Genomic DNA, 72089 nt, shown 5'->3' on the forward strand with positions numbered 1-72089 from the left:
TAGTGGCCGTCTGCAGGAGCCGGGAAGACAGTCCTGGTGGAACCATAGGTAGCCGGGACAGGGTGGTGGCCCGTCCGATACCGAACCGGGGAGCCAGCTGCAAACCGGAGCACAGGAGGAGCGTACAAGAAGGTGCAGGAAAGGACTCACAATACCAACCTGGGGTCAGGGGAAAAACACTGCAGCCAGCTGCAGGACCGGTCCGTCCAGCCGTTTGGTTTATCAGAGACTCTGTCATTGATTGTCTGAGTGAGTACACCAGTGCCTTCCAGCACCGCGCCGCACAGTCCCTGCACCCCAGCCATCCAGCCTCCCCGTTACACCACCGGGCCCCAGGATCACCAACCCCCTACCCACGGAGGGGACAACATCCCAGCTGCACCCTACCATCTCTCCCGGGAATCCCGTTCCCAGCAGCGGTGGTGCCATCATCACCACGTCCCGTGGGTGGCGTCACGGACAATCTCCCTAAACATACCACCCCCTTTTCACTCACGGGCGAGGAGCACTGCTCGAGTCCCCGGGTCCGGCCCACCGCTCGAGCCACCGAGCAGCAGCAGCAGAAGCCCCGAACCCGAGTGTGGCGAGCGCGTCCCCTCCGCCCGCGACATTTGCATTCGTATTTGCATGTAAAAGAGCCAGCTAGAGATGGGTTGGGGGTTCCTTAATATGTCATCCGAGGTCCTGTTTGCCCTCTAACCCTTGTTAATACTTACTTGTTCTTTCATTGCTCGGGTTACTCCTTTTTCTCTCATGAGGACGGTTCTCCCCTCATTCGTTTTCAGTTTTTATCCTTCCTTCACAAGTGTTTCATTTTCTTGGGTCTTCCCCCTAAGGAATTTGGTACCTATTCCTTCAGGATTGGAGTGGCGACTGAAGCTCCTCGTGACGGTCTGAGATTTGGCATATCGATAGATGGTGTTCCTCCTTTTTCTTTAGATATATCAGGCGTGATTTTTTGCTTTTCTAACATGTAATGTCTATTGGGTGCTAAACTGGAGGTTTAGATTTTGGGCCACTCCTATGCTTTCTGGGCTTCTCAGCGACCTGAATGTCAACCAGGAGGAAGAGGACTAAGCTTTCATGAAGTTAACATTTTTGAGAGGTGTCAGAGGATTGACTTGGCCAGAGGTCTTGCCCAAAGTCATTGGAATATCATGAGCAGTTTCATTCCAGGCTATTCATACGGGTGGAAATTACCTTTGATCTTTCTGCTTTGCTTAATTGCTGACAATGATGCACTCTGATATCAATAAATTTGATGGCTTTTTTTCCGAGCTCGTCATGATTCAGTCAGGGATTATTCCACAAGTCGTATGGCAGGACACTCGGGAAGCATCCGCAGGAAAGCGTTCACAACACACTTTAAACACCCGGGTTCCCCACTTCATCTGGTTCAAAGCAGGGGGGGTCCGCTTGAGGGTACTAATGCTGGCCTTATGTTATTGGACAGGGTGCATTTGACTGATATTGCTCTTGACATTTTTCTTTCAGGATTGCAGGACGGTATCAAACAAGCTTTGCTTCTGATGGGTGGGAGTTGGAGAACAGTTTAGGTACTCTGCTCCTCTTTGGAAGTCAAAGTCACAATTCAACAATTAACAATCATGGCTGTGACCAACCTCCAACCATTAAAGTGTTTTTGTTTTATATCGTATTTTCCTGAATAAAAGACACACTTTTTTTCCTCAAAAAAACTTTGGGGGAAATAGGGGTGTGTCTTATAATTCGGATATGGCTTACCGGGGTGGCGGTGGTGGAGCGGAGGTCACAGTAGACAGGGTTAGTGATACTGAGGGCTCAGAGGAGGAGGTATTACTGCAGTAGAATACTCAGAAGAGTCACAGGAAAGAGGGTCTGCGATACTGCCAGCTAGGGGGTATTGAGGTGGCAGGCATCACTATTATGTTGATGCACTGCGGGCTCCATTGAACTGCCGGCGTATGACACAATGGACTTCAATAAAATGGCCACGGAGGCCAATCTGTGCACACGCCACCTCCGCCACCATTTTATTGAAGTCAATCGTGTCAACAGCCGGCAGTTCAATGGAGCCCGCAGCGCGCCAGCAGTTAAATGGTGCCCGCTGTCGCCATACCCCTGAGCCCGCAGTATCACCAACCCTCCGTCCACTGACTCTCCTGGGCTGGCACACCCCCTCTTTGGAGCCTGCAGCATCGCCGACCCTTCGTACACTGACCCTCCTGGGCCGTGACACCCCCTCCTCCGAGCCTGCAGCATCGCCGACCCTCTGTACACTGACCCTCCTGAGCCGTGACACCCTCTCCTCCGAGCCTCAAACATAGAAAAATCCAGTTTTTCATTATTACGTGATAATGTTTTTATGCTAACTCCATTGGATATAATAAATAGAAAAAATAAGAGTATTTACACATGAATACAGTACAAAATAGCTTTATTGGTGCAAAAAAATCAAGAACAAATTTCACACAATTAAAAACACTTTAAAAAGGCAGTTACAGCGTACAATGCTCACAAAGTGTAGAAGGGACAACAGGAATACCCTCTATTACCGCCTGAATTAAGATGGTAACACCATTTACTGAACCATCACAGTTAGGTGATATCTTATATCTATAGATCCGAGTCAAATGAATATATATTTTTGCTTGCGTGTAAACTAACAATTCATATATTAAATACTAAGGCTATGCCTAGTCAAACATATATCTTATATCTATAGATCCAAGTCAAATAAATATATATTTTTGCATACGTGTGAATAATCAATTCATATATTAGATACTGAGGCTATGCCTAGTCAAACATATATATTCAAGTGGCTTAGGGGTCACCTACCAAGTGTAATGGAAATGTCAAAAAAGGCAACCAGATAGTATAGCTTCAATATAAGGCTGACAATCTCCAGTCTCAATCATACCATTAAACATAGATAGAAACATCAGAGGCTGGGTAAAATGAATAACCACAGCTTATTAGTATGCAGTAAGTCAGAGACATGGTAATATAAGTCAATTACACATATGGCAATATAAATGAAGAATCAAAGGTCACCGACTAAACCACTATGCAAAAAAGAGCCCTTATGCAAATCATTGAAGAGTAATCTGCTCCTAATCCGTTAGGTGCAGCAAAGGCATGTGTGCCAAGTCTTCAAGGTCTATAGATCTATTTAGCTAAAGTAACAAAGTCAGGCTAAGTAAAACATACCCATGTTAGTATGTGGTGGTTGTCTCCTCCTATGCCCCGATGCGCATTTCACATCGAGCTTCCTCAGGGGATCTATAGATCCTGACTTGGATCTATAGATATAAGATATATGTTTGACTAGGCATAGCCTTAGTATTTAATATATGAATTGTTAGTTTACACGCAAGCAAAACTATATATTCATTTGACTCGGATCTATAGATATAAGATATCACCTAACTGTGATGGTTCAGTAAATGGTGTTACCATCTTAATTCAGGCGGTAAATGAGGGTATTCCTGTTGTCCCTTCTACACTTTGTGAGCATTGTACGCTGTAACTCCCTTTTTAAAGTGTTTTTAATTGTGTGAAATTTGTTCTCCTCCGAGCCTGCAGCATCGCCGACCATGCCTCCTGTGACCCTCCTGAGCTGCTCCACCCCCGCCGTCCCCCCTGGTGAGCTATCATAAGACACACTAGGATTATAAGGTGGACACTCATTTTAACCTTAAAAATTATTATTTTCCTACTCTAAATTTAGGGTGCGTCTTATAATCCAGTGCGTCTTATAAAACGAAAAATATGGTATGTGTTTTATTGTTTTTATTGCATGGGACTACGTGAAGGGTTGATACAGATCTCCGGGTCTCAGCAGTCTAAGAAGTCGTAAATAGGGTGCTGATGGCATGGTCATGGCAGCCAAGGGCCTAATAATGGCTCCTATTTCTGCCATATTTGTTTATCTGTAAAGCTACTTCTGTGGTTTCACAGGAAATCAGTTATTTTATATTCAACTGCAATTGTATTGTAAAAGCAACTGACAGGTTGAAATCTATTAGCGAGATTAATAAAAAAAATACATACAAGTGCGTCTCAATGTATTAGAATGTCATCAAAAAGTTAATTTATTTCAGTAATTCAATACAAAAGGGAAAATACATATATTATATAGAGTCATTACACACAGGGGGATCTATTCCTATATAATATATAGAGTCATTACACACAGAGTGATCTATTTTATATATTTTATATAGAGTCATTACACACAGAGTGATCTATTTTATATATTATATATAGTCCTTACACACAGAGTGATCTATTCTATATATTTTATATATATATATATATATATATATATATATATATATATATATATATATATATATATATATATATATATATATATGTATATATATATATATATATATATAGTCATTACACACAGAGGGATCTATTCCTATATATTATATAGAGTCATTACACACAGAGGGATCTATTCCTCTATTCTATTATATTATATAGGAATAGATCACTGTGTGTAATGACTCTATATAATATATAGGAATAGATCACTCTGTGTGTAATGACTCTATATAATATATAGAAATATATCCCTCTGTGTGTAATGACTCTATATAATATATAGGAATAGGGCCTGCTGTGTTTAATAACTATATATAATATATAGGAATAGATCACTCTGTATGTAATGACTCTATATAATATATAGAAATAGATCCCTCTGTGTGTAATGACTCTATATAATATATAGGAATAGATCCTTCTGTGTGTAGTGACTCTATATAATATATAGGAATAGATCCTTCTGTGTGTAATGACTCTATATAATATACTAGCTGTACTACCTGGCTTCGCCCGGGTTAATAACTGCTGTTAACAAAATAGAATGTATTAACAAAAATGTATTCTGCACACAAAAACCACAAAACAAATAAAAATGTAATTATTAAAAGGCAAAAACTAAGCTAATAGAAGCATTTCACAACATATATTTCAACACCACAGATATTCCACACTGATTTAACTAAATTGGCCAAGTAATGTGCTCCATCTGTCTCTTTCCAGGTCTGTCTCTTTCCCCGTCTGTCTCTTTCCCCGTCTGTCTCTTTCCCCGCCTGCCTGTCTCTGTCTGTCTCTTTCTTTGCCTGTCTCTATCTCTCTGTTTCTTTCCCCATCTGTCTCTTTCTAGGTCTGTCTCTTTCCCAGGTCTGTCTCTTTCCCCATCTGTCTCCCAGTTTCATTGTCTGTCTCTTTCCCTGTCTGCCTGTCTCTGTCTGTCTCTTTCCTTGTCTGTCTCTATTTCTCTGTCTCTTTCCCCGTCTGTCTCTATCAAGGTCTGTGTCTTTCCCCATCTATCTTTGTCTGTCTCTCTGGCTGTCTCCTCCTTCCCTGTCTGCCTGTCTCTGTCCCTATCTGCGTCTCTGACTGTCTCTGTCTCTTTCTCCGTCTGTCTCAATTTCTTTCCCTGTCTGTCTATCTATCTCTGTCACTTTCCCTGTCTGTCTCTTTCCCTCTTTCCCTCTGTCTCTTTCCCTGTGTCTGTATCTTTGTCTGTCTTTTTACCTGTCTTTGTCTGTCTCTTACCCTGTCTGTCTCTTTCCCTGTCTGTCTGTTTCCCTGTGTCTGTCTCTGTCTCTTTGTCTGTGTCTGTCTCTTTACCTGTCTGTATCTGTCTCTTAACCTGTCTCTCTCTTTCCCTATTCTGTATAATATATGTGTTTCCCTTTTTGTATTGAATTACTAAAATAAATAAACATTTTGAGGATATTCTAATTTATTGAGATGCACTTGGATGTCATTTATTGTATGGATTTAATCGTGTTGGTCTATGATAGGAAAGTATACTCATTTAAAGTGAACCTGTCATCTCTCCTAACATGTCAATTTTAGTAAATAAATGTATTCCCCATACAATAACAATTCAAGAAAAACTGTTCTTACAATTCTGTGTTGTTCCTCTATTATTCCTCCTTAAAATGTTCAAATAACTTTAAAACCAGGAGTTCCTAGTTGTGGGTGTGTCCTTACACAATCAGGCACTGTCCAATCAGTGCTGCTGGAGTGAGACACACGCCTTGACGGTATGCAGTGTGCCCCCCCTAGTGGTGAAAAAAGGGATTATTTAATTTAACTTTTATTTCTCCTGAATGGCTCTCAGAATGGGTCTCTGGCAACTAAGTTTGCCAATTCTATTGCATCACGACAGTACTATATTCTAAACTTGGCAAAAAGTATGTTAAGCTCAATAATAGTCCCACAAGCAGGGGAACTCATTCACACCAAAGTCCAAAATAATAAATCTTTGCTGGATTGCTATGGAAAGTCTGTTAATCTTACATCGCTAACATGATGGGATCAATATATATAAAGGTTATTCCCTGCATGGGGCATTCCAATCATCAAGCAAGGAAAAGGTTACAAATTTACGCATAACTACATAATTGATGGGATCGAAGGCATAAGTCCACAGGGACCAACCCTACCGTGCTGACCCAATTGAAGGGAACTTTCTTTTACTTATTATTGGCTTATTTAAGACCACATCAAATATGAGAGGAACTTTAATGTGGACATGAATCAGATTATCAGGATTCATAAGAGGAAGAAAAAGCCTTAGAAATACCCAGAGCTAGCTCATTGATGGATTCACGATTACACTCTGCAATCACCTCTTGTGGTCGGCATTCCACTGTCTGACTCCTCTAACTGTAAAGAACCCTTTCCTATTTAGCTGCCGGAATAGCTTTTCTTCCACCCGCAGTGAGTGACGCCTAGTCCTTAGTAGTGATGAGTGGACTCGCAGATAATCGGGACCGGCGGGTCCCGATTATCTATTTTTTAAGTCTATGAGTACCAGAATCCGGCAATTAAACATGGTGGTAGTGGGGATGGGGAATGGGAGCAAGTGTGCTGTATTTACTGAGGCTCCGGCGTAGCTGTAAACTGCTCCCGTGCCCCACCCATTCACTTCTGGGGTCACACATTAGGCTCATGCATATGCACTGCTTTCCCCGCTTACCAGCATCTGTGATTGGTTGCAGTCAGACAGCGCCCCCACCCTGAGTGACAGCGTGTCTGACTGCTTCCAATCACAGACGCTATATGTGTTTATTGTGGTATAAAAATAAATAAATAAATCAAATATTTGGCATAGGGTCCCCCTATATTATGATACCCAGTACAGATAAAGCATACGGCTACAGACTGCCACCCCCAGCCGTGCGCTTATCTTGGCTATGTATCAAAATAGGAGGAACCGCATGCGACTTTTTTTAATTATTTAAATAAATAATTTTTAAAAACGGTGTGCGGTCCCCCAAATTTTGATACCCAGCCATGATAAAGCCTGACAGCTGGAGGCTGGTATTCTCAGGCTGGGGAGACTCGTGCTTATTGGGTCGTCCCCTAGTTTAAAAATAGCAGCTTGCAGCTGCCGGAATTGTCGTATACATTAAACGCGACAATCCCAGTACTTTACCCGGCTCTTCCTGATTGCCATGGTGCGGTGGCAATTGGAGTAATAAGGGGTAATAACAGCTAACAGCTGCCACTAAGCCCTAGATTAGTAATGTATAGAGAGAGAGTAATATCGCGGTCCAAGTGAGCGCTAAAAAGGCCAGGATCGTTGATTGCTTTAAAATTTAGCAATCCTGGCCTTTTTAGCGTCCCCGCGAACCATGATATTACACTCTCTATATACCTATATTCTCCTTGTGGGACTCACGGCAGGAGCTGCTTTGTTGTGAAGGCTGGAAGTTTCCTGATCGGGTCTGGCGGTACGCAGGAATTCAGTGATCGGTAACATGACCGTTCTATAAAATCACGGCCCCCTCCAGACAATATATCCAGAGCAGCGTCTGGGCGGTGCACCCAGCTTTAACATCCACGCTTCAACTGAGGTTGTGCAGAGTTGCACAACGCCTCCAGGTGAGCGGCTATAATCGACCTGTAAACGGTCGGCTCCCGAGTTTCTTCACATGCGCTCCCTCTTTTATTTCTATTCTAGATTAGTAATGGGGAGGGTCTATGAGCCCCCCCCCCATTATTAATCTGAAAGTGAAAAAAAACAAACATAATCCCTGAAAAAACACCCTCCTTCACCCTATTATTAACCGCAAAACACCCTTGCTGCAACCAATCACAGACGCCGGTGGGCGGAGACAGCAGTGCATATGTATAAGCCTAATGCGTGGCCCTGGAAGGGAAGGAGAGGCCGTGGGAGCAGTTCACAGCCGTGCCAGAGCCTTGGTAAATATGAAGCGCTTGCGTCAGTCTTATTTTCTTTATTTTTCTTTTATTTTTTTTTTGCTTCCCGAGTTGTTGGATCCGGATCAACACCCGGGCCCGGGTCCAGCACTCGGGTAAGTTTGAAACCATGCGGATCCGGACTTTTACAGTGCAAGTTCACCCATCACTAGTGAACACTAAAAATGCTTGGTTTTGCGGTTCTCAAATAAAGCAAATCCATATCTTTTCAATGGCTCAACTCAAAAACTTAAAGTGTCAATTTTTCCTGCAAAGTCTTTATTTCTGTGGAAGCAAATGTTTCCAATCCTCTAATGTTGTAGATCAGAGATGGAAAGTTTCTATTCCCTTTCGGACGTCGGCGTCGTCCAGTCTCTGTTGTTGTTCCCTGTTTTGCTTCTCTATTGCAGCGCAGTATCATGCTGTGGCTTTCTCGCTTCTTCTTTGGGACAAAAGATATCTCCTTCTATGACATCACGATACTTATCCACAAAGGTATGAATAAAGCCATATCAAGGAAAAGAGGACATACGAGTTTTTAAACTGCAAAAAGGTACATAGTTTATTAAAGAATATGGTGACAAAAGACTTGTAAAAGTTGGTATAGGAGGTTAAAAAATCCAGACCAATCCTGGTGCTACATGCACATAAAACATTGGACCCAAATTGTAAGGAGAACAATCATTTTGATATATAAATTCAGGAAATCTCTATTATAAATTCTCTATCATACATGGCATCCCATCCCCTGAAGAAGATCTAATACTTCCATCGAAACGTACGTCGGGCAGCCTTGGGGCCACCTTTCCGGACCAACCCCGCACTTCACCATTTTGCCAATTGAACATCTTGTCGGCACTAAAGGGTATGATCCCTGCTCTTGCAGGTTCTTTATACTACGACTGGAAAAACCTTGGACTTACCATGAATTGTAATATTATAGTATCTTAACTTGCTTGCATACCCTGTGTTAAACCGACTGGCCTACATATTTACTTTGTACCCAAACCAATCAGTGTTCTCTCTGTCTCATTGGGCTTATATATGCCTTACTCTGTGTACACTCTAGCATTATTGATGTATATATGATAGAGAATTTATAATAGAGATTTCCTGATTTTATATATCAAAATGATTGTTCTCCTTACAATTTGGGTCCAATGTTTTATGTGCATGTAGCACCAGGATTGGTCTGGATTTTTTAACCTCCTATACCAACTTTTACATGTCTTTTGTCACCATATTCTTTAATAAACTATGTACCTTTATGCACTTTAAAAACTCGTATGTCCTCTTTTCCTTGATATGATCAAGAGTTTGTGCTACCCGTGTGGTCCCTGGATATATAGGAACCCCGGGCTTTTTTTGAGTATGGTTTTCTGGAAATTTGCTCTAATAATGAATAAAGCCATGCAGATAAACAATATGACAAATGAAGATCATTTATTTAAAAAAATAATAATAATAATAAACAACACTGAAGTCTTGGGTAACTTTTTGAAAATTTTTTCTGAAAACTTATCTGGGAAAAATCACCATTATTGACAGCACATCGTCCAGGTAAACCGGTGACGTGCTGCCGATATTATATGCTCACCGAATGATTGTATTACAGGTGTTTTAACCTTAAAAATCTAGAATTAAAGGGTAGGTTTACTTTTACTATCTTTTTTTAATGTCCAAATTCATTTAAAATTCAAAAAAGCAAAATTAGGCAACTTTGCAAATAGCCTTTTCTATGAGTAAGTGATAAATACTGCCATACAGTTCCCACATAATGATTTTTTAACACATTTCATTTAACAAGAGATTGAGGTTGAGTAATCTAAAATTAGGAAATCTCTTTAAGCCTGGGGTTCTGTAGCATCTTCAGACTTATCTCCCATGGCCTGCAGCATCTCCAGACTTATCTCCCATGGCCTGCAGCATCTTCAGACTTGTCTCCCATGGCTTGCAGCATCTTCAGACTTATCTCCCATGGCCTGCAGCATCTTCAGACTTATCTCCCATGGCCTGCAGCATCTCCAGACTTATCTCTCATGGACTGCAGCATCTCCAGACTTATCTCTCATGGACTGCAGCATCTCCAGACTTGTCTCCCATTGCTTGCAGCATCTACGGATTTGTCTCCTATGGCCTGCCACATCTCTGGAATTGTCCCCCATGGCCTGCAGTATCTCCAGACTGTCTCCCATTTCTTGCAGCATCTCCGGATTTGTCTCCCATGGCTTGCAGTGTTTCTGAACTTGTCCCCCAAGGATTGCAGTGTCTCCGGACTTGTATTTCATGGCCCGTAGCTTTTCTAGAATTGTCTTTCATGGCTTGCAGCATCTCCAGACTTGTCTCCTATTGCCTGTAGTGTCTCCAGACTTGTTTCCAATGGCCTGCAGTGTCTCTGGGCTTGTCTCCCATGGCCTGCAGCATCTTTAGACTAGTTTCCCATGGCCTGCAGCATCTCCGGACTTGTCTTCCATGGCATACAGAGTCTCCAGGATTTGTCTTCCATGGCCTGCAGCATCTCCAGACTTGTATCCGATGGCCTGCAGCATCTCTGCACTTGTCTCCCATTGCCTAGAACATCTCCAAACCTGTCTCCCATGGACATGGACTGCAGAGTCTTTGGACTTGTTTCCCATGTCTTGCAGAGTTTACATATATGTCTCCCATAGTCTGCAGCATAGACAGACGTTTCTCCTATGGCCTGCAGTGTCTCCAGACTTGTCCTCTATGGCCTGTAGCATCTCCAGACTTGCATCACATGGTCAGCAGCATCTCCAGACTTATCGCCCATGGACTGCAGTGTCTATTGACTTGTCTCCCATGGCCTGCTGCTTCTCCAGACTTATCTTCCATGGCCTGCAGAGTCTCTGGACTTGTATTCCATGGCCTGCAGTGTCTCCAGACTTGTTTTCCATCAAGCCCATCTAGGATGTCATTGGTCGGTAATTGTGAAGGAGCTGTCAGCAGCGAATCTTCATAATTTGACCAATTGCTTTCAGCACAGCAGAACATTCCTCACATGACTATTAATAGGACCCGAGGTTGTAAGTGCACGGATTTCTACACATGGGGTTTGTGCGCCATACTAAATAAATCGAAATGTTTTGAGAATTCACATCTTTTGCATATCAGTAATTTGTCTATCCATCCCGTGATCTCCATAATTCCACTACTTTTCCATTTTGGTTTTGCAATTTCAATGTTGAGGAATGTAAGTGTTGGATGTTGAGGGTTGTTATTCATCTGTAGCGGCATAAGAATGAAGATAATGAAGAAAGTGCTGCACCCCTGGAATCCACAGTCTGCACATACATAGTAGTGACAAATTAATTATCTTGGTGCCTTCAAATCATTCTCTTTCCACAAATATGTACTGTATGTGTGACGCCCTGGGCAAGCCAGGGGTCACAGGTCATCACACCACCACACCCTACACCCCAGTTAGGAACACCAAGGCTAACCTAAAATCCTTGTTGCCTTCCTCCAGGGGCTGATGTTCACACCAGGGGGTGGGCCAGGCGGTTGGCTCCACCCACCGAGGAGTTCACAGCCCTGGAGGCGGGAGGAACCACTCAGTTCAGTTAGGGAAGTGAAGGAGTAAACAGTAGAGTCAAGAGAAGCTGAAGTGACAGAAAAGTGATAGTAGTAAAGCCTGAAGTTGGTCCGGGTGTGTGCCCCGGACTGTGACAGCAAGGTCAGCAGACGGCGGTGATAGTCCGCAGGGGTGACTGCTCGGAGGTTGCTGGAAGGACCGCTGACGGGTAGTGGCCCGGCGGTCTGGAGCAGTATACGAAGAACAGTCAGCACCAGGGCAGGGGCCTTTCGGATCCCGGCAAGGCTAGGAGTCGCCATAATTTGCCAAATCCGTCAGTGAAGGGGACGTCTGTCTCCAAACAACCAAGTCCCGATTGAAGGCAACAGTCCAACCGTAACGGAGAGACACCGCCACCGCCAGGGCACCAGTTTCTCAGGACCAGCGCCTGCGGGCAAAGTAGGGCTCCTCCGGCCCATATCCAAGCCGGGCAGCGGGTTACCGGTGGGAACCCATCGCAACCATCATCAACTTAGGTGCAGGACAGAGGGACCGTCACCGTCACCTACTGGGGAAAGCAAGTGCAGCCGTCCGTGGGAACCGTCTTTCCAGCCGTGTGTTTTACCGAAAACTGTGTCAACGTCTCAGGCTGAGTGAGTACCACAGTGCCGCAAGGCACAGCGCTGCCCCCGCGTCCCTGCGCCCACCAAGCCCTGCATCCCCCACCTCATCACTGGGCCCCGGGATCACCAACCCCTACCCACGGAGGGGCAACACAACAACTAGCTGCTCCATACCACCACTCCCGGGATCCCCATACAGAGCAGCGGTGGTGTCAACAAATCACCACAACCGTGGGTGGCGTCACGGACAATAACCAATCCCCACACCCAAAAACCCCCTTTCACTCACGGGCGAGGAGCGTCGCTAGAGTCCCCGGGATCCGGCCCATCGCTCGAGCCACCGAGCAGCAGCAGGCCGCAGCAGCCGCGGCAGCCGGACCCGAGCAGTGGGAGAGCGCGGCGTCCCCTCCTCCGCCCGCGACAACTTGGCGTCACGAACAGGATCTTACCGCTCTGCCATTGGGTAGAGGTGCGCCTTGTAACCGCCGGAGGTATCCGGCTGAAAAATTTCAGAAGTCGCCATCTTTGGCGCGAAAAGTTCCCGCTCGAGCGTCTTCTCGAGTAGCAGAGGCGCGAAGGCCAAAATCCCGCCCCGAGAGAGGAGGGGCCGGAAAGAAGCTAAGGGGGACGCGATGGCGGCTGGCTGCATGTGAGCGCAGCTATAAAAGCAGGGACGCCAGGACTCTGCAGACATCTTGTTCCTGGGAAAAGCCGCCAGCAGCATGTGGATGCCGTCCCGCGACACCGTAGCCCCCGCGCCTGGAACCGCGGCGTGGGTGGAGATTTGGACCGCGCAGCTCTACCAACGGCTGCAAGTCAGGATGCAGCTCCTCATGGAGTAGTGGGAGACCGACATGGCGGACGTTATAGCAGCCGTGCGGAGACGCGAGGAGGAAGCGGAGGAAGGGAGGGTGAGTGACCCACGCCCCGATGCCCTTGAAGGGCCGGTCATCGCGGCTGCGGGACCCGGTCCAAGCCCTCTCCCCCCGCTGCCTCCCTCGCCACCCGTCTCGGAAGCCGTGACCCCGCCACTAGGCCCGCTACCACCGCAACCGGTAGCACTACCCAGCATGCCCGCCCAGGCGGGCCGACCTGCAGCCGGAGCCCGTAGTCGACCGGAGGTGCTGCCTTGGAAGGCTCCGAAAACCGCACCGGAGGTGTCTCCAGAGAAAGTCCCCGAGCCGGAGCTGATGAACCGTTCCAAGCCGGAGGCCCAGCTGCGGAAAGCCCCTGTGCCCATCCCCCACACCTCGGCTGAGGTAGCGCCGGGTTGTCGCTGCAAGGCGGCGCCTAAGGCCAAGACGCCGCGGGACTTGCCGTCCAGATCTCTGACAATGGGCAACGTCCAGAATGTCCCGCGGGGCCCGACCCGTGCGCCGGAGCTCGCAGCAGCGCCATATTGGGACAGGGAGCCAGTACCGCTGGGCCTGGAGATCGGTGAGAGAGAGAGGAAGAAGGCGGAGCTGGTGGCCCGAGCAATTAGAGAGAAAGAGAGCCTCCGTCAAGCAACGTTTAAGAAATGTGCCTCCCGTTGTGGGATGATGTTATAATTTATGTTATGTTACCGTTTTACCCTTTTTATATATTTTTCAGAAAATAAAACCGGTGTTGGATGGGCAGCCCGCGGACGGTCTGCATTTTGCTAAGGGGGAATGTGACGCCCTGGGCAAGCCAGGGGTCACAGGTCATCACACCACCACACCCTACACCCCAGTTAGGAACACCAAGGCTAACCTAAAATCCTTGTTGCCTTCCTCCAGTGGCTGATGTTCACACCAGGGGGTGGGCCAGGCGGTTGGCTCCGCCCACCGAGGAGTTCACAGCCCTGGAGGCGGGAGGAACCAGGCAGTTCAGTTAGGGAAGTGAAGGAGTAAACAGTAGAGTCAAGAGAAGCTGAAGTGACAGAAAAGTGAGAGTAGTAAAGCCTGAAGTTGGTCCGGGTGTGTGCCCCGGACTGTGACAGCAAGGTCAGCAGACGGCGGTGATAGTCCGCAGGGGTGACTGCTCGGAGGTTGCTGGAAGGACCGCGGACGGGTAGTGGCCCGGCGGTCTGGAGCAGTATACGAAGAACAGTCAGCACCAGGGCAGGGGCCTTTCGGATCCCGGCAAGGCTAGGAGTCGCCATAATTTGCCAAATCCGTTAGTGAAGGGGACGTCTGTCTCCAAACAACCAAGTCCCGATTGAAGGCAACAGTCCAACCGTAACAGAGAGACACCGCCACCGCCAGGGCACCAGTTTCTCAGGGCCAGCGCCTGCGGGCAAAGTAGGGCTCCTCCGGCCCATATCCAAGCCGGGGAGCGGGTTACCGGTGGGAACCCATCGCAACCATCATCAACTTAGGTGCAGGACAGAGGGACCGTCACCTACTGGGGAAAGCAAGTGCAGCCGTCCGTGGGAACCGTCTTTCAAGCCGTGTGTTTTACCGAAAACTGTGTCAACGTCTCAGGCTGAGTGAGTACCACAGTGCCGCAAGGCACAGCGCTGCCCCCGCGTCCCTGCGCCCACCAAGCCCTGCATCCCCCACCTCATCACTGGGCCCCGGGATCACCAACCCCTACCCACGGAGGGGCAACACAACAACTAGCTGCTCCATACCACCACTCCCGGGATCCCCATACAGAGCAGCGGTGGTGTCAACAAATCACCATAACCGTGGGTGGCGTCACGGACAATAACCAATCCCCACATCCAAAAACCCCCTTTCACTCACGGGCGAGGAGCGTCGCTAGAGTCCCCGGGATCCGGCCCATCGCTCGAGCCACCGAGCAGCAGCAGGCCGCAGCAGCCGCGGCAGCCTGACCCGAGCAGTGGGAGAGCGCGGCGTCCCCTCCTCCGCCCGCGACATATGGTCAGAAATATGAAGGTGTAATTGTGCCGCCCCCGTGACAGCTGCCGGTGCTGCTTGGACCCTGACCTTCTGTGGGTGGCTCGAGGGCCTCCGGACCCAGGGGTTTTGCAGTCACTCCCAATAAAAGGGGGACGTATTTGTACGGGGTTAATGGTAAAATGTCTGTGACGCCACCCACGGTGTGTGGTGAAGTGGGACACCACCGCTGCTAGAATGGGGTGCCCGGGGGCGGTGTAATGGCAGCTGGATGTTAACCCCTCCGTGGATAGGGATGGTTGCCCTGGGGCCCAGTGTCTTGGTGCAGGGTATAGCAGTGGCAGGGCTTGCACACCCGGACGGCTCAAGGAACAGTTGGTTACTCACAGTTGAAAGAATCACACGAGTCTTTTGGTAAACCAAGGTGCTGGTGGCCGGCCGCCGCGGCTGGTTGTACTCTGGTCCCCCACCCGGGCTGGTGGTCTTTATCCCTTTCCTTGCACTGCGTTTGTGTGTTATGGACTGTCTGGTCTGGAACTCAGGAGTCCGCTCCCGGCTGGTTGTGGGCCTAAGGAGCCGTGCTCGCAGACGCTGACCCGTGGCATCTATCGGCCCTGGCGATGGCCTTATTCCTATCTTTGGGTGGTTGTCTTCCTTCGGGATTTTGGTTGGGACAGGACCTGTAATCCTGCCCTCAATCGGTTAATTAGCTAGGCCACTGGTTTCGGTCCTGGCTTCAAGTACCCCCTTTGTGCACGGTTTCCGATCACGGGTCTCCGGGTGTCGGTACTGGCAGGCTCCAACCCTTCTCTGGTCCTCCTCGGATCTGCCGAGCCATCTTCCCGTCTCCTGCTGACGGAGACCACCATCTGCCACCTAGCCAAGGAACCAGGGCTCCGACCCTGGCACGGTTCAACTTGAACTTCCTCTGCTGGAGCTACACCTAGCCCCAGCCCACACTCCTTTCCACTTGAACTACAAACTCGACTGCTTGTTTTCCCGCCCCGGGCTGTCTAGACCCCTAGGTGGACGCTCCCAGCCGCCTGGTCCGGCCCACTGGTGTGCCTGTCTTGCCTTAAGGGGGGGTGACTAGGGTTTCAGGTCGGCTGTGTGTTACCTAGGTGAGGGAAGTTGTTATGCGGGGGCCTACGTATGTGTGACTACCTGGTTTTGCCAGGGCGTCACATAATTGCTGTTATTTCCCACATGTAATTTAATGTTTCCTGCAGTGTTTTGTATTTCCTGATGGCAAAATCTTTAGAAAACAATTATGGTTAATGTCAGTAAAATAGATACGAGCTAATGGGTCCCAGTGCATTCCCTGTAGATGACAAGTCCTTAATATTATGTTGTGCTTACATAGCGCCATTGTGACGCCCTGGGCAAGCCAGGGGTCACAGGTAATGACACCACCACACCCTACACCCCGGATAGGTACACCAAAGCTACACCAGAAATCCTTGTTGCCTTCCTCCAGGGTCTGATGTCCACACCAGGGGGTGGGCCAGGCGGTTGGCTCCGCCCACCGAGGAGTTCACAGTCCTGGAGGCGGGAAAACCAGGCAGATTAGTTGGAGCTGAAGTTTAAGTTTGAGTGAAGTGGTAGAGGAGCAAGTGAGAGGAGTTGAGGTGAAGGAGAAAGTGACAGTTTGAAAGCCTGAAGTTGGTCCGGGTGTGTGCCCCGGACTGAGACAGCAAGGTTAGCAGACGGTGGTGACCGTCTGCAGGAGAGGCTGATCGGAGGTTGCCGAAAGGACCGTGGACGGGTGGTGGCCCGGCGGTACCGGACCGGTATACAAGGAGAAGCCAGCACCATTGGCAGGGGCCTTTCGGATCCCGGCAAGGCTAGGAGTCGCCGTGAATTTGCCAAATCCGTCAGTGAAGGGGACCTCCGGGTCTCCCAACAACTAAGTCCCGATTGAAGGCAACAGTCCAACCGTAGGAGAGAGACACCGCCACCGCCAAGGCACCAGTTTCTCAGGGCCAGCGCCTGCAGGCAAAGAGGGGCTCCTCCGGCCCATATCCAAGTCGGGGAGCGGGTTACCGGTGGGAACCCATCGCTACCAACATTACACTAGGTGCAGGGACAGAGACCGTCACCACCAACTACCGGGGAAAAGCAACAGCAGCCGTCCGTGGGAACCATCTTTCCAGCCGTGTGTTTTACCGAGAACTGTGTCAACGTCTCAGGCTGAGTGAGTACCACCGTGCCGTACTGCACAGCGCTGCCCCCGCGACCCTGCACCTCACCAGGCCCCGCACCCGGCCTGCCATCCATCCCTACCCCATCACCGGGCCCCGGGACAACCAACCCCCTACCCACGGAGGGGAAGAATAACAACTCTGCTGCTCCCTGTCACCGCTCCCGGGATCCCCATACAGAGCAGCGGTGGTGTCCACACAATCACCACAACCGTGGGTGGCGTCACGGACAATAAATCCCCAAAACCAAACTCCTTTTCACTCACTGGCGAGGAGCGCCGCTCGAGTCCCCGGGATCCGGCACATCGCTCGAGCCACCGAGCAGCAGAGGCCGCAGCAGCAGCCGGACCCGAGCAGTGGGAGAGCGCAGTGTCCCCTCCTCCGCCCGCGACACCATCATATTTCACATCGCTTTACAGACATTATCATCACTGTCCCCACTTGGGCTCACAACCTAAATTCCCTTTCTGTATGTCTTTGGAGAGTGGGAGGAAACCGGAGAACCCAACGAAAACTCACACAAACACGGGGAGAACATACAAAGTCCTTGGTGGGTTTTGAACCCAGGACTCCAGCGCTGCAAAGCAACAGTGCTAACCACTGAGCCACCGTACAGAGATAACAGCTCAGCCACCATGCTGTCATTGTTTCCTGATAGTATTCCATGTTCACAGCCTGGCCTGCTACATGACTACTGCATTGATTGAATTCCGCCTGCCCTTCTACATGAATACTGCATTTGTGCCGCCCCCACGTCAGCAACCGAGCTGCTCGGATCCGGATCCGCGGTGGCTCAAGGGGCGTCCGGACCCGGGGGTCGTGTTGCCACTCAAATGAAAGGGATATTTACAGGGGATGGTGTATCTACAGTTTGTGACGCCACCTGTGGTGTGTGGTAAGGTTGGAGTACCACCGCTGCCGTTGGGGAGTACCCGGGGTGATGACAGGGGCAGCCAGGTGTTGCGACCCTCCACGATTAGGGGGGATGCCCGGGACTCGGTGATGGGGTTGAGAAGTGCCGTTGAGGGGTGGAAGGGTCAGTTGTGTACTCACTCAGTCCATTAAGCTGACACCGACAACTTGTTAAACCAAAGTTCTGGACACCGCTGCCGCTGAGGGGAGCTAGTTTGGTTCCCATCTCCGGTGGTGTTGCCTGATGATCTGTGACCTTGTCCATGGCACTTAGTCTGCTTCTTAGTTGGCCCCGGTAGCTTGAAACTAGTCGTGTCCCGCTCCCCAGTGTGGCTAACTGTTGGAGCTTGCTCTCAGGGTTCACGCTTGGGATTTCCTGGACCGTTTTGTGGAAAGTCCTATCCCCCTCGTTGTGCTAGTACCGCGATTTTGGAGCAGTTGCAGAGCGGATTTTGAAGGCTCCGTTCTCGTCGGGTAAATTGTCAGGTTGCCTGAAGCTACTCCCTGACCTAGGGTCCATGTACCCTGTCGTGCCCTGGTCCCAGCCTGGTGATAGAGCAAGGCCGACGGCTGTCCTCAACAGATCCGTGCCCCTTGCTATGATCCCCTGCGAATGGGGGTCCAGCTCCTCTAGGCCCAGACCACCGTTTGCTACCTAGATAGCTTCCTAGGAACCCAGCTCCTGACCTCCTCTCTTCTTCACTTCCAACACTACTCTCTCTGCTCCTGACACTCCTGACCTCCCCTAACCAACCCCCCAAGTGGGCAACCCTATTCCACTCAGGCCATCCACTGGTGTGTCTGGTGGGTGTGGGAGTGTACCTAGGATTTTGATTAGCTGATGTAGGCAACACCATATAGTTAGGGACCCGTAACCAAGAAGGAGGTGGATATTGCACGGGAGGGCAGATTGTGCAATAACCTGTGACGACCTGATAGTCCAGGGGCGTCACATGAGGCTGTCGAATATTATTGTTTTTGAGGGGTTTTTTGGGGGGTGGGGGGGCAATTAGAACTTATGCTATGGGGCCCATGTATGCCCTGCAAGCATGGTCTGCTTTTCTCATTGGTGTGCGGCCCCTTCCCTTCTATGTAATCACTGTGTATCAGCTTTGGTTAAAAAATTTTGAAAAGGGAAGTGAAAGCAATACTGCACAATATTGCCCTATTTAAAGGCGTGAGAATTTTTTTTTTCCAGAAATAGTGATACCCTCCAGTCTATGGTTTGTGCTTCACATTGCAGCTTAGCTTGAGGCAAATAGGACTGAACACCAATACCGCCATATAATGACAAAAGTGGCACTGTAAAGAAAAGACATTTTTACCTACCGTAATTCTGTGCAAAAAGTGTAATATGGGAACTCACATGTGTGGAGGAAATCCGTTCTCATCAGTTTTGGACATTTTAATTAGCACTGACCAGTTTTACTCCCCAGGAATTTTGCAGAAATCACCTTGGAGAATGTCAGAAGCGCGAGGGGCGAGCAGAGGACGTCTCTGACCCCACCAGTCACACCGAATAGCAACACTCTGTTAATATGTTTATTGATAAATAAATACTCATCCCGAGAATGTTCAGATTTACATGTTGGGTGGACGGCTCTGCTTTTAAAGAAAACATATATATACAGTATACTGTATATATATATATATATATATATATATATATATATATAAAAATAAATAATGAGAGTTACACTGTATTGTCCAAACATTAATCTTCTGTATAGTTCAAGCATGGATATGAGTATATACCTTAAATGTGTGATATTGGTGAAATCAAGCTATAATGAATATAATGATCTAATATATAAAGCTGAGTGTATGTGTGTGTATGTGTGTATATGTATGTGTACGCATGTATGTGTATGTGTGTGTATGTATGTGTGTATATGTATGTGTATGTGTGTATGTATGTGTATGTATTTATGCGTATGTGTATGTGTACGTATGGGTGTGTATGTGTGTATATGTATGTGTATGTGTGTATGTGTATGTATGTATGTGTGTATGTATGTGTGTATATGTATGTGTATGTGTGTATATGTATGTGTGTGTATGTATGTGTGTGTGTATGTATTTATGTGTGTATGTGTATGTATGTGTACGTATGAGTGTGTATGTGTGTAAGTACAAGGTATCACAAAATTATAATTTTGCTCCTCTCACTGAGAACATTCAATAATTTGTGTGTATGTATTTACATGTATGTATGTGTGTATGTATGTCTGAGTGTATATGTGTGTATGTATGTGTATGTATGTGTGTATGTATGTGTATGTGTGTGTATGTGTATGTATGTGTGTATGTATGTATGTGTATATATGTATGTATGTGTTTATGTGTGTGTATGTCTGCTAATGGAATCCGTATTTACAAACAAGAAATTTTGCACAGACGCCTCATGTGACTCATGTGAGAGAATGTCATAGACTATGTTTTGAGGGGAACATTTAACCAGTTATTTGCCAAAAAACTTCTTACATTAAAGTCAATGTAGCTGGAAACTACAGGTGATTAATAGGAGCTGTGATTGGTTGCTATAGGCAACGAAGAACATTCTTAGTATAAGAAGCTAATGTGTGAGATAATATGATATCGGTAGAGACACACAGAGACAACGAAAGAAACGCACACAGACAGAGACAGACACACAGAGACACACAGACACATACAAAGACAGAGACACAGACACACAGACAGGCACAGAGAGCCAAACACAGAGACACACAGACACACAGAGACAGGGACACATTGAGACAGAAACACATAGATACAGAGACACACAAAGATAGACAAACAGAGACACACAAAGGCAGACACACAGAGACAGACACACAAAGATAGACTCACAGAGATACACAGAAAGAGACACAGAGAGACAGACAGAGACACACAGAGAAACACACAGAGACACAGACACACAGAAACAGAGACACATAGAGACAGACACACAGAGACAGATACAGAGTCTCACAGAGACACACACAGTCACACACAATGCCAGGGTACTACAACTAGTATACCATAAATGTGGGAAATTGGTGAAAATATTTGGAGAGATAGATAGATAGATAGATATAGATAGATAGATAAATAAAGATATAAGATAGATAGATAGATACAGATACATAAATAAAGAGATAAGATAGATGCTTTAAAAAAAAGTTGTATTTGAACTGAAACGTTGGCAGTCACACTATCGGCTAATAAAGGTCGGGGGGGGGGTTATTCAATAGGAATGCTGCCCTCCTTATTTTTCTAGATGGATAACTAGAGGGATAGATAATAGATAAATAGATAGAGGGATAGATAGATAGATAATGATTGATAGATAGATAGAGGGACAGATAGATAGATGGATAGATAGAGGGATAGATAGATAGATAGATACATAGATAGAGGGATAGATAGATAGATAGATAGATAGATAGATAGATAGATACTGTAGATAGATAGATAGATAGAGGGATAGATAGAGGGATAGATAGATAGATAGATAGATAGATAGATAGATAGATAGATAGATAGATAGATAGAGGGATAGATAGATAGATAGATAGATAGATAGAGGGATAGATAGATAGATAGATAGATAGAGGAATAGATAGATAGATAGATAGATAGATAGATAGATAGATAGAGGGATAGATAGATAGATAGATAGATAGATAGAGGGATAGATAGATAGATAGATAGATAGAGGAATAGATAGATAGATAGATAGATAGATAGAGAGATAGAGGGATAGATAGATAGTAGAGATGAGCGATGTTCGAGGTTCGCCAATTTCATGTTCGAGTGATTTTGGGGAGTGTTCGAGTCGTTCGACGAACTCGAACGATTTGCTAAAAGTTCGGCAGTTCAAGTTACGTTCGAGAACGGTTCGATCACCAAAAGCATGGCTTTTCACAGTAAGTATGTGCGCACCTTTCGTATCTGCATGCGTCCTGCGTCCCCAGCACAGTCCCTCTCTCTTTCCTACTCACCGATCACGGGCATCTTGCTGCACGGCTGTCACAAATCTGCTGCGTCTTTTCCTCTTTTGAAAATGGCTGCCGCTTCATTATTCAATTAGTTATTCCGTGCTTTCCCCGCCCACCGGCACCCATAATTGGTTGCAGTCAGACACGCCCCGACGATGAGTGACAGCTGTCTCACTGCAACCAATCACAGCCGCCGGTGGGCGGGTCTATATCGTGCAGTAAAATAAATAAATAAATAATAAAAAAAAAAAATGCGGTTCCCCCCATATTTGATACCAGCCAGGATAAAGCCACATGGCTGGAGGCTGGTATTGTCAGGATGGGGAGCGCCACATTATGGGGAGCTTACACCCTATCAATATCAGCTCGCAGCCACCCAGAATTGCCGCATCCATTAGATGTGGCAGTCCCGGGACTCTACCCAGCTCATCCCGAATTGCCCTGGTGCGGTGGCAATCAGGGTAATAAGGAGTTAATTATGACAAGCGTCTCCCCGAGATACCTTCCATGATTAAACTGTAAGTAAAAGTAAAGAAACACACACAGCGAAAAATCCTTTATTTGGAATAAAAGACAAAGAATACCTCATTTTCCTCTTTATTAATCCCCAAACAACAATCCAGGTCTGAAGTAATCCACACGACACTGTCAGCTCTGCTACATGAAGATGCAGGAGCGCTCTGTGTCCTCTCCACGTAGCACCTGACGTGAGCCGCGCTGTCTCTGGAGACTTCAGTCTGCAATGCAGACGTCAAGATTACCAAATCTGCCTATTTTTCACATTAGAGCCAGTGGCTCAATGGTTAGAGCTCTCGTCTAAGAAGCATTAGTTCACGAATTCAAGTCCCGGCCGCCCCGGTAAAGAATTTAATTTATTTTTAAATTATAATTATTATTTATTTATAATTATAATTTAATTTAATTATGCATTGAGGGGAGGATGATGGGGGTTGTAGTGCCTGTATGTGTGTGCGGTGATGAGTGTGGTACTGCCAGTGTTTGTCCATCCGTCCATCTGAACAATCTGCTTCTAGATTCTCTACTGCAGTATAGAGGTAAAGATTACCAAATCTTCCTATGCTTTTCATGAGAGTCAGTGGCTCAATGGATAGAGCTCCCGCGTTAGTTAGTTAAGTCAGTTCACGAGTTTGAGTCCTGGCTGTCCTGGTAAAGAGTTTAATTTATTTTAAATTATAATTATTGTTTACTTATAATTATAATTTAATTTAATTATGCACTGAGGGGAGGAGCCGGACATCAGCTGTGAGCCGCGGGACACACCTCTAAAATCGGAGCAGTTCACGGAATGAGGCTGCATTGCTCTCTCCTCTCTCTTTTTCTCTCTCTCTCTTTTTCTCTCTTTCTCTCTCTCTCCCTCTCTCCTCTGTCTCTTTTTCTCTCTTTCTCTCTCTATTTTTCTCTCTCTCTCTTTTTCTCTCTCTCTTTTTCTCTCTTTTTCTCTCTCTCTTTTTCTCTCTCTCTTTTTCTCGTTTTCCACCTCTCTCTCTCTCCTCTAACTCTCTTCTCTCTCTCTCCCTTCTCTCTCTTCTATCTCCTCTCTCTCCTCTCTCTCCCCTCCCTCTCTTCTCTCTCTCTTCTCTCTCTCTCTTCTCTCTCTCTCTTCTCTCTTCTCTCTCTTCTCTCTCCTCTCTCTCTTCTCTCTCTCTCCCTCTCTCTTCTCTTTTCTCTCTCTTTTCTCTATCTTCTCTCTCTCTTCTTTCACTCTCTCTCTCTCTCTCTCTCTCAGACCTGGAAATGATCACCTGATGCGGTCACCTGACGGAATCAGCTGACACTATAAGTTGAGCGCTGATGCCGGCTTTTTACCGCGCGGCCAGCTAAACTATCAGCCATTTATACAATCAGCTGCTGTGTCATGTGATTCAGGCCCTTGAACCTGACACATCATCTGATCGCTTTGCCTTCCAGCAAACCAATCAGATGATATTGGATCCGAATTGGACGGCGCGGGACCCTTAACCCAGGATTACTGCGGAGGGGGGTTCTTTATTTCAATAAAGATGGAGTCACTAATTGTGTTGTGTTTTATTTCTAATAAAAATATTTTTCTGCGTGTTGTGTTTTTTTTTCTGTACTAGAAATTCATGGTGGCCATGTCTAATATTGGCGTGACACCATGAATTTCGGGCTTAGGGCCAGTTGATAATATACAGCTAGCCCTAACCCCGTTATTACCCAGCGAGCCACCCATCACCAGGGCAGCTGGAAGAGTTGGATACAGCACCAGAAGATGGCGCTTCTATGAACGCGCCATTTTATGGGGCGGCTACGGACTGCAATTCGCAGCAGGGGTGCCCAGAAAGCTTGGGCACCCTGAGCTGTGGATTCCAATCCCCAGCTGCCTAGTTGTACCTGGCTGGACACAAAAATTGGGCGAAGACCACGTCATTTTTTTTTTAAATTATTTCATGAAATTCATGAAATAATAAAAAAAAAGGGCTTCCCTATATTTTTTGTTCCCAGCCGGGTACAAATAGGCAGCTGGGGGTTGGGGGCAGCCCATAACTACCTGCTGTACCTGGCTAGCATACAAAAACATGGCGAAACCCACGTAATTGTTTTGGGGGGCAAAAAACTCCTGCATACAGTCCTGGATGGAGTATGCTGAGCCTTGTAGTTCTGCAGCTGCTGTCAGCATCTGTATGGAGGAGAGCAGACAGCAGCTGCAGAACTACAAGGCTCAGCATGCTCCATTCACTACTGTATGCAGGAGAGCAGACAGCAGCTGCAGAACTACAAGGCTCAGCATACTCCATCCAGGACTGTATGCGGGAGTTTTTTGCCCCCCCCCCAAAATGACGTGGGCTTCGTCATATTTTTGTATGCTAGCCAGGTACAGCAGGCAGGTACGGCTGCCCCCAACCCCCAGCTGCCTATTTGTACCCGCCTGGGAACTAAAAAATAAGGAAGCCCTTTTTTTAATTATTTCATGAATTTCATGAAATAATTAAAAAAAAAATCGACATAGGCTTTGCCCCATTTTTGTGCCCAGCCAGGCACAACTAGGCAGCTGGGGATTGGAATCCGCAGCACAGGTTGGTCCGAGCTTTCTGGGCCTCTCTGCTGCGAATTGCAGTCCACAGCCGCCCCAGAAAATGGGGCTTTCATAGAAGCGCCATCATCTAGCGCTGTATCCAACTCTTCCAGCAGCCCTGAAGCCGGGTGGCTTGCTGGGTAATAATGAGTTAATACTAGCTTTGTTTTACTAGCTAGTATTAAGCCAGAGATTCTTAATGTCAGGCAAGTTTGACCTGGCCATTAAGAATCTCCAATAAAGGGTTAAAAAAAAGACACCACACAGAGAAAAAATACTTTAATAGAAATAAATACACAGACACACTTAAAGACTCCATGAATATTACTCCCTGTCACCCCTCCACGATCCTGGTCTTCTGTCTTCTTTCTCATTCAACCCATGCAGCTCTGCTACATCAGACAGCACTGCATGGGAGGAAGACGCTGCTGCTCCCCGTGCAGTCTAATCACTCAGTGAGAGTGAGCAGAGGCTGCGGGCTGTAAGCGGTGACATCACCGCTGCCACCGTTACTATAGCAACGGCAATCTCCGATCACGTGATTCCCGCTGCCGTTATTCACCGGCTGTGGCATCTAGTCCCTGCATGTGGGAACGGGGAAGCCGACCATGTGCCAGAGCATTTTGCTGGTACACGGAGATGCTGGAACGATCACCGCGTACCGGAGAGATGCACTGACAGGACCTAGCATGACGTCTAGCCATGTGATCAGTCTGTAGCCAATGAGATAATAGACACGTGACTGGTCACATGCTTTTTTTTACGTCACGGGAGGTCCTATCATCAGTGCTGGTTACCGGGAGGACGCAGCGATTATCGGAAGGAAAATCGGCGGGGGACAGAGTGCAGGACGCGTCGCGGGGACAGGTAAGTGTTATGGTAATGTTTATTGACTGTATGTGTACATGTATAATGTGTTTTTATGTGTTTGTGTTTGCCTCCCATTGTTTTCAATGGGGTTCGAATAGTTCGTGGAATGGTTCGTGGAATGGTTCGTGGAATGGTTCGTGGAACGGTTCGTCGAACGGAGCCTCCTTTCGACGAACCGAACCGAACTCGAACACTAGGGGGGTGGCTCATCTCTAATAGAGGGATAGATAGATAGATAGATAGATAGATAGATAGATAGATAGAGGGATAGAGGGATAGATAGATAGATAGATAGATAGATAGAGGGATAGATAGATAGATAGATAGATAGATAGATAGATAGAGGGATAGATGGATAGAGGGATAGATAGATAGATAGATAGATAGATAGATAGATAGATAGATAGATAGATAGAGGGATAGATAGATAGATAGATAGATAGATAGATAGATAGATAGATAGATAGATAGATAGATAGAGGGATAGATAGATAGATAGATAGAGGGATAGATAGATAGATAGATGGATAGATAGATAGATAGATAGATAGACAGACAGACAGACAGATAGATAGATAGATAGATAGATAGATAGATAGATAGATAGATAGATAAATAGATAGATAGATAGATGGAGGGATAGATAGATTGATAGATAGATAGATAGATAGATAGAGGGATAGATAGATAGATAGATAGAGGGATAGATAGATAGATAGATGGATAGATAGATAGATAGATAGATAGACAGACAGACAGATAGATAGATAGATAGATAGATAGATAGATAGATAGATAGATAGATAAATAGATAGATAGATAGATGGAGGGATAGACAGACAGACAGACAGATAGATAGATAGATAGATAGATAGAGGGATCGATAGATTGATAGATAGATAGATTGAGAGATAGATAGAGAGATCCATTTGTTATTGGGTCTAAATTATCGACTCTAGCCTTGGTATTTAATCAGTCAATTGTATTCTGAGGTTATTGATCAAGAAATGCCGGTATTATACTGTAGACACTGTATAACAGTATTATAGAATAATCACTATTTATTAGATAGTTACAAAATTTTGGTAATATTTGATCATAAAATGACAATATTAATCAGTCACTTCAAGATGATATTATTGTTCAGAAATTATAGCTGTTCTAGTCACTGTTTGATGGTATTATTTAGTAGTAACTGTATAACGGTATTATTCTTAAGTAGTGCATGATTGTGTGAATTAACTACTAAATGGTGGTAATATGTTGTTATGATGTGGTGATATTAATCAGTCAATGTATGGTGGTAATGGTCCCAAAATATTGATATTTGTCTATAGTCACTGTATAACAGTATTATTTCTTGTCAACATATGGTGGTATTAAAGCACTATATTATTATGATATTTCATCATGATATGGTGAAGTTAATCAGTCACTTTATAATAGCATTATTGATCATGAATTGTTGGTTTTTTTCTGTAGTCACAGTATAGCAGTATCATTAATAGTCATTATATGGGGGTATTAATGCACTAAATGAGGGTATTTGGTCATGATATGGTGATATTAATCAATCACTGTGTGGTGGATTATTAGTCATGAAATGGTGGTATTTTTCTGCAGCCACAGTATAGCAGTATCATTAATATTCCTTATATGGGAGTATTAATGCACAAAATGATGGTAATGTTTGGTCATATGGCGATATTATCAATCACTGTCTGGTGATATTATTGGTCATAAAATAGTGATATTTTTCTGTAATCACTGTATAGCAGTATCATTAATAGTGATATGGGGGTATTAATACACTAAATGATGGTAATATTTGGTCATGATATGGCGATAGTAGTCAATCACTGTGTGGGGGTATTATTGGTCATAAAATGGTGATATTTTTCTGCTGTCACTATATCATAGTATTACTTCACTGTATTGAGGTATTAATAATGCACTAAATGACAGTAATATTTTGTCACATTATGGTGGTATTAATCAGTTACTGCATGGGAATATTATTGTGCAGGTTATGATGGTATTTTTCTGTAGTCAGTGTACGGTTTTATTAATACTGCACTTAATAGCAATATATGTTTATGGACTTATGAAATCACTCACTGTGCAGTAGTATGTATTTGTCACTGTTTGTCAGCATTATTTGTCGGGATATGTTCTGATGTATTTTTCTGTGTATGTTGGTATTGTGTAATCTGTTGGTCAAACACTTTATGAATGATTACTTAGTGTCACAGAAGTAAATTGGCGTACAAAGAATATGGCTCTCTCGTACATTTTCACCGCAACTATTCCAGAATGAAAATTTAGGGGGGAATATTTTGTAAATCTACGTATTGTCAAGTATCAGGGCATTGTAATTTACCTTGATCTTTCAATACAGCGCTGAAGAGGAAGAAGAAAAAAGAATGGGAATGCACTGTGACGTCAGTATAGCTATATAAACCAGAATACGTTACTGTCAAAAGCACCGAGACCTCAACAAGAATAACCACGATTAACACCGCTCTGTACTGAGGAAGTGCTGCAGGCTACTGACATACAGAGAAGTAAGATACCGATCGCCTTATTATTATACAGTATATGCATGTCCTACACAGAGTCAGGAAAAATGATTGCACTGCAGAATGCCATACACAGGATACACACTAGGCTTCTGTATAGCGGCTGTATTATTTTATTTATAGTGCAGGTTTACTTATGTTACACATTAATTGCAGAATTCTCTAAACTAAGTTGAATGGGAACTAGGATTATTATTTAGTAGTCACTCTAGGACGGTATTATTGAGTAGTTACTGTATGATGGTATTATTTTGTAGTCACTGTATGATGGTATTTTTTAGTAGTCACTTGAGGACGGTATTATTTTGTCGTCACTGTATGAAGGGATTATTTAGTAGTCACTCTGGGATGGTATTATTTAGTAGTCACTATATGATGGTATTATTTAGTAGTCACTATAGGACAGTATTATTTAGTAGTCACTGTATGACGGTATTTAGTAGTCACTCTAGGACAGTATTATTTAGTAGTCACTGTATGATGGTATTATTTAGTAGTCACTCTGGGATGATATTATTTAGTAGTCACTGTATGATGGTATTATTTAGTAGTCACTATAGGACAGTATTATTTAGTAGTCACTGTATGATGGTATTATTTAGTAGTTACTCTAGGACGGTATTATTAAGTAGTCACTGTTTGATGGTATTATTTAGTAGTCACTCTAGGACAGTATTATCTAGTAGTTGCTCAAGGATGGTATTATTTTGTAGTCACTGTATGAAGGTATTATTTAGTACTCACTGTATAAAGGTATTATTTAGTACTCACTGTATGATGGTATTATTTAGAAGTCACTATAGAACGTTATTATTTAGTAGTCACTGTATGATGGTATTATTTAGTAGTCACTATAGAACGTTATTATTTAGTAGTCACTGTATGATGGTATTATTTAGTAGTCACTGTATAATGGAATTATTTAGTAGTCACTCTAGGACAGTATTATCTAGTTACTCAAGGATGGCATTATTTTGCAGTCACTGTATGATGCTATTATTTAGAAGTCAGTATAGGACGGTATTATTTAGTACTCACTGTATGATGGTATTATTTAGTAGTCACTGTATGATGGTATTATTTAGTAGTCACTATAGATCAGTGTTATTTAGTACTCACAGCAAGATGGTATTATTTAGCAGTCACTCCAGGACGGTATTTTTTAGTATTCACACTATATGATGGTATTATTTAGTAGTCACCGTAGGATGGTATTATTTTGTCATCACTGTATGATGGTATTACTTAGTGGTGACTCTAGGATGGTATTATTTAGTAGTCACTGTATGATGGTATTATTTAGTAGTCACTCTAGGATGGTATTATTTAGTACTCACAGTATGATGGTATTATTTAGTAGTTACTCTATGACGGTATTATTTAGTAGTCACTCTAGGACGGTATTATTTAGTACTCTCTGTATGATGGTATTAATTAGTAGTCACTCTAGGATGATATTATTTAGTACTCACTGTATGGTCATATTCAGTAATCACTCTATTATGGTATTATATACACACTGTATGGTGGTATTATTTAGTAGTCAATCTAGGACGGTATGTTTAAGTACTCACTGTATGGTGGTATTATTTAGTAGTCAATCGGGAACAGTATTATTCAGTACTCATTGCATGGTGATATTATTTAGTAATCACTCTAATATGGTATTATACACACACTGTATGGTGGTATTATTTAGTAGTCAATCTAGGACAATATATTTTAGTACTCAATGTATGGTGGTATTATTTAGTAGTCACTCGTTGACAGTATTATTCAGTACTCGTTGCATGGTGATATTATTTAGTAATCACTCTATTATGGTATTATCATATACCCATTGTATGTTGGTATTATTTAATTAACACTCTATATTGATATTATTGATTACTCACGGTAAGTGGTATTATCAATTATTTACTAGTCGTTGTATGATGATGAGATTGTGTACTCACTCATGTGGAGGTATTATTTGGACAATGTATGGTAGTATTATGTAATTTCTCTGTGTTGATATTAACAGCTACTCACTGTGTGATGGTATTATTTAGTAGTAACTATATGGGAGTATTATTGTATACTCACTGTAGGTGGCATTATTTATTTGTCACTGTGTGGTAGTAGAATTGTGTATGCATTATCTGGTGATATTATCATGTACTCTCTGTATGGTGGTATTATTTAATAGTCACTGTATGATAGTATTATTGTGTGTTCACTATATGGTGATATTAATAATTTTCTATCATTGGGGTATAATTTGATGTTTGGCAGTATTATTTAGTTACTGCTTGGTAGTAATATTGATCAGGATATGATGTTATCATTAACATGTCAGTGTATGTAGGCACTATTCAGTTGCATGATGAGCGGTATTTTTTAGATTTTGATAATCATTGAATTCTTATATATACATTAGTATTTGTGACAAATCAAGTATTAGACACAGGGCTGGGACAGTGAGACAGCAAAGTGTCATGTGTGGATGTAGGGCGTGGCGGTATGCTATACCCTTCTAATAGATAGGTTGGTCGTCTACTTTAGATAATGGAAATTACTGTACCGTCCTTAAAACCTGGTCTGTATATTCTCATTGCAGATGGCGCAACTTTTACCAGCTCTCCTTTTGCTCATATGTGCAGATCTTCTTCAGGCATCCAAGTATTTCCACTTAAAGGAAAAAAGTAAGTATTTTACAAGATTTTTTTATATTTTTATTGCTGAAAGGGATTTTCCCCCTCTAAGTACATTTTTTTAAATACATGTATTTTGGGTTAAAAATCTTTTTTTTTTCTGCAATTGAGTTCAATTACAAATGTTGGCCTTCTGTAGCCTCTGCGTTGCGCTGTCTATTCCTGTCTGCAGAATAAGTTCACTGAGAATCTGTCAGTGAGCTCACTATGATGGTCCAATGGAGAGTTTATAAATAGTGAAGAGTAATGATGGGGAAGCACGCTCGGTACTCAATCGAGAATTGGGGTGCTCAGGTACACTTGGTGTTTGGCTGAGTATCGCGGCTGCTCAGATGTGTCGTTAATGAGTGATTCGACACAAAGAGCTGGCTCACTTCAGTGACTGACTGAGCACCCGAGCATGGTAGTGCCCGCTCATCACTAGTTACCAGCACTGAGCACCCGAGCATGGTAGTGCCCGCTCATCACTAGTTACGAGTAATGAGCACCTGAGCATGGTAGTGCTCGCTCATCACTAGTTACGAGTACCAAGCATCCGAGCATGGTAGTGCTCGCTCATCACTAGTTACGAGTACCGAGCACCCGAGCATGGTAGTGCCCGCTCATCATTAGTTACGAGTACTGAACACCCGAGCATGGTAGTGCCCGCTCATCACTAGTTACGAGTACAGAGCACACGAGCATGGTAGTGCCCGCTCATCACTAGTTACCAGTACTGATCACCTGAGCTTGGTAGTGCTCGCTCATCACTAGTTACGAGTACTGAGCACCCGAGCATGGTAGTGCTCGCTCATCACTAGCTACAAGTACAGAGCACCTGAGCATGGTAGTGCCCGCTCATCACTAGTTACAAGTACAGAGCACCTGAGCATGGTAGTGCCCGCTCATCACTAGCTACAAGTACAGAGCACCTGAGCATGGTAGTGTCCGCTCATCACTAGTTACAAGTACAGAGCACCTGAGCATGGTAGTGCCCGCTCATCACTAGTTACGAGTACTGAGCACCCGAGCATGGTAGTGACTCGCCCACCCCAGGGCTATGGGACACCCGGTGCCGGGCCGGACTAGTCCGGTGGTAGTCAGTGGTGGCTGGGCCCGGCTCCGTGGCCCTGGTGGGTGTCAATAGAATATGTGGCTTGATGAATAAAGTTTGTGTTCGTGACGCCACCTGTGGTCTGCGGCTATTAAGCCGCCGCTGCTGTGTGAGGCCTCCGGGGTGATGTTATGGCAGCAATGGTGGTACTGCTCCCCACAGGTGGAGCGGGGCCCCGGGGACACTGTTAGTGCTCGTGAAAGTCTATGGGGTTGTGTGGCTAACACGGTGCAGGGCCGACAGGCAATGAAAGAACCAGGCACAAACAACAGTCTCTTTACCTTTTCCTCTTTTACTTTGGGAACAGTCCAGTCCTGGGAGACCGTTACAGGTGGAGATGGGGATCCGGTCGGCCTGGAAGTACTTGGGGTGATCTTTCTGGCCAGCTGAATATGAGGCCTACTCCTGTGCTTTTCTTTGTTATGATAGGACCCTGCTTCTCTGAATCCAGCAATGGCCCTCTTTGCTGCTGGGACTGATGGTACGTCCCTTTCCCTCTGTAGCAGGCTGCGCAGGCCCTCTCTGGTGCTTCTCTGCTGGAGTCCACACCGGGCCCTGATGCTGCAGCTGTACCTTTGGGATGTTTTGGGCCAGGTGCTTGCAGCTCTCCTGCCCTTCGGATTCGGCTACCAGGGAGTATGTTTAAGCCCTGGTGGCCACAGACTCCGATGTCCGAGTCTCTCCGCTGCCTCTCAGCTACTCCTGCTTCCCTGGGCCAAGCTACTCTAGCTCTAGGCCCCAGTTCCACAGGACAGCTCACTCTGCGTCTGCTTCCTTCCACTTCTCTCCACAGACTGACCACTACTTCCTCCCCCAGGCCAGACTTGAGGAATGCTTCCTGGAATTCCAGGTTCAGAGCTCCCCCTGCTGGCCGGAGGGAGAACTGCGTTGGGTGTTAAACTTGCTGGCCAATGGACCTCCCCATTACCTCCAGGCTCAGCATTAACCCTTTGGAAGGTCAATGCTGTTGTGGCGACCAGGTCCTGGGGCGCCACACTCCCCCTTAGTTAAATTCAGTACTCCCGGACTGTGGAAAACAAAACAAGACATACATGTTACAACCTTAAACAACTTTAAGAGTCCAGTGTGGCTCCCAGCCGGGTGTCCATTACACAGCTCCATGGGGGACCCGCCGCGATAAAACCCCCAACGTAGGCTCTGGGCGTGCGTCAGAGCATTGATGACCCCACTCTATGCACGCCGGACGGGTTTTTCTTCAGGGGTGCTGAGCACACTGGTGCTAACTATGAACAATTTAGGTGTTGGCCACCCATAGTCCAGTGGCCCAATTGTCCATTTTCTTAATCACCTAAGACAAAAAGCATTTTATACACAACATTACAGACATTTCACATAACTATTTACATTCTGTTAGGTATTTTACTTTCTATGTTCTATACCTTGGAGGGGGCTGTCCCCGAGTGCTACGTTGGGACCGGCGTAGCTCTGAGGTTTGTCCCTGACTACTTAGAGTGTCTGCCCCCCCCGTGTGATTGGTAGGCCTAACCCTGACAGGGATGCATGTTGGTTGCCTACGGGATCTCAGATTCGCCAAGGGTACGGCAGGTTCACCACTGGCAGGGGGTTGAACCTCCTGTTCCACTGCTGGCGTGTCATCTCGTGTTGGAGCGGACGGTTCTTTAGGTGGATCTGGAACCTCTTCTGTTTCTGGCTCGACCAACTGCGGGAACGTCAAGACTGGTACCACTATGGCATTGTTTATTCGGGTCCAAGTTTTGGGGAATTTTCCAAGGATTGTTTGGATCATCTCTTCCTCTTTTTCTTGACTTTGGGGACTTTCTTGTACTTCTTCTACTTCTTTTTGGGTTCTGCACCGTTCAGGGCACGCTTTCAGGTGGTCCCGAGAAACTGCTTGATAGATCTTGCCTTCATCCTTGCTTATGAGGCATACCTTACTATTGTCAAAGTTGGAGGGGATAATGGTGTAGGGTTCATTCTCCCACTGATCATCCAATTTATGCGCCCTCCGCTTCTTCTTGAGGGACTTGTTCTCCAGGTGCTAAGGGAGTTGCTGGGGCTGTTTGATTGTAATGCTGCTCTTGTCTCGTTCTTGCTTGAGACAGGCTCCTTTCTACGCATTCCTGGACCTTACGGTACTGCTGCTGCCGCTCTGTATCCCAATCCTCTATTTCCTGAACCGCCTCAGGTGACACAGTCCCCATCTCAAAGTCTACAGGTAACTTGCCAGATCTGGCTCGCATCAGGTAAGCAGGGCTGCAGTTGGTCGAATTTACCGGGATATGGTTGTACAAGTCTACCAGATCTGGTAACTTTTCTGGCCATTGGTTTCTTTCTTCCAAAGGTAGAGTCTTGAGCATATCAATAACCACATGGTTCATCTTCTCGCACAATCCATTGGTTTGGGGGTGGTACGGTGTGGTTCTGATTTTCTTACAACCGTACATGTTACAGAACTCTTGAAACACTTCTGCCTCGAATGCAGGACCCTGATCAGTCAGTACCCTTTCAGGGTAACCGTGAGGTCGACAAAAGTAGGCCTGAAATGCTCTCGCTGCTGTTCTGGCTGTCTGGTCCTTCACGGGCACTACTACCAGGAAACGAGAGTAATGGTCCACAATGGTGAGGGCGTACACATAGCCTGACCGGCTTGGTGTTAACTTCACGTGGTCCAGGGCCACCAACTCCAGGGGCTGCTTCATGACAATTGGCTGTAGGGGAGACCTCTGGCTGGCATCATCTTTCCGCCTCAGGTTACACGGACCACAGTCTCGGCACCACTTCTCGACTGTCTTTCTCATGTGCACCCAGTAGAACCGATCACGAAGTAGGGTCTCCAACTTCTTCCACCCGAAGTGTCCTGCATTATCATGATAAGCTGCTAGGACCATTGGAGCATCCCTCTGCGGGACCACTATCTGCCAGACGAGTTCATTCGTTCGCCAGTTGACATATCTCTTGCAGAGCTTGCCTTGGTAGGTGAACAGTCATCCCCTCTCCTTCCACAGCTGCTGGGCTTCTTCTGGAGCATCTGGGCCAAGATGGGTCTCAGCTTGTGCTAGCTTTTCTTTGACCAATCGCACGGCCGGGTCACCGTTCTGTGTCTCTTCCCAATTATGGTGGAGTAATGGGTTGACCGAGACCTCGTGCTGGCTCGAGCGCTTCACTCCTACAGCATGCTCACACTGGGAAACACCTTGGTGATGGAAAGCCGGTAACTCTATCTCTTCGAGTTCATCCAGGTCTTCTCCAGACTCGGGTAAGTGAGGCATTCTGGACAGCGCATCAGCATTGTTATTCTTCTTGCCAGCCCGATACTTGATGGTAAAGTCAAAGTTAGACAGCCGGGCCATCCATCGCTGTTCCAACGCACCTAACTTGGCTGTTGCCAGGTGTGTCAACGGATTGTTGTCCGTGAAGATGGTGAACTTGGCCGATGCCAGATAGTGCTTGAAGCGTTCAGTCACTGCCCAAACAATAGCGAGGAACTCCAGCTTGAAGGAACTGTAGTTTTCTGGATTCCTTTCTGTGGGCCGAAGCTTCCTACTGGCGTACGCTATCACCCTCTCTCTGCCTCCCTGCACCTGGGACAGAACTGCTCCCAGTCCCACGTTGCTGGCGTCTGTATACAGTACAAACGGCTGGCTGTAGTCAGGGTAGGCCAGAATTTCTTCTCCCGTGAGAGCCCCTTTCAGCCGGACAAAGGATGTTTCTAGTTGGCTGCTCCATTCAAATGGAGGGCTCTGCTTCTTAGCCTGCTTTGGATGGCCCACCAGGAGGTCTTGAAGGGGCGCTGCTATCTTGGTGAAACCATCAATGAACCTTCGGTAGTAGCCCATCAGCCCAAGGAACTGCCGCACCTCCTTTACCGTGGTGGGTCTTGGCCAGTCCTTGATTACGGTGACTTTCTCCGGATCAGGTGCCACACCTTCTGCGCTGACCACATGACCCAGGTACTGTACCTTTGGCTTCAAGAGGTGACATTTGGACGGCTTTATCTTCAGGCCATATTTCGACAAGGACTCAAACACTTCTGCTAAGTGCCTCAGGTGGTCTTCATAAGTCTTGGAGTAGACTATGACGTCATCCAGGTACAACAGCACGGTTTCAAAGTTGTGGTGGCCCAAGCAGCACTCCATCAACCTTTGGAATGTCCCTGTGGCGTTACAGAGCCCGAATGGCATACAGTTGAACTCACAGAGGCCCATTGGTGTCGTGAATGCAGTCTTCTCCTTATCCGCCTCTGCCACGGGAACCTGCCAATACCCACTGGTGAGATCCAAGGTGGAGAAATAGTTAGCTGACTTTAAGGCTGTTAGTGACTTCTCTATTCTGGGCAGTGGATAAGCATCTTTATGTGTAATGCGGTTAATTTGCCTGTAATCTACGCACATTCTCATTGTACCATCTTTTTTCTTTACGAGCACTAGTGGAGCTGCCCAGGGGCTACAACTATCTCTGATAACCCCAGCCTCCTTCATTTCCCGTAACATTTCTTTGGCACACTGATACTGTGCGGGGGGTACAGGGCGGTATCTCTCTTTAATGGGATGATGATCACCCGTGGGGATTTGATGTTTAACCCCTTTCACCTGCCCAAAATCTAGGGGGTGTTTGCTGAAGACCCGCTCGTACTCCTGTACCACCCGGTAAACATCATGCTTTTGGTGTGAGGGGGTGGAGTTGGTGCCCACATGTAATTTTTGGCACCAGTCTTCCAGCTGTCCCTTGGAGCCATTGTCTTTCGCCTGGTCGGACGGGATCAAGGGTTCCACTGTTTTGATGGTATTGTTGCTGACAGTGTACAGTTTTGCTACAGTGGCGTACCGGGGCAATTTGGCTTCCTCCTCCCCACAATTCAGGACACGGACGGGCACTCTCCCCTTGCGGACGTCTGCTACCCCTCTGGCTATCAGGACTCCAGGCCTACTGTCTGAATACACCGGTTCTACCAAGGCCTGGTAATCCTGACCCTTGAGGCCTATTGCTGCCCGACACCATATCAACATTTCACTTCTTGGGGGTATTGCAATGGGGAGGGGGTCACTTACCCTCACACTGCCAATTTCTCCTCCGGCCAGCTCTACCTGCTGCCTCCTCATCAGGGCTCTGATCTCCCTCTGTAGGGCACGCTGCTGCCCGGAGCTGGCAGTTTCAGACGCCTGTTGCAACAAAATTATCACTTCGGCAATACAATTTTCTATCACATTTGTACCAATGGTTAGCAGTGGGTCAGATTCTTTGCGATCAATATCTACAATTATCATCCCCTGACATGGCAATTCTACCCGCCCCACTTTAATGGTTACTTCTTTGTACCCAATTTGAGGTAAGGGCTGACCATTACTGGCCACAATTGTTAAATCATCATCTGGGCCATGGTCAATGTCTGAATCAGCCCAATATCTTTTGTACAGTTTATAGGGGATGGTTGTTACCTGGGACCCCGTATCCAGGAGGGCATTCAAAGGGATCCCATCCAGCACAATAGGAAGGACCGGTCGTCCTCCCACATACTTGCTGTGACTGGGGGTTGAGCCGGGCTTCCTTACACCTGGGGGTCGGCTCCTGGCCCCAGGCTCGGCCCATTTAAAGGACAGTGTCGTGCAATGTGGCCCGCCTGGCTGCAGCGGCGGCAGATCGGTTGTCCCGTTGAATCATACCGGTCTGTGTCTTTGCCTCGGGTCGGCGGAATCCTCCTCTGTCGCATCCATGGGACGTCATCTGGGCTGGAGGCCAACTCGATTCTTGCAGGCGATGGGGTCACTTGTAGAGACTGCACGGTCTTGGCAAGGGCAGCTACAGTCTTGGTCAGCTCCTGGACCTGCTGTCTGAGCTCTGTAGTGGGATCCTTATCCAGGGACTGCGCCTCAGCCCCTGCAGCAGCTTGTGTTGCAGGCACCACCCCGGGGTACGTGATAGCAAGAGGCCGGAGGGGTACTGGGTCATTCGGTGTAGATTCTCTCAGTACCCGGATGGGCTGGTCCTTAAACTTTGCAAAGTCCAGAGCAGGGTTCTGCAGGACCATGATACGCAGCTGGGTCCTGTGGGCATCTGATAGGAGCCCCTCTATGAACTGCTCAGTTAGGAGTTTGTGTTCTTCACGTACACTCTCTGGGTCCACCTGTTTAACTGCTTTCAGGGCCTCCTGCAAGTTTAAGGCATAGTCCCTTATGCTGTCTGTGGCCCGTTGTTTGCACCCAAAGAATCTCATCTTTATTTCTGCTGCGGTGCGGGTGTCAAAAGTACTCTTTAGCTTGGCCAGTATCTGGGTTGCTGTCCCTTTATCTGTATCAGGCCAGGACTTCACTTCACGCTGGGCCGCGCCGGCTAGCTGCCCCAATAATATGCCCACCTTCTGGCTCTCAGTCAGCGGATACACCCGGAACAAGCTGTGCAGACTTTCTCTGAAGTCGCTCAAGGTATGGGACTCCCCGGAGTACTGCAGCAGCCATTCCGCTCCCGGGATATACGGCATTGTGATCGGCATTACCGGCGCTACAGCGGGGGCTGGGGCGACGGCGACTGGGATTGCTTTGGCTGGCGCCGCGGCGTCTCGGGCTATGGCAGCAACCTGCCCTCCCTAGGAGTCGGACATCTTCCTCCCCCTTAGTGAACCTTATCAGGCTCCGTTCACTTTTCAAATTCCCTTCTGGGTCGCGCGGGGTTAACAGCGCTCTGCTCTGATGGCGCGCTCCCTTCGCGCTCTTTGTCAGGCACGCCCCCCTTCTTCCTGCGCTCAGCGAGGCTAATGGCGGCGGCAGTTTGCAAACAGTAACACAGTCTTTTAAGCACAGTTTCTGCAGGCGCACAATACCCGGTGGGACCGGGCACGAAATCCTGTTCGTGACGCCAAAGTTGACTCGCCCACCCCAGGGCTATGGGACACCCGGTGCCGGGCCGGACTAGTCCGGTGGTAGTCAGTGGTGGCTGGGCCCGGCTCCGTGGCCCTGGTGGGTGTCAATAGAATATGTGGCTTGATGAATAAAGTTTGTGTTCGTGACGCCACCTGTGGTCTGCGGCTATTAAGCCGCCGCTGCTGTGTGAGGCCTCCGGGGTGATGTTATGGCAGCAATGGTGGTACTGCTCCCCACAGGTGGAGCGGAGCCCCGGGGACACTGTTAGTGCTCGTGAAAGTCTATGGGGTTGTGTGGCTAACACGGTGCAGGGCCGACAGGCAATGAAAGAACCAGGCACAAACAACAGTCTCTTTACCTTTTCCTCTTTTACTTTGGGAACAGTCCAGTCCTGGGAGACCGTCACAGGTGGTGATGGGGATCCGGTCGGCCTGGAAGTACTTGGGGTGATCTTTCTGGCCAGCTGAGTATGAGGCCTACGCCTGTGCTTTTCTTTGTTATGATAGGACCCTGCTTCTCTGAATCCAGCAATGGCCCTCTTGCTGCTGGGACTGATGGTACGTCCCTTTCCCTCTGTAGCAGGCTGCGCAGGCCCTCTCTCTCTGGTGCTTCTCTGCTGGAGTCCACACCGGGCCCTGATGCTGCAGCTGTACCTTTGGGATGTTTTTGGGCCAGGTGCTTGCAGCTCTCCTGCCCTTCGGATTCGGCTACCAGGGAGTATGTTTAAGCCCTGGTGGCCACAGACTCCGATGTCCGAGTCTCTCCGCTGCCTCTCAGCTACTCCTGCTTCCCTGGGCCAAGCTACTCTAGCTCTAGGCCCCAGTTCCACAGGACAGCTCACTCTGCGTCTGCTTCCTTCCACTTCTCTCTACAGACTGACCACTACTTCCTCCCCCAGGCCAGACTTGAGGAATGCTCCCTGGAATTCCAGGTTCAGAGCTCCCCCTGCTGGCCGGAGGGAGAACTGCGTTGGGTGTTAAACTTGCTGGCAAATGGACCTCCCCATTACCTCCAGGCTCAGCATTAACCCTTTGGAAGGTCAATGCTGTTGTGGCGACCAGGTCCTGGGGCGCCACAGTAGTGCCCACTCATCACTAGTTACGAGTACCGAGCACCCAAGCATGGTAGTGCCCGCTCATCACTAGTTACGAGTACTGAGGACCCGAGCATGGTAGTGCCCGCTCATCACTAGTTACGAGTACTGAGCACCTGAGCATGGTAGTGCCCGCTCATCACTAGTTACGAGTACTGAGCACCCGAGCATGGTAGTGCCCGCTCATCACTAGTTACGAGTACTGAGCACCTGAGCATGGTAGTGCCCGCTCATCACTAGTTACGAGTACTGAGCACCCGAGCATGGTAGTGCCCGCTCATCACTAGTTACGAGTACTGAGCACCCGAGCATGGTAGTGCCCGCTCATCACTAGTTACGAGTACTGAGCAACCGAGCATGGTAGTGCCTGCTCATCACTAGTTACGAGTACTGAGCACCCGAGCATGGTAGTGTCCACTCATCACTAGTTACAAGTACAGAACACCTGAGCATGGTAGTGCTCACTCATGACTAGTTACGAGTACTGAGCACCCGAGCATGGTAGTGTCTGCTCATCACTAGTTACAAGTACAGAGCACCCGAGCATGGTAGTGCCCGCTCATCACTAGTTACGAGTACTGAGGACCCGAGCATGGTAGTGCCCGCTCATCACTAGTTACGAGTACTGAGCACCCGAGCATGGTAGTGCCCGCTCATCACTAGTTACGAGTACTGAGCACCCGAGCATGGTAGTGTCCGTTCATCACTAGTTACGAGTACTGAGCACCCGAGCATGGTAGTGCCCACTCATCACTAGTTACCAGTACTGATCACCTGAGCATGGTAGTGCTCGCTCATCACTAGTTACGAGTACCGAGCACCTGAGCATGGTAGTGCCCGCTCATCACTAGTTACGAGTACTGAGCCCCCGAGCATGGTAGTGCCCGCTCATCACTAGTTATGAGTACTGAGCACCCGAGCATGGTAGTGCCCGCTCATCACTAGTTACGAGTACTGAGCACCCGAGCATGGTAGTGCCCGCTCATCACTAGTTACGAGAACAGAGCACCCGAGCATGGTAGTGCCCGCTCATCACTAGTTACGAGTACCGAGCACCCGAGCATGGTAGTGCTCGCTCATCACTAGTTACGAGTACCGAGCACCCGAGCATGGTAGTGCCCGCTCATCACTAGTTACGAGTACTGAGCACCCGAGCATGGTAGTGCCCGCTGATCACTAGTTACGAGTACTGAGCACCTGAGCATGGTAGTGCCCGCTGATCACTAGTTACGAGTACTGAGCACCTGAGCATGGTAGTGCCCGCTCATCACTAGTTATGAGTACTGAGCACCTGAGCATGGTAGTGCTCACTCATCACTACAGCAGAACTCTTCAGTCTTGGCCATACTAACTCCCCTAGTGGTGGAGTAAATATGTCTATAGATGTCCTAAATGATGGAACTGATTTGGAGCTCAGCAACAATTAATCAGCGCCTAGTCCCTATATAGATACAGTAAAAAATTCTACAAAAATTTGAGCCTAAAAAGTAAGTAATTGGACTTTGTTATGAGCGGAGAAAAATTATTGGGGGAGGGAGGGTGTGAAGATGCAGTTTCACAAAAGTTCTACATTAGACATTGATGGTAGAAGACTGTGGCTCATGGCATTAATCACTATTTTATTCCTCAGCTTTGATTGTAGACGTTCACAAACAAAACGGGAAACGAAAAGGGGAAACTGTGACGGTGGAGTGCAATACCTCGGCGTACACCGATGCTGCTATCGACAGCAAAAAAATACATTGGAACAAAAACGGCCATAAAGGCAACACCCTGACAGTACAAGTGAGCGAAAGGCCGGATTCCAAAAACTACACGTGCAAGCTGGAAAATAGCGGGATCATTGACTACACGCACATTGTGATACATGAAATGCACCAGCCTTTTTTCCAAAAAATTCTCAGTAAGTGAAAAACCATTTCATGTTCCCGTTCATTTATATGTATGATTTTACAGTAATGTATCATGGATTGGAGCTTACAGGGGGCTGCTATCAGCTATCACCACAATTTCATTAGTAGTTATATATATATATATATATATATATATATATATATATATATATATATATATATATATATATAAATATATATATATATATATATATATATATATATATATATACAGATTTCTGATTTTGTTTATACAGGCAAAAAAATAAAATTAAAAAAAATAATAATAAAAATATATATATATATATATATATATATATATTTATATATATGTATATATATATATACATATATATAAATATATATATATATATATATATTTTTATTATTATTATTTTTTATTTTATTTTTTTTCCTGTGTAAACAAAATTAGAAATCTTTCTGTTTCCACACTGGCCACAAGGTCTTATGCTGAACTCATACTTCCTGTTCTGTTCAGGAGACCTTTCAGCAGTCTCAATATCATCACAGACAGGATTACAATGACTGATAACTATATGCAGTCGGTACATCCCCAAGTATGTCAACAAGAAAATAGCTGATAATGCAAGGAAAAATAAAATTATTTATCTATGTAACAGGTGTAACACAATTCTTTTTTACGCTGGGATTCACCATAACACAGGATCCACTATTCACAATAGGTGATATCACAGCTCACCTCCTCCCCCTTCTGTATGGTAACTGCTAACACCTCTATATACAATAAATAACACAGGATCCACCATTCACAATAGGTGATGTCACAGCTCACCTCCTCCTCCTGTAAAATGACTGATAACACCTCTATATACAGTGGATAAGACAGGATCCACCATTCACAATAGGTGATGTCACAGCTTACCTCCTCCTCCTGTAAAATGACTGATAACACCTCTATATACAGTAGACAGAACAGGATCCACCATTCACAATAGATGATGTCACAGCTCACCTCCACTTCCTCCTGTACAATGACTGATAATACCTCTATATAGAGTTGATAACACAGGATCCACCATTCACAATAAGTGATGTCACAGCTCACCTCCTCCTCTTGTATAATGACTGATAACACCTCTATATATAGTAGATAATATAGGATCCAACAATCACAATGTGTGATATTTACAGCTCACTTCCTTCCCCTCCTGTACATTAACTAACAACACCTCTAAGTACAGTAGATAATACAGTATCTACTATTCACAATAAGTGATGTCACAGCTCACCTCCTCCTGTATAATGATAATACCTCTATATACAGTGGATAACACAGGATCCACTATTCTCAAAAGGTGATGTCACAGCTTACCTCCTCCTCCTCCTGTACAATGACTGATAACTAATGATTAATGATAGTCAAACAAGCTCACCACTGAAGATGTTTCTTTAAGTTTAATTGTTTTCAACCTGTTATTGCCTAGATGTAAAAAATCCAATAAGATGTATCATGAAAAACTACAACGGACATTTCACCTGCTCATGGAATGGAACAAGGGATCCAAATACTGAGTTCTTCTTTGAAGCCTTAAACAAGTAAGTTCATTACATTAGGGGAATTAATGAGGAAAGCTTTGTTAGTCAGGTTTCATATGAACATATCAGACCAACTGTAGGTCTAAGGGTACGTGCCCATGATCAGGTCGGGGGGCGTCCTGGGCGCCGCGAGAACTGACGTGTGGGGCCATGAGTCTCCTCCGCAGGAGACCGCAGCTCCTCGTGCCCATGATCAGGGTTCGGGGCGCTGCAGTCTCTCGGTGTGTTCTCCCTACGGAGAACGCTTGCAACTCTGCAGCAAAGAATTTACATGCGACTAGGAAAGCCGCACCGCAGGTCAGTTTACGCTGTGGGCCGTACACGCACAGTGGGCATGGGGTTTCTATAAATTACAGCCGGGGGGGCCACTACCTCCAGAGCGGCAGTTGGGGCACTAGCGGATGACGTCTTGATCTCGTCACTGCACGGTCGGGTAAGCACATCTAGCGGGGAAGACATCAGTGCCCTTGTTGCCTGTACTGCGGCGGGCAAGCACTGATGGACTCTAGGCTTCAAATTGGGCCTGCGTGACCGCTACCGCAAACCACCCCAGTGGGCCATCCTCCTTGATGTACCCTTCCCATTCTTTCAAGGCATCCTAATGTCCTGATTAAACAGAGCCGGCATTAACATACACCCAGTCCCCAGTCTTTTCCTCTTGCAGAAACCCGTATGATGCCGAAGGTGAACTGGTCACCGTCCACCCCACCCAGGGAAGTTCCAGCTGGGATTGCACCCACCGCGCCTTCTGTTTCTTTCTCCGGACCACCACTGCAATCCACTTCGACTTGATAGGGGCTGGGGCCTCCTCCACGTACACTGGGGTCTGGAGGTACTTCGGCTGCACCTGCTCTTGGCTGCAGTATGAGAGTCACTTCCAGTACATATGGATGCTTCCTTCAAGGGAAGCCCAGTACAGTCCTTACTGTGGAGTTGAACTGATCTTCCCGACCTCTGAGTCTTGGCAGTTCCAGAACCACCACGGCCATCAGTGCTTCTAGATCTGGGTCCTGTACTTGACCGGGAACCATTAGCTCCAGCAAGCCTTCAGGCCTCAGTGCCTCCTCCTGTAGCGGTAGCAGTTGCGCCAAGCTACTCTCCCAGGGCTTCTGAAGGGTGGAACCCCAAGCCACTGTCCTCTGTGATCCAACAAGATTCTAGACGGCTCTATCTCGGGCTCTTGTTTACCACAAAATGTCAGTGGCCTGCTAGGCTGTGGGAGTCCTTCGAGAGATACCAGACCTTCCAGGGCAGTGCCTCTTCTGGCACCTCAGCCCATTTTTTTGATGCCGCTGTCCAATCACTATCAGCTTGGTTCCACGGCTTGGGCCTTCTCTTCAGTAACACCCACTTGGGTCAAGCAGTCCTCAATATTCCTCCTAGGGGCCAGCTAAACTTTCAACAATCAGTGTTGTAGCCACGCCCACGATGGGACTGTCTTCCTTTTCACACCACAACGTACATTTCGCTTTTTCTCTTCAACCGTCTGGCTGCAGAACTGTAATTTGCAGTGTCCTTCCACGCCTCTCGCCATTCCTATTGACATGGAGAAAATCTTAGGAGAGAGAGAGGCAGAGAGCTGCAGAACTTCTTACATTCAGCCGTCCTTGAATATTTTGATAGGCAATGGCTACAGATGGGCCGAGTAATCTCTGTCCGTTGGATGATAGGTTTGCTAATCTCTTAACTTTTGGGATCCATGGATCGGCTTTTGATTAGCCAGGCTGACACGACATAATCTGTGTGTCACACCGCATTGATGACGTCTCGTCAGCCTGGCTAATCAAAAGCCAATCCATGGATTCTAAAACGTAAGAGATTGGCAAAGGTCCCGCTCAATGGCCAAAGATCACTGAATTGGCCAATGGATCAGAGTACCATAAATTCACCCTCCCATCTCTTGCCTATGTTTAAGGGTGGCGCCATTTCTGGAAAAAATGGCAAAACCTTTTTTGCAAATGTCAGACAGCCCCTTTAAGATTGCTCTGCCTTTGTTAAGGTCTTTAACACCAATATCCAAGTTCTTACTGATTTTTATTACATTTTATTACTTTCTTTTAGTCGGAACAACACCACAGTACCCTGTGAGAGCATCAAGAAACATACTACAGAAGAGAACGTGATCCCCAGCTACACCGTGACGTGTCATGATACTCAGATATGTAATTACTCAGAAGATCACAGTTTCTTTGTTATGTTGCATGTTCTGGATATGACCAGATATGAGGAACACCACAAGTTCTTCACCTTGCAAAACATCAGTAAGTCCATTCACCTGACCGATAACTTGACTGACACATTGTAATGAAAATATAAAGAGTGGGCTAAGGTTAGGAAAAAGTACATTTTCTTTTACAAACGCAGCACCAAGATGCCCCTATTATAATACAAGTCAGAAAGTGCGCCTATTAACAGTACAGGACGAAGAGTGTCCCTATTAACACTACAAGCCAGAGAGTGTCCCTAATAACACTACAAGCTAGAGAGTGTCCCTATTAACACTACAAGCCAGAGAGTGCCCCTATTAACACTACAAGCCAGAGAGTGTCCCTATTAACACTACAAGCCAGAGAGTGTCCCTATTAACACTACAAGCCAGAGAGTGTCCCTATTAACACTACAAGCCAGAGAGTGTCCCTATTAACACTACAAGCCAGAGAGTGTCCCTATTAACACTACAAGCCAGAGAGTGCCCCTATTAACACTACAAGCTAGAGAGTGTCCCTATTAACACTACAAGCCAGAGAGTGTCCCTATTAACACTACAAGTCAGAGAGTGTCCCTATTAACTCTACAAGCCAGAAAGGGGCCCTATTAATAGTACAAGTCAGAGAGTGTCCCTATTAACACTACAAACCAGAGAGTGTCCCTATTAACACTACAAACTAGAGAGTGTCCCTATTAACACTACAAACCAGAGAGTGTCCCTATTAACACTACAAGCCAGAGAGGGGCCCTATTAACAGTACAAGTCAGAGAGTGTCCCTCTTTATTAACACTACAAGCCAGAGAGTGTCCCTATTAACACTACAAGCCAGAGAGTGCCCCTATTAACACTACAAGCTAGAGAGTGTCCCTATTAACACTACAAGCCAGAGAGTGTCCCTATTAACACTACAAGTCAGAGAGTGTCCCTATTAACTCTACAAGCCAGAAAGGGGCCCTATTAATAGTACAAGTCAGAGAGTGTCCCTATTAACACTACAAACCAGAGAGTGTCCCTATTAACACTACAAACCAGAGAGTGTCCCTATTAACACTACAAACCAGAGAGTGTCCCTCCTTATTAACACTACAAGCCAAAGAGTGCTCCCATTTATAGTACAAGCCAGAGATTGCCCCTACTAACAGTACAAGCCAGAGCGTCCACCCCTTAAAACTGCAAGCCAGAGAGTGCCCTTATTAACAGTACAAGCCAGAGCGTGCCCCTATTAACAGTACATCATGAAGAGTGCCCATACTAACAGTACAACTCAGAGAGTGTCCCTATTAACAGGACAAGCCAGAGAGTGTCCCTATTAACAAGACAAGCCAGAGAGTGTCCCTATTAACAAGACAAGCCAAACAGTGCCCCTTTTAATAGTACAAACTAGAGCGTGCCCTTACTAAGAGTACAAGCTAGAGAGTGCTCGTACTAATAGTATAAGCCAGAGATTGCTCCTACTAACAGTACAGCATGAAGAGTGCACCTCTTAAAGTTACAAGCCAGAGAGTTCCCCTACTACAGTACATCACGAAGAGTGCCCCTATTAACAGTACAAGCCAGAGAGTTCCCCAATTACAGTACAGCATGAATAGTGCTTCTATTAACAGTATAAGCCAGACAGTGCCCCTATTTATAGCACTTATTAGAATAGTACAGAATTACATTTGTCCCTATTAACAATACAGAGTGGATTGTACCTCTATTAATAGTACATATTAGACAGGACCCCCCTGAAGCCCCCTCTCATTTTTCATAAATCACATTTACTTTTTTACCTTTTATCTTCTAGTAAAACCGGATCCGCCACAAAATCTTCACATCAATATGACGGACAATAGTCTTTTCTTACAATGGAACTATCCCAAAACGTGGTGCAACGCCCGCTTATTCTACCCGCTCATTTTTAATGTCAAAGTAGAAAGAAAAGGTTCACCTAAGGCAGAGGTAAGATGATGCAGTGTTACAGTAGTAAAGGGTTTGTTCAAGATTAGAAAAAAAAGTTTTTGATGTTTTTTAAACAGCGCCCCGCTTGTCTATGGGCTGTGGCCCTAGCCACACCCATTTGGCAGTAAGGGATATTCACCAGTCGCCCTGGACTTCAGGGCATAGACCCAAATCCGGGACTGTCCTGCAGTATCCAGGACAGGTGAGACTAGAGATGAACGGATCGATGCACGGGTCTCCAGTCCAGGTCACCGGTACCCGGCGGCTGGACGGGAGGCCACAAATCTCTCATCTTCCACCAACCCTGACACGGCTTTTGATTATCCAGAGCTGTTGTGACGACATCCACACGTCCTGCCCATCCATCGTTGTAGCAACTAGAACTTTCTCATCACTATACGATATCTGTTTTTTTTGTGCCTGTAAGGCCGTGTCCACACTGTGCATATATACTGTGTTTTTTTGTTGTCTGCAGGTGTCTGCACAAAACTATACAATATTAATCTTCCCTGGTAATTGCATTTTTGCTGCATTTTTTATGCCTTTTTCCCCTTATTTGATGCCTTTTTGGTGCAGATGTGAAGCTTCGTTTTTAATGTGGTTTAATTTAGGTAAAGAACAGCTTTGCTTCTGCACTTAAAAAAGTAACTGCTGTTTTTTACACGTGTTTTTTTAGGTCACGCCATAAATAATCTGATCGTTGTGTTGTGCGGGTCGATGCAATTACAGGGAAACCAAATATATCCATGTTATTTGCTGATTTGTGATATTTATTATTTTTTAAAAAAGCGCATTCAAAATGTAATTTTTTAAAAAAATATATATATATATTTCAGTTATATTATAGGAATAAAAAAAATCTTTTACTCTCCCTCTAGAATACAGGCACACAGAAATACCTTGCTACGTACAATGTATCTCTAAGTCCCTGTATAATTTGCCTGTGGAGGCAAAGGAAGTCCTGTAGCTTCAAGTATACAAAATTCTCCCAGTGACATCATCAGAGCCTAGGTTCTAGACATCAGCTCCTGCCTGCAATGTTGAAGGTTGTTGTTTTCCATCGTGGAGAGGACAATAAAAAAATGACAATTTATAATTCTTTCTCATTATTTTTAGCATTTTTATGGGCACAAAAGAAAACTGACTTTTTCTTCACCTCTTAAATACAGAGACATAGTAATACACTGCTATGTACAGATGTATCTCTATGTACCTGTGTAATCCGCCTGTGGAGTCAAAGGAAGTCCTGCAGCTTCAAGTATACAAAATTCTCCCAGTGACATCAGCAGATCATAGGTTCTAGACTTCATCTCCTGCCTGAAATGTCAAAGGTTTTTGTTCTGAGTCCCATAGGGTACAATAAAAATAATATGACATTTTTAAATTCTTTCTCATTATTTTTAGCATCTTTATAGGAACAAAAAACACTTGACTTTTTCTTCACCTCCAGAATACAGAGACATAGTGATACACTGATATGTACAGATGTATCTCTATGTACCTGCATGATCTGCTTGTGGAGTCAGAGGAAGTACTGCAGCTTCAAGGATTAAAAAAATCTCCCAGTGACATCAGCAGAACCTAGAGCTCTAGACTTCAGCTCCTGCCTGCAATATTGAAGGTTGTTGTTTTGAATCCTGGAGGGAACAATAAAAAAAGACATTTTGTAATTCTTCCTCATTATTTTTAGCATTTTTATAGGAACAAAAAAATGACTTTTTCTTCACCTCTAGAATACAGAGACATAGTAATACATTGCTATGTACAGATGTATTTCTATGTAACTGTATAATCTGCCTGTGGTGTCAGAGGAAGTGCTGCAGCTTCAAGGATACAAAACTCTCCCAGTGACATCAGCAGAGCCTAGAGCTGTAGACTTGAGCTCCTGCCTTAAAATGTTGAAGGGTTTTGTTTTGAGTCCCGTAGGGTACTATAAAAAAATTTCATTTTTTAATTATTTTCTCATTATCTTTAGCATTTAACTTTTTCTTCACCTCTAGTAATACACTGCTATGTACAGATGTATCTCTATGTACCTGTATGATCTGCTTGTGGTGTCAGAGGAAGTGCTGCAGCTTCAAGTATACAAAATTCTCCCCATGACATCAGCAGAATCTAGAGCCCTAGACATGAGCTCCTGCCTGCAATGTTGAAGGCTGTTGTTTTGAGTCCTGGAGGGAACAATAAAAAGAAAATTACATTTTTTAATTCTTTCTCATTATTTTTAGCATTTTTATGGGCACAAAAGAAAACTGACTTTTTCTTCACCTCTTAAATACAGAGACATAGTAATACACTGCTATGTACAGATGTATCTCTATGTACCTGTGTAATCTGCCTGTGGAGTCAAAGGAAGTCCTGCAGCTTCAAGTATACAAAATTCTCCCAGTGACATCAGCAGATCATAGGTTCTAGACTTCATCTCCTGCCTGAAATGTCAAAGGTTTTTGTTCTGAGTCCCATAGGGTACAATAAAAATAATATGACATTTTTAAATTCTTTCTCATTATTTTTAGCATCTTTATAGGAACAAAAAACACTTGACTTTTTCTTCACCTCCAGAATACAGAGACATAGTGATACACTGATATGTACAGATGTATCTCTATGTACCTGCATGATCTGCTTGTGGAGTCAGAGGAAGTACTGCAGCTTCAAGGATTAAAAAAATCTCCCAGTGACATCAGCAGAACCTAGAGCTCTAGACTTCAGCTCCTGCCTGCAATATTGAAGGTTGTTGTTTTGAATCCTGGAGGGAACAATAAAAAAAGACATTTTGTAATTCTTCCTCATTATTTTTAGCATTTTTATAGGAACAAAAAAATGACTTTTTCTTCACCTCTAGAATACAGAGACATAGTAATACATTGCTATGTACAGATGTATTTCTATGTAACTGTATAATCTGCCTGTGGTGTCAGAGGAAGTGCTGCAGCTTCAAGGATACAAAACTCTCCCAGTGACATCAGCAGAGCCTAGAGCTGTAGACTTGAGCTCCTGCCTTAAAATGTTGAAGGGTTTTGTTTTGAGTCCCGTAGGGTACTATAAAAAAATTGCATTTTTTAATTATTTTCTCATTATCTTTAGCATTTAACTTTTTCTTCACCTCTAGTAATACACTGCTATGTACAGATGTATCTCTATGTACCTGTATGATCTGCTTGTGGTGTCAGAGGAAGTGCTGCAGCTTCAAGTATACAAAATTCTCCCAATGACATCAGCAGAATCTAGAGCCCTAGACATGAGCTCCTGCCTGCAATGTTGAAGGCTGTTGTTTTGAGTCCTGGAGGGAACAATAAAAAGAAAATTACATTTTTTAATTCTTTCTCATTATTTTTAGCATTTTTATGGGCACAAAAGAAAACTGACTTTTTCTTCTCCTCTAGAATACAGAGACATAGTAATACACTGCTATGTACAGATGTATCTCTATGTACCTGTATAATCTTCCTGTGGAGTCATCTGTACTTACATGTACAGATGTATCTCTAGGTACCTGTATAATCTGCCTGTGGTGTCAGAGGAAGTGCTGCAGCTTCAAGTATACAAAACTCTCCCAGTGACATCAGCTCCTGCCTGAAATGTTGAAGATTTTTTTTTTTAGTCCCGTAGGGTACAATAAAAAGAAAATTACATTTTTTCATTCTTTCTCATTATTTTTAGCACTTTGAAGGCACAAAAAACACTGACTTTTTCTTCACCTCTAGAATACAGAGACATAGCAATACACTGCTATGTACAAATGTATCTCTATGTACTTGTATAATCTGCATGTGCTGTCAGAGGATGTCCTGTAGCTTCAAGTATACAAAACTCTCCCAGTGACAACAGCAGAGCCTAGGGCTGTAGACTTCAGCTCCTGCCTGAAATGTTGAAGGTTTTTGTTTTGAGTCCTGAATAGGACAATAAAAAAATGACATTTTGTAATTCTTTCTCATTATTTTTAGCATTTTTATAGGCACAAAAAAACCCTGACTTTTTCTTCACCTCTAGAATACAGACATATTAATACACTATTATGTACAGATATATCTCTATGTACCTGTATAATCTGCCTATGGAATCAGAGGAAGTACTGCAGTTGCAAATATACAAAACTCTCCCTGTGACATCAGCAGAGCATAGGGCTCTAGACTTAAGCTCCTGCCTGCAATGTGGAAGGTTGTTGTTTTGAGTCCCACAGGGGACAGTAAAAAAATGACATTTTGTAATTCTTTCTCACTATTTTTAGCATTTTGATAGGAAAAAAAAACCTGACTTTTTCTTCACCTTTAGAATACAGAGACATAGTAATACACTGCTATGTACAGATGTATCTCTATGTACCTGTATAATCTGCCTATGGAATCAGAGGAAGTACTGCAGTTGCAAATATACAAAACTCTCCCTGTGACATCAGCAGAGCATAGGGCTCTAGACTTAAGCTCCTGCCTGCAATGTGGAAGGTTGTTGTTTTGAGTCCCACAGGGGACAGTAAAAAAATGACATTTTGTAATTCTTTCTCACTATTTTTAGCATTTTGATAGGAAAAAAAAACCTGACTTTTTCTTCACCTTTAGAATACAGAGACATAGTAATACACTGCTATGTACAGATGTATCTCTATGTACCTGTATAATCTGCTTCTGCAATACAGTTCAAGATTATCAAATTCAATATGGGCTGTGGCTCATAACTAGAGCTTCTCTCGAGGACATAAGTGAAGAGGAGAATTCTTTATTTCATTTATGCTCATTTAGTGAGATGCCAGCCCTGAGGAAGAGGAGCTATAGACCCAACGAAAAGAGTGAGGGGAAGTCGGGACAAAAAACTTGCTGTGCAGGGACAGTGGCACATTTTCGCTTATTCTGGGATGGTTGGCAGCTGTGCTAAAAGTGTGGCACTGTACTGTACAGAGCTTAAAGACTACAGGGGTCCTGCACTCTCCAGAACACCTCAAACAGCTGATCAGTGAGATGACAAGAGTCAGAACCTAACAGATCTATTGTAGAATAAGCTATTGTTTATAAAACCCCTTTAATACTTGAAGGCAATGGGAGTATGAGTAATGTAATGCCTACCAATCTAAAGAAATAAATGGGTTTTGCAGTTCTTTGAAATACTTGGAGAAGGCGAGGGTCATAGTGGTCAAATTCCATCATTCAAACATGGGTGGCATCTACCAATATTCCATTGAGCTTTTGGAACTGAAAACTTTCCAAAACTTTCCAAAATCCCTCAAAAGTTCAAAAACCTGGAGTTTCTGCTCTAAAAACTGAGCAAAAGTACAGCTATTTTTGTCTCCATCACTTTTTTCCATCTTTGAAATACTAAACAATTGAATTTTTAACTAATCTATAGAACCACCCAAATGTCCACAAGGAGGTCCTACCCGTGAACTACAAGGACGTTACGCAGTTCTGCGTCCAAGCTAGAGACATGTTCCACGTTGACTCGCACTGGAGCAACTGGTCTTGTTCCAAGTAGGTAAGACATCATCTGTGACTGGGTTTTAATGTACCCTTCCAAAAATGACTTATTGAGCTATGCGCGGACTAATGTCCTTCTTTGTAGTTTTGACTGTAAGTAATATTACTTTTCATGTTTTAAGTTTTTTGGGGAAAAGAGATGTTTGAATTTTCTATCTGTAATTTCTTTCGATTTGTTTGTTTTATTAAAAATGTCGTTTTAATAAAAACGCAAAGAGTGTGTACACACAGAGATATTCTTTTTGAGGTTTGTAGGAAAAACTAAGAGGAAACGTTCCAAATCTCAAAACTCCTCAAAAACTGTTGGTTTCTGCTCAGTTTCAGTAAAAAAGGCTCAGTGTGCACATAGCCATATGAACATCAAAGTAGATTTCCCCTAGAAATAAATTGAAAGAGCTCTCCAAGAGTTTTTGAAGTGGTTTCGGGCTATGGGCCTACATCTTTTCAGACGTTTCCACCCACAATCCACCTGAAAAGGCATTTCAAAAGCATCCCATAAAATGATCATAAATATGACGCCAAACACCCAGGTGTAATGAGACACTAAACCACTAGGAGTCGCTATGTACACAAGTTGAGGAGATCTGCAGGGTATTCTAACAAGCCAGGGGTCAGATGCTGGGAGATCACGTCAGTAACACAGAGAGAGAGAGTAGCCGAAGTCAATGGGCGAGCCGAGGGTCTATAAACCAGGAAGTCATGTCAAGTGCCAGGAAGAGAGTAGAGCTGGCGTTGGGGTACGAGCCAACGTCGGTAGCCAAGAGGTACACAGGTGAGAGTGGAGCCAGGGTCAAGAAACAAGTCGAAGGCCAGGGAGTCAGGGAGTCAAGTCAGAGTAGGGGAGGACACAGGATGGAGTACGAGGAACTAGGTAATGGGACAAGATCAGGTCAGTCACTTATGGGAATCAGAGACATACACTGCTAAACAGGAACTATCACTGGCGGCGTTCCAGGTGAAATAGCTCCCAGATAAAGAAAAGCAATCACCCGGAACGAGGCTCCAAAGACAGGCCCCTCCCATACCACATAGGACTAGACTGGGAACAACAAGTTCACCAGAGGAAAATATGAGGCCCCGTATAGGCTCTGCAGGAGAACAGAGCACTGCTAATCAAAATCATGACAGTATGCACAGCAATGTCAAAATTACACTGCTGTGCACATAACTATTAGGTAGTTTCTGCTCTCTATACTATTATTAATATTATTATTTATTATTATTATAGCGCCATTTATTCTATGGCCCTTTACATGTAAAAAGGGTATACATAATAGGGACAAGTACAATAATTATAAACAAAACAAAGCACAGATAGGTACAGGAGGAGAGCGGACCCAGCCCGCGACGGCTAACAGTGGATGGGTGAGGATACAGTAGGTGAGGGTAGAGATGGTTGTGCGGTGCTATAGTGGACTGTGGGTTACGCAGGTTGTAGGCTTGTCGGAAGAGGTGAGTCTTCAGGTTCCTTTTGAAGGTTTCCATGGTAGGCGAGAGTCTGATGTGTTGGGATAGAGAGTTCCAGAGTATGGGGGAGGCACGGGAGAAATCTTTTATGCGATTGTGGGAAGAGGAGATAAGAGGGGAGTAGAGAAGGAGATCTTGTGAGGATCTGAGGTTGCGTGTAGGTAAGTATCGGGAGACTAGGTCACAGATGTAAGGAGGAGAGAGGTTGTGGATGGCTTTCTATGTCAAGGTCATGGTTAGGGTTTTGAACTGGAGTCGTTGGGCAATAAGAAGCCAGTGAAGGGATTGGCAGAGAGGAGAGGTCGGGGTGTAGTGGGGGGACAGGTGGATTAGTCGGGCAGCAGAGTTTAGAATAGATTATAGGGGTGCGAGACTATTAGAAGGGAGGCCACAGAGCAGGAGGTTGCAGTAGTCCAGGTGAGAGAACAATGCAAAACCACCGACTTTTCCCTGAAGTGTCTTCGCCTGGGAAAATTCGGTAGCTGCTAAAAATCGCCATGTGCACATAACCTTAAAGTCTTTTTGCTGAGTGAGGCTCTCCATTCTGATAGGTGAGGTCCAACGTGGGTCCTTGAACCCTAGTTGGCCATGAAGATAAGTGTGAACCCCATTTATTAAGTAGATATGTCATTCCTTGAAATATGGCAGGGGGTAGGGGAAAAGAGAGAGGGGAGAATTAGGACAATAGAGTTATATGTGTATTTGTTTTTAGCCTGTATATTTGCAGTGAGTAAGGATAACGATTTCATGTATTCTACCTTTAACTTATAGAAAGGAAGAAAACACAAAGACGCAAAAGACGGACAAGGATAAAAAGAAGAAAAAGAATAAGAAAAAGGGCAAGAAAAAACAAAATGGAACATAAACAACAATAACATAAAAACCTAAAATGTGATAAGCCAAACTACTTTATAGCGTATATATCCAGGATCTTGTAGGCTTGTGACAATACGGAACATTGTGTTTATATATTGTCTTAATATATTTTCAGTTTATTATTTATTATTTATATGCACTAAAGGGCCATAAACTCCCTTTATCAGCCATCCATGGGATAGATGATACATATATAATAGCAGGGGTGGGGTTTGGCTACTGATTTTCCCAACAATATAGAGACCAAAGTCCCTTATGTTTATGAATTGTTAGTGAGCATGTGCGACCATCAGGCACTAGTGCACATGCTCAGTACCGCTCAACTTTGGGATTCTCATTCTCACGATCTTTGAAGAATCCTACATTTATCATGTATCCTACAAACAGCTAATATATGCAGTTCATTGGACAACCCTTTAAAGTTTCATATTTAATTTCCAATTATAGCTTTTTACCTTTAGGCCTCATTCACACATGAGTAAAAGGGTCCCATGGCACACAGGATACAACCAGTTTACACTTTTTTTTGTGATTTTGAGCATTTTGGGTAAATTACATACCGTACATTTTCAGGGCTAATAGAGTTAAAAGGTTTCTTTACATTTTCAGACCTTTATTTTTTTTACTTAAATGCATGTAACCGAAGCTAAAAAATATTTTTTGCAATTGGCTTTCATTAAAATTTTGCACCATTTCCCTTCTTCTGCCTCTGTCTATTGCATCCTGCAGGATGAGTTAACTGAGAATCTGTCAGTAAGCATGCTATGACATCTGGTAGGGAGTTTGTTGCTTTTTCTTATCTGACTTTTCCTGAGCTCCTCTGTGCTGATTGTAACCACAGACCACAAAGATGAATATGCAAGAAAACAAAGAGGCAAACGGCGCAACATTTTTAATAAAATCCAAATGCAAAAACAATATTTATAGCCCCAAATACATGCATTTAAGTTGAAAAATAAATTTTTCCCAAAAGTGGACAACCCCTTGATGCTGATTTTCTCAAGTGTCTACATGGCTGAGGTTTTTTTTTGCATTTTTTCTTTTTAAGTGTTTTATTAGAAACTTCTTCTCTCATCAGAGGCTTTTCCCTCTCCCCTATGCTTTCTAACTACAGATTAGGTTCATTTTTTTGTGGCCCAACTTAAAATCTGTAATAAGGCTTACTAAGTATGACATATCATATAAGATAGAGGGGTCTTTTTAACTTCTTTAAAGGGAATCTGTCAGGTGATTTTGTAGTACAATACAAATGTTAACTTTCAATAGGCCTTAAAGGAGACCTTTCAGGATCAGTACGTTTTATTGTTCTACCTTATCCTGTTATCTTGCTGTAAGCTCCATAGAATTAAGTGACTAATGATGGTTAGTCAAATGTATGTAAATACAATATGCATATTCACTGTTCCCCCCACCCACCTCCCAGTGCATTCACTATCACTGCTGAGAGGTGGGTGAGGGCAGCAGTGCAAATTCAGTTTGGATCTACTTATCCTGAAAGGTCTCTTTAACCCCTATTCAGACTTAAGAGCAACATAGACATTATTGCTTATCCCCAGTATAATATAAGTATCACCCTTAAAGGGAATCTGTCAAGTGATTTTTTTTTTTAGTGCAATACTAATGTTATCTTTAAATAGGGCTTAAGGAGACCTTTCAGGAACAGTAAGTTTTATTGTTCTACCTTATCCTGTTATCTTGCTGTAAGCCCCATAGAATTCAGTGTCTCATGATGGTTAGTGAAATGTATGTAAATACAATATGCATATTCAATGTTCCCCCCACCCACCTTTCAGTGCATTCACTATCAATTCTGAGAGGTGGGTGAGGGCAGCAGTGCAAATTCAGTTTGGATTTACTTATCCTGAAAGGTCTCTTTAATGCCTATTCAGACTTAAGAGCAACAGAGACATTATTGCTTAGCCCCAGTGTAATATAAGTATCACCCTTAAAGGGAATCTGTCAAGTGATTTTTTTTTTTAGAGCAATACTATTGTTATCTTTAAATAGGGCTTAAAGAGACCTTTCAGAATCAGTAAGTTTTATTGCTCTACCTCATCCTGTTATCTTGCTGTAAGCTCCATAGATTTCAGTGTCTGGTGCATGCTAGTCAAGTGTATGTAAATACAAACTGCATATTCACAGTTCCCCCCCACCCACCTTCCAGTGCATTCACTCACTGCTGAGAGGTGGGAGGGAGTAATGGGTGGGGACAGCAGTGCAAATTCAGTTCGGATTTACTATCTCTGAGGCACTGAGAGATGGGAGGAAGGAGCAGGGCATTTGCAGTTTGTATTTACATATGCTTGACCTACTATGTCACACTGAATTCTACAGAGCGTACAACAAGAAAACAGGATAACGTAGAGCAATAAAACCTACTGATCCTAAAAGGTCTCCTTAAGACCTTTAAGCCCTATTTAAAGATAACATTAGTATTGTACTAAAAAATAACCTGACAGATTCCCTTTAAGATTCAGGACCCAACAGCAATACTTGGATAATTGATAGGTATAAGATCAATATGGGTCAGACTGTTGGGCCCCACATGGTTAGTTGTGTACCCCATTCTTCCCTCACTCTCAACACCAAAGAAAAGGATTTTCCTTTGGAGTTCCAACTGCGGGATCCTTCTGTACCTTGATATTTGAATTCATCAGGTAGACTTCTAGCGTTCTACTTTAAAAAATATTTTATAAATGACTATAACTAGATTGACACATGCACTAAATCACTTTATTTTCTGTAACACCAGATGGCGACGGGCGTTGCACTGTGGAAATACATCAACATCTGGAGGTCAAACATTTAAAATCAATTTTTGAATGTTAAAAGTATTTTATTTTTCCTGTATCTTTTTATAATACAATTTACAAAGTGACTGTGAATGCTGCTAGAGTTCCAGTTTTTGCCTCTGGATCATTCTAGAAATTTGAAACTCCTGCAAAATCTGCAACAGGACCCCCAATGGTTAATTTTTATATGTAGCAGTGATAGTTTTTGTCTTTCCAGCACCAGGGACTGGGTAACTTACCTTTGCATCTCTATAGCTTTTCCACTGCCTTTCATACATTGGAAGCTACCAACTTCTTATGTGAAAAAGTAAAAATATTACAGTCATGGCCGAAAGCGTTGCAATCATTTTATGGGAGAAATACCATGTTTTCTGGAACAATTTTAAGGGGGCCAACACTTTCAGCCATGACTGTATTTATTATTATTTTCTCTATTTCTTTTTAGATTCTCTGATTAAACTAATTTCTTCTGTTTATGGTAATTTATGTGAAAAGCATCTAAAGCTGAATGTCACGCTTGCCGGGTGTAGCAAGCGTGGCGAGGTGGGTTCAGACCTAAGGCACAACAAAAAATGCAAGAAAATGGGGGCAACGGGGATGAAAAAACAATTGTAGGCCCTGGAACTAGTGAGAGGGGTAGGTGGGCACCTCCTAAGCTCGCCTGCAACTGCCCCTTCTCTCTTCACCAGTACTTATACAGTCTCCACAACTGTCGCTGATCAGGAACCTGGGACCCTTGCAAGACCCTATAGCAGGGGTGGGGAACCGCCGCATGCGGCCCGCCATGACCTTTTATGTGGCCCCCGGGCAGATTCCCGGGGGAGGCAGTGCTGGTGCTGTCACTGCAGTTTGCTGCCGCCGGCCCTTTAAATCCACACATTGCTGTTTGTGCTGCAATGTGTTCTCCCGTCGGCCAGTGCCAATTGTGGGCGGGTCCACAACAGCCTCACAGCTTCCAGCCTTGTGTGTCCGCCCCCTGCCCTCCGGAGATCAGTGCCTGCCTTCTCCTTCTGATGCAGTGTCCGGCTCCTGCACTCCGGTGATGTGAATGCAATGCTGCTGTGAGTCCAGCGCCGACCCTCTGCTGCTATGTGCCCTGCCCAATGCTTTGTGCCTCCCCACACCAGTTCTGTAAACCCTCTCCCCCAGAGTTGCATGAAACTCTCAGCGCAGTGTGGCCCCCAATGTCCTGTGTGCAGCCCATCACCCAGTAGTCCTGTTTGCACCCCCCAATCCTGTGTTCACCCCTCCCCCAGTCCTGTGTGCAGCCCCCCAATGTCCTGTGTGCACCCCCACACAATCCTATGTGCAGCCCATCACCCAGTCCTGTGTGCACCCCCCAGTCCTGTGTGCACCCCCCAGTCCTGTGTGCACCCCCTCAGTCCTGTGTGCACCCCCCAGTCCTGTGTGCACCCCCCCAGTCCTGTGTGCACCCCCCAGTCCTGTGTGCACCCCCCCAGTCCTGTGTGCACCCCCCCGTCCTGTGTGCACCCCCCCAGTCCTGTGTGCAGCCCCCCCAGTCCTGTGTGCAGCCTCCCCAGTCCTGTGTGCAGCCCCCCCAGTCCTGTGTGCACCCCCCCAGTCCTGTGTGCACCCCCCAGTCCTGTGTGCACCCCCCAGTCCTGTGTGCACCCCCCCAGTCCTGTGTGCACCCCCCCAGTCCTGTGTGCACCCCCCCAGTCCTGTGTGCAGCCCCCCCCAGTCCTGTGTGCAGCCCCCCCAGTCCTGTGTGCAGCCCCCCCGTCCTGTGTGCACCCCCCCAGTCCTGTGTGCAGCCCCCCCAGTCCTGTGTGCAGCCTCCCCAGTCCTGTGTGCAGCCCCCCCAGTCCTGTGTGCACCCCCCCAGTCCTGTGTGCACCCCCCAGTCCTGTGTGCACCCCCCCAGTCCTGTGTGCACCCCCCCAGTCCTGTGTGCACCCCCCCCAGTCCTGTGTGCACCCCCCCCAGTCCTGTGTGCAGCCCCCCCCAGTCCTGTGTGCAGCCCCCCCAGTCCTGTGTGCAGCCCCCCCAGTCCTGTGTGCAGCCCCCCCCAGTCCTGTGTGCAGCCCCCCCCAGCCGTGTGTGCAGCCCCCCCCAGTTGTGTGTGCAGCCCCCCCCCAGTGATGTCTGTGCCTCCCCCCCAGTGATGTCTGTGCCTCCCCCCCAGTGATGTCTGTGCCTCCCCCCCAGTGATGTCTGTGCCTCCCCCCAGTGATGTCTGTGCCTCCCCCCCAGTGATGTCTGTGCCTCCCCCCCAGTGATGTCTGTGCCTCCCCCCCAGTGATGTCTGTGCCTCCCCCCCGTGATGTCTGTGCCTCCCCCCAGTGATGTCTGTGCCTCCCCCCCAGTGATGTCTGTGCCTCCCCCCCAGTGATGTCGGTGCCTCCCCCCCAGTGATGTCTGTGCCCCCAGCCCCGCGTGTGGTGTCTGTGCCCCCAGCCCCGCGTGTGGTGTCTGTGCCCCCAGCCCCATGCCCCCAGTTAATTAATTGCTTCACCCAATATAGCAGGGTCATTTAAACATTGATAATTTTGTGCGGCCCCCGAAGGTTGGTAGAAATTTCCAAATGGCCCCCGACAGAAAAAAGGTTCCCCACCCCTGCCCTATAGTAACCCTGACTAGTGAGGGGCAGGTGGGTGTTGTGAATGTTAGTTATGTTTTGGCTGCTGGGAGGCTCCCTCTGGTGGCCAGGAATGGTTTGGACTTGGACCAGGTGTGTTGTGCAGTGGGTGTTTCCTTTGCTAACTCTCTGCTTATTTAAGTCCTGGTCTGATTGCAGGCTGTTGCCGGATGTCAGTTGTTCTTTGTATCTCCAGCCTGCTTAATCCTGCTCCACACCACATCTACTCCAGATAAGTGCTTGCTCTTTATTTATTGTCTGGTTCTTTTGCTTATCTGGGTTTGTCATTTGTTGTGGTTGGTTTCAGTTTATTTCCTTGCAGGGATTTTCCCCCTCAGTTGCTTGGTGGGGAACTCCCTGCAGTTCTGTTTGGAGTATAGCTCCTTTGGGTCCATGTGTTTGTGGCTTGTTGACTTTGTTATGATTCTTGTTTTCTGTTCATTGGTATGACAAGGGCACCTGGAATAGGACGGAGTTCAGATCGAGCGATCTGAGGGCCTTTTTGTACTATCAGGAAGTTGGTATTTTGCAGGGTTTTTCTCTGGTCACCATCAGTCCCTTTCCTGTCCTTTCCTATTTTAGTCAGCGGGGGCCTCACCTTTTGCTAATCCTGTCATCTACCTGTGTATTGTGTTTTTCCTATATCACCGCAGTCTTTGAATGTGGGGGGCTTGCTATTCTTGTCTATTTTCTGAGGCAGAGAGTTATTCATCTTTCCTACCTTTAGGATAGTTAGTTCTCCGGCTGGGTTCGCGGTGCAAAGGATGTTAGTTCACCCCTCGGCTACTTCTAGTTGTGATGGTTAGTAAGGGGATGGCGGCCAGATTAGTTGCCAATGCTCTTGTCACCTTTTGCCAATGATTTGTGGTGGTCTTCCATGGTTCTGGATCATAACATGTGGGGTTCACTAGACCTCACCACTGCACTAACAACACACCAGGGAAGTAAAGACAAACAGGAGGAACATTTATAACCAAAATGATATAGCCTGAGCACAGCAACTAGACTTGCAGAACCTTCCTCCAAGGCGGGCAGGACACAAATGACTTTGTATCTTCAGCAGGGAATGCTGTGATACATCACTATTTAAAGCTAAAGGGTGTGACTACTTAGTAAGTGCAGCTGATCACTCAGCATGGAAATGCTTTGGAAAAGCAAACCTGACACTTAACCACTTCAGTGCCAAAAGAAATGAAACCCATTTAAATGAAGAGAGCCACATGAGAGGATCCAGTCCAAAGGCTGTCACTGGTCTCTACATGCAGGGAGACCATTGTGACAATATTTTGTAAGAATAATTTCAAGAGTGCCAACACTATTTATTATACTTGTTTTCTATTTCTTTTTAGATTCTGTGGTTAAACTAATTTCTTCTATCTATGGTAATTTATGTGAAAAAGCATCTAAATCTGAGCTGTGCTCTAAAATTTTGAAAGACTGGTTAAGAGAATTTAGCAACTATTTATATAAAATGTTGCTCTGGTTTAGCAAACATTTCTGAAAAAAATTTAATTGAAAAAAAAAAGGTTTGTGCTATAAAATTGTTTTTGTTGTATCAATAAAATATAATTTATTAACTTTTGCACACTTTTTGTAGTATTTTACATACGGTAATATATGTACAGTCATATGAAAAAGTTTGGGCACTTATCATTAATGTTAACCTTTTTTCTTTATAACAATTTGGGTTTTTGCAACAGCTATTTCAGTTTCATATATCTAATAACTGATGGACTGAGTATTATTTCTGGATTGAAATGAGGTTAATTGTACTAACAGAAAATGTGCAATCCGCATTTTAACTAAATTTGACAGGTGCATAAGTATGGCCACCCTTATCAATTTCTTGATTTGAACACTCCTAACTACTTTTTACTGACTTACTGAAGCACTAAATTGGTTTTGTAACCTCATTGAGCTTTGAGCTTCATAGGCAGGTGTATCTAATCATGAGAAAAGGTATTTAAGGTGGCCACTTGCAAGTTGTTCTCCTATTTGAATCTCCTATGAAGAGTGGCATCATGGGCTCCTCAAAACAACTCTCAAATGATCTGAAAACAAACATTATTCAACATAGTGGTTCAGGGGAAGGATACAAAAAGTTATCTCAGAGATTTAAACTGTCAGTTTCCACTGTGAGGAACATAGTAAGGAAATGGAAGAACACAGGTACAGTTCTTTTTAAGCCCAGAAGTGGCAGGCCAAGAAAAATATCAGAAAGGCAGAGAAGAAGAATGGTGAGAACAGTCAAGGACAATCCACAGACCACCTCCAAAGACCTGCAGCATCATCTTGCTGCAGATGGTGTCAATGTGCATCGGTCAACAATACAGCGCACGTTGCACAAGGGGAAGCTTATGGGAGAGTGATGCGAAAGAAGCTGTTTCTGCAAGCACGCCACAAACAGAGTCGCCTGAGGTATGCAAAAGCACATTTGGACAAGCCAGTTGCATTTTGGACGAAGGTCCTGTGGACTGATGAAACAAAGATTGAGTTGTTTGGTCATACAAAAAGGCGTTATGCATGGAGGCAAAAAAAACACGGCATTCCAAGAAAAGCACTTGCTACCCACAGTAAAATTTGGTGGAGGTTCCATCATGCTTTGGGGCTGTGTGGCCAATGCCAGCACCGGGAATCTTGTTGAAGTTGAGGGTTGCATGGATTCAACTGAGTATCAGCAGATTCTTGGCAATAATGTGCAAGAATCAGTGACGAAGTTGAAGTTACGCAGGGGATGGATATTTCAGCAAGACAATGATCCAAAACACCGCTCCAGATCTACTCAGGCATTCATGCAGAGGAACAATTACAATGTTCTGGAATGGCCATCCCAGTCCCCAGACCTGAATATCATTGAAAATCTGTGGGATGATTTGAAGCGTGCTGTCCATGCTCGGCGACCATCAAACTTAACTGAACTGGAATTGTTTTGTAATCAGGAATGGTCAAATATACCTTCATCCAGGATCCAGGAACTCATTAAAAGCTACAGGAAGCGACTAGAGGCTGTGATTTTTGCAAAAGCAGGATCTACAAAACATTAATGTCACTTTTATGTTGAGGTGCCCATACTTATGCACCTGTCAAATTTTGTTTAAATGCAGATTGCACATTTTCTTTAGTACAATAAACCTCATTTCAAACCAGAAATATTACTCAGTCCATCAGTTATTAGATATATGAAACTGAAATAGCTGCTGCAAAAACCCAAATTGTTATAAAGAAAAAAGGTTAACATTAATAGGGGTGCCCAAACTTTTTCATATGACTGTAAGTGCACATTCCAGATCATACATATGGCCATTTTAATTTTACTATTTGGTTATTGAAATCCACGGTCCATAGATGATCAGATGGTGCCATTAAACAGCTCACCTTGAAATTCTCCAAAAAAAGATTTAATTAAAATCTATCGTCTGCACAGATTGCGGTTATTGTACGGCAGCTGCGAAAAAAATAGATAATTATTTGAACCCCCCCCCCCTACAAAACTGTCCATAGTTTAACAGGGTGTTCAGAAAGAGATAGAGTATATTCCTCCTCTCAGAGGCCAGAAAGTCACAGAAAAACAGCATAGAAACCTCTTGACCGATAATGCTAATGAGATGACTCTGCAGACTCAGTCCCAGATTACACAGCAAAGCTGAAAAGTGATCTGTGAAGAGCAGGAAATTTCAGACTATTCTGTTTTCAGATGTAAAAAAATTAAAGATTTCAGAACTCTGTACGGTATCTATAACAGTAATAATCGCCTGTAAGGGGTAAGAATTGGGGGTGAAGTGTACCCCTTTAAAGATATCAGTATAAAAGGCCAAGTAACAATGATGATTCTTCATAGAGGAAGGGTGCAGATTGGACATAGGCTATAATTCAGTTCTTTATGTGGCACCCCTAAATATATCAGGGTGCCACAGGGTAATGCATCCTTACCAAGGGTGCAGGGCCCACCCCGCATAGTTCCAGGTATCCAAGCAGGCGATGTCACTCCCATCTGCACCAGAAAAACCCAATCACCTCACAGCAGTCACTGCCAGACATACCAGGAGGGTGGACAAACGGGAAATGGGCCAGCTACTGGGGGACTGAGCAGACTGTGAGAGGAAGACAAGGAGAAGTGAAGTAGGCTCCAAAGAGAGAGGAGCTGGGAGAGTGAGCTCCTGGAAAGCTAGGGACACTGGTTGGGTCGCAAGCGGGGATCCGGGTCCGGAGGAGTCGGGGAACGGTAGCAGGGACATTGGACGAGGGTGTGACAGACATAGTCTTGGAGGATTGTCGGCACCAGAAAGCCCAAAAGAACTGACCTGTACCGAGCACGACAGGGTACAGGACCCTAGGTCAGGAGCCGATTCAACGTCCTGACAATTCACCTGTAAGGGAGAGGACCTCGAAGGACTTCCCTACGAGCTCAGAGGTTGAGGGCATCAGCACAACGAGGGGGATAGGGGTGTATCCAGACACATTTTAGTAACCCACTAAAATCCCGCGTGCCAGCCTTCAAGAGCACAGCTACACTACAAATAGTGAGCAGGGCCCCCAAAACCTACAAGCCATGTGGACCACCAACGGACCACAATTTGTGCACGGAGGGTGGCTCCAGATCACTAAGTGACATCGGTAGGACTGGGTACTCCCGGCAGCGGTAGCTGTACACAGAGACTTTGGTTTACCTGCAGTGTGTGTGTCTCCTTTCTAAATCTCATTCAACACCACGACTACCCACAGTGAGTACCCTGGTCCCTGCACCCTGTCCTCCCAAAGCACCAACACCCTGAGTCCGGGGCCTTCGCTACTTGCAGAGGAACTGACACCTTGCTGCCCAACACCATCTGCCCCGGTACTCCTTCCGGCAGCGGTGGTACTCCCAATACCGCAACCTGCAGGTGGCGGCGTCATGAACTAATCCCCTGTAAATACCCCCTTTCACGGATTAAGGTGTCCGCCATGCCGGGTCCGGGCCCCTCGAGCTACCACGATCCCGGATTCGAGCAGCCCGACCAACACAGGGGCGGTACATTTACTCACTGGTAGGATGTCGGCTTATAACTTTCTATAGACTATGTACAGTCCTTACAGCAGGTTTATGAAGGTTGCACAACTTGTCACAAGATAACTTCTCTGTCCAATCTGGGCCTCTCCACATTCCCAATTTCTACTCCGCACACAACTCTACAGAACTGGCGATGAACACTTGCTCACTTTTCACTGCAGCTCACCTATCCGATTCACTCTTCATCAGGATTCACCTCTTACAAGCATAGGCAGTTGGCTTTCTCCTCATTATAGGTGGGCAAGGCCCCATCCACAATAGAGCGTACAGATGCTCAGCATGCAGCGCATCACAAGGGTAACAATGTTAATGGTATAAAAGGAAGACCCTGGTGATAACGAAAGGGGAGAAGGCACACCTTCTGCAACTTACCTGAGTCTGTACCGTATGCTCCTTAATGTCTTTCCCCCCGTCGCCGTCATGTGTCTAGGCCCACGCTTGCCCTGAACTTAGCTTGGCTAGTGAGAAGGCTGGCGAGAACACTAGTCTCACCACTGCAATAATACAATAGAAGGTAAGGGAGACAGACAAAATAGACACAAAAAGGAAAACACTACAAGCCCCTCCAATGCAGCTAAACGCCACAGCTGCAATGGTCACAACTCCGCAGCTTCTTCCAGAGACAGTCTTCTTTTAAGTGGTCAGCATAGAATGAGAATCTACAACTGGCATCAGATGGTAAGACACCTTACATTTTATAGCAAAGGGAAATGGTCACAAAAGAGCTGCACCTGATACTTACGGAAAGAGTCCTTAACCGATACAACACTATAAGAAAGTAGATTCACTCAAATACAAGTTGTAGACCTGCGAACAATAAGGTGTAGTGACCTTCTAGTTCGTGACTCCCCAGAAGCCTCCCCAGAGCGGGACATACTCATGACAGCTCCATTTGACTGGACAAAGGTATTTTACTCTTACAAGACAATGACACCACTCTTTCCTTGTGTTGGAACCTATCCACACCAGCTGTATAACTCCTTCTCATTCCCTCTGCCTTAGGCCTCTGACCCCGAATGGCGGAAAGACAGAAGTCTAGTGACACAAAAGGGTACATGCTAATGCTGATGTCATGTTACCTCTGGACCCCTACAGGACCTTATCGCATTACATACATACACTGCTCATCTATCATCCCTATCAAAGGAGTTAATCAACATGAAGGGAGTGCTGTAGCTGTCTGACATCTGTGAGGCCCTACAAAACTTGCAGGAATCAACCAAGATGGGAAGTGGCGATGACCCCATAATCAGCTTAACCATCCTGCTTCTGTCTACTTAAACGCTCGCTGCTCACAGTTAAAGAGAAAGATTTGCATGTGGACCAGGTAGAGATGAAGGAAGAAAGTACACTGGGTGGTACTACCCAACCCAGCCTGATCTCATCTTCTCAGCGTAGACTGAGTGTTAATGAGGAGGGGGAGGCTGAGGAGGTGAAGGAGGAACAGGAGATGGTTGCCTGTGCTACAGTGGATACTACCCACACCCAGCTTCATCCCAACTGTCCAGCGTGAACGGGCTAAAGAGGAGGAGCAGGAGAGGGAGGAGGAGTAGATGGAGACTAGTTGTCCTCCTGGTGGGAACAAGGAAGTCTGGCACACATGGCTGTCTTTATGTCCCACTGCTTTCCCATCATCCTTGCCTTATACGCATTTTGGCTAACACTGATTACTGGTTGTTCAACCTTCTTGACCCACGCTTCAAGGAGACGTTTCCATCTCTCCATACTGTGGTGGAGAGGGCTAGTAAGATGGTGCAATACCAGAAGGTCCTAGACTGCTGAGACCCCACCACCGTATCGAGTGTCCCATGCGCGAACAAAACACACAAATGTAGTAAACCACATAAACTTTATTGGAGAGATAACCAAATATGTACAAACTCTCATCTTTTGTTGGGTTGGGGTCGGTCACAGCTTTTGAAATAACAGGTATAATTAACCAACCAAATATAATAATAATATACCATGTCAACGAGGCGTAATGCCAGGCCGGACTCCCGGCGCAATCAGCCTTCGCTTAACATCCACCATTTTCGACCACTGACCGCCACGGAGGAGCAAAAGTCGCTAGACTGCGCTCCGACCCCCACCCATGATAGATAGGGCATGCACAACCCCGTCCTGAGGGCCCAATAAAAATATACTGGAGGCTTCGTCCGTTGCACCGCTCCCTGACCAACTCAAAATATAAGAATGGCCCAACCGCCACACTACCAGCATAGTACCGCCGCAAGTCTGCCACGCGTCAAGAGCCGTGAAGCTCACACCAGGAAGGAGGGGGGGGGCAAATGTTAACAATCAAGTCCCACATACTGACTGGGCAAGGCAACCCCACCGTCCGAGTGCGAGTGCAAAGCCCCCGAAACTCCTGAAAAAAACAAACGGGCAAAGTATCAGCAATAGAATTACAAAAACCGAGAACATGACGAGTGCGAAAACAGATGTTAGGGTCAAGCATCTAAGCACTAATGCTTTAAATGACTGAATTACCAGGGTGAATACAAAAAATTTAATGGCAATAACTACGCACATGGGGGGCAAACGTGTACATGAGACGGCAAAACTGGGCGGACAAGAGAAAATCATCCAAGAAAGGGGTTGAAAACAACTCAGAAAATGTTGGCAAACAGGTGAACTTGTAAAATACGAAAAATCGACTTGGTGTCAGAAAAAGAAACCAGGATCCCGCCAATGACAATTCAACATACAGCTTTTGAAGGAACACGGTGAAAATCAGAATCCGCTTAAGGATTGGAGCAAACGAAGGTTCCCTAAGAAAGATAAAGGGTGAAAAATAAAACAAAAGTGAAGCCAAATTACCGCTGAGCAGCTGCTCCTTTATTGGGGTATCGGTCGAGCCATGGCGCCATCATAAGAACGCTCACTGGCATCATTATCTGGCATGTGGAGTGGCGTTGCTGGCAGTTTTGCATATGGTCGGGGCACTGGGCTGCTGCGTGTGGTCCACCACAAGTGGAGCACTCGTGCTTAAATTTACAAAGGCCAAAGAAGCGGCAGTGGCCTTCAATGAATAACCAACACGTGCCAGGTCTACGAACGGCCACTGGGCCGGAGCCGGCAGAGGTGCTATGAGGCACAGAATGAAAGGGGTTATAATCCTTCTGGGCCAACATTAAACGCAGCCAGGTGTCCGTGGCTTTAACTCAGCAGCCCAACTGGGGTTGAAGGGCTAAACGACGACGAAAATCCTCGTCGTAGCGCCACCAGGCTGATCCCCCATGAGCTTTATAAGAATTAAATATGGTGTCGAGATATATAAACATCTCGGAACAGCGCTCAGGGTGCTTTTGTCCCATGACACATCCCATAACAAAAAATGCCTGAAGCCAGTTGTTAATGGACTTCGCCACTTTGGGCGTCCCCTCAAAAGGACGATCAGATGAACGCCGCTCCTTATCAATTGTATGCTGATCAGTCGAAACTAAAGACCATATATCAACATAATCGTTCTCCCAAATTTTCCGAACGGTCTCCTCAGTCAAGTGGGATCCCAAAGGGGTAACGCCGCAAAAGAAAGCGTCCCTATGAATATCGGCGCGAGGCGGAGGGTTAGATTGTATAAGAGGGTGACCAGAAGATGAAGGGCCAACTAGAATATTCCCCCCCGCCGCAGGCTGCAAATTATCTAAAAGTGTTTTAATAGCCGCTGCCATACCCGCACTATCCCCCCCGGCCCCCGAGTATCGATACTCACCAGCATCTGGGAGGGGAGCGTCAGAAGGCTCCTGTACAGGATCAACAAATGCCACAGGCTGCCGACGTGCTGAGGGAATAACAATCTCCCCCTGAGAAGGTTGGTAACGACGGCGGTGATGCCCATGGGGCACGACTGAGGAATCCGGTGTAGTGGAAGTAGAACGCCACCTCGATGAACGAGAATGGCGGCTCCTCCAAGAGGATCGGGAACGACGGGCGGAATGGCAGCTATGTCTGCTTAGTGATCCAACAGAGCGTCTGTGTCGGCGAGGGGTGCGAGGGGGTGACGGCGAGGAAAGCGAGGAGGAGAGGTTACCGCGCCCACAGTGGCTACGACTGAGGGCCGGTGGTCCAGCACCCACCTGCGTTGGACCAGCAAGATATGGTGGTTGAAAGACTGGGGCAGGTGCACCTGGGGCAGATGGGGCTTGTGGGGTGGGGGCAGGCACTGCAGGGTGCACACCTGCAGTCTCCTGCAGTAATGGTGGCAAGGCCAGCAGTGGGGGTTGTGAAAGGGGGGTAGAAGGGCTTATTAATGCCCTAGCAGCCATGGGTGCATCATGTTGAAGAGACTGGGAGAGGGGGGTGGAGCGTGGGGCTGCACCATGTGTGCAGACCCCTCTATAGACGAGGGGCTGCAGACATGGCGACCCTGCATTATAAGTGGTGATGGAGGATGTAGAAATGGTGGTTCGGGTAGGCAGGGGTTAACTAATACCGGCCGTGGCTCTATGTGACGCCCTGGGCAAGCCAGGGGTCACAGGTCACAACAACACACACACACCCCACATTCCCTGCAGGTACACCAGCTAACCTACAAACCCTTGTTGCCTTCCTCCAGAGGCTGGTGTCCACACCAGGGGGTGGAGCCAGGCGGTTGGTGTCCGCCCACCTAGGGGGTCACAGCTCTGGAGGCAGGAAGTACCAGGCAGATGGAGTTTGGAGGAGTCCAGTGAGGGACATGAGAGAGTAACCAGCAGAGGTTTTAGCCCAGGCAGGGCAAGTGAAAGGAGGAAACAACAGAGTGTAGCTCAGGAGGGAGCTAGAGTGAAGTGAAACAGCAGTGAAGTGACAGAAAGCCTGAAGTTGGTCTGTGGCTGTGTGCCCAGACGGAGCCAGCAAGGTCAGCAGACGGCGGTGAAGGTCTGCAGTGGGACTGTCTGGAGGTTCCTGGAAGGACCCCGTTGGCTGTGTGCCCGGTGTCTGGAGCAGATACAAAGGGCAGTCAGCACCAGAGCAGGGGCTTTTCGGATCCCGGCAAGGCTTGGAGTCGCTGTAAATTGCTAAATCCGTTAGTGAAGGGGACGTAGATCTCCCAACAAGCAAGTCCTGATTGACGGCAAAGGTCCAACCACAGCCGTGTGTGCAGCCCCCCCCAGTTGTGTGTGCAGCCCCCCCCCAGTGATGTCTGTGCCTCCCCCCCAGTGATGTCTGTGCCTCCCCCCCAGTGATGTCTGTGCCTCCCCCCCAGTGATGTCTGTGCCTCCCCCCAGTGATGTCTGTGCCTCCCCCCCAGTGATGTCTGTGCCTCCCCCCCAGTGATGTCTGTGCCTCCCCCCCAGTGATGTCTGTGCCTCCCCCCCGTGATGTCTGTGCCTCCCCCCAGTGATGTCTGTGCCTCCCCCCCAGTGATGTCTGTGCCTCCCCCCCAGTGATGTCGGTGCCTCCCCCCCAGTGATGTCTGTGCCCCCAGCCCCGCGTGTGGTGTCTGTGCCCCCAGCCCCGCGTGTGGTGTCTGTGCCCCCAGCCCCATGCCCCCAGTTAATTAATTGCTTCACCCAATATAGCAGGGTCATTTAAACATTGATAATTTTGTGCGGCCCCCGAAGGTTGGTAGAAATTTCCAAATGGCCCCCGACAGAAAAAAGGTTCCCCACCCCTGCCCTATAGTAACCCTGACTAGTGAGGGGCAGGTGGGTGTTGTGAATGTTAGTTATGTTTTGGCTGCTGGGAGGCTCCCTCTGGTGGCCAGGAATGGTTTGGAC

At 45.8% G+C, this 72089-nt stretch overlaps 1 protein-coding gene across 1 annotated transcript; it reads left to right on the forward strand.

Annotated features, from left to right (window-relative positions):
• The first annotated feature begins 31402 nt into the window (after positions 1 to 31402).
• IL12B (interleukin 12B) lies at positions 31403 to 55938 on the forward strand. Its single transcript, XM_075342212.1, has 7 exons — positions 31403 to 31487; positions 42149 to 42421; positions 43877 to 43988; positions 46050 to 46249; positions 47984 to 48138; positions 53479 to 53600; positions 55845 to 55938. The coding sequence occupies exons 1-7, from the start codon at positions 31403 to 31405 to the stop codon at positions 55936 to 55938; spliced, it is 1041 nt and encodes a 346-aa protein (XP_075198327.1).
• Positions 55939 to 72089: the final 16151 nt, after the last annotated feature.

The sequence above is a fragment of the Anomaloglossus baeobatrachus genome, chromosome 4 (assembly GCF_048569485.1).
Source record: "Anomaloglossus baeobatrachus isolate aAnoBae1 chromosome 4, aAnoBae1.hap1, whole genome shotgun sequence".
Taxonomy (NCBI): domain Eukaryota; kingdom Metazoa; phylum Chordata; class Amphibia; order Anura; family Aromobatidae; genus Anomaloglossus; species Anomaloglossus baeobatrachus.

Excerpts from the sequence above, each read along its gene's own strand:
- IL12B (XM_075342212.1), top strand. The coding sequence starts at position 31,403 with ATGGCGCAACTTTTACCAGCTCTCCTTTTGCTCATATGTGCAGATCTT. Across the intron at positions 48,139-53,478 it reads AAGGTTCACCTAAGGCAGAG|AACCACCCAAATGTCCACAA; the intron begins GTAAGATGATGC and ends ACTAATCTATAG. Across the intron at positions 53,601-55,844 it reads AGCAACTGGTCTTGTTCCAA|AAAGGAAGAAAACACAAAGA; the intron begins GTAGGTAAGACA and ends TTTAACTTATAG.